General features: G+C 44.2%; 3 protein-coding genes across 3 annotated transcripts; all 3 read right to left on the bottom strand.

Annotated features, from left to right (window-relative positions):
* Nucleotides 1-1,451: 1,451 nt before the first annotated feature.
* Nucleotides 1,452-2,871, bottom strand: LOC306816771 (olfactory receptor 14A16-like; the record flags this gene model as incomplete). Its single annotated transcript, XM_079333203.1, has 2 exons — nucleotides 2,843-2,871; nucleotides 1,452-2,407 (listed from the first exon to the last, which is right to left on the bottom strand). The coding sequence occupies exon 2, from the start codon at nucleotides 2,382-2,384 to the stop codon at nucleotides 1,452-1,454; it is 933 nt and encodes a 310-aa protein (XP_079189329.1). The 5' UTR covers nucleotides 2,385-2,407; nucleotides 2,843-2,871.
* Nucleotides 2,872-27,902: 25,031 nt separating this feature from the next.
* On the bottom strand, nucleotides 27,903-31,979 carry LOC306816790 (olfactory receptor 14I1-like; the record flags this gene model as incomplete). The annotated part of the gene is made up of 3 exons (XM_079333252.1): nucleotides 31,781-31,979; nucleotides 29,618-30,534; nucleotides 27,903-27,998 (listed from the first exon to the last, which is right to left on the bottom strand). The coding sequence occupies exons 2-3, from the start codon at nucleotides 30,509-30,511 to the stop codon at nucleotides 27,903-27,905; spliced, it is 990 nt and encodes a 329-aa protein (XP_079189378.1). The 5' UTR covers nucleotides 30,512-30,534; nucleotides 31,781-31,979.
* Nucleotides 31,980-54,776: 22,797 nt separating this feature from the next.
* Nucleotides 54,777-67,359, bottom strand: LOC306816770 (synaptonemal complex protein 1-like). The gene is made up of 19 exons (XM_079333202.1): nucleotides 66,899-67,359; nucleotides 66,577-66,761; nucleotides 66,095-66,162; nucleotides 65,525-65,586; nucleotides 64,579-64,682; nucleotides 63,973-64,090; nucleotides 63,674-63,744; nucleotides 63,234-63,315; nucleotides 62,360-62,422; nucleotides 61,591-61,653; nucleotides 60,697-60,813; nucleotides 60,028-60,139; nucleotides 59,353-59,445; nucleotides 57,816-57,890; nucleotides 57,533-57,592; nucleotides 56,175-56,321; nucleotides 55,815-55,901; nucleotides 55,611-55,733; nucleotides 54,777-55,420 (listed from the first exon to the last, which is right to left on the bottom strand). Exons 1-12 carry the CDS (start codon nucleotides 66,977-66,979, stop codon nucleotides 60,056-60,058), a joined length of 1,098 nt encoding a protein of 365 aa, XP_079189328.1. The 5' UTR covers nucleotides 66,980-67,359; the 3' UTR covers nucleotides 54,777-55,420; nucleotides 55,611-55,733; nucleotides 55,815-55,901; nucleotides 56,175-56,321; nucleotides 57,533-57,592; nucleotides 57,816-57,890; nucleotides 59,353-59,445; nucleotides 60,028-60,055.
* Between the last annotated feature and the right edge of the window lie 3,767 nt (nucleotides 67,360-71,126).

The raw sequence follows: 71,126 nt of genomic DNA, 5'->3' as shown, positions 1-71,126 counted from the left end.
CAGTTCCTCCTCACTGCCCAGAACAGGGAGCCCCACACCCAGAAACACCAGCCCAGATGTGCCCCCCTGGCCTGTGGTGCCTGTGGCAAGGGAGCAGCACGAGGCACTGCAGGACCCTGCAGAAATTCCTGAAACACTTGTAGGATGATCCTGCTTGCCAAGGGACGTTCTCATGGTGCCAACTCAGGAGCTGAAATGGGAAGTGCAGCAATAGGGAATGGGAAAATAGAGATGGGTTATTTGCAGGGGAGGGGACACAGATGGGCAAGAGATGTAAATGTGGATCAGGAAAGAAGAAAAAAAGGAAAAGTGAAGCAGAGGAAATGCTCAAGGCTTTATGGGGGTGGCTACAAGGCAGCTGTGGCTCTGAGCAACAATGTCTGCAGTGGGAAAGGAAACTCACAGCTCATGGGAGCAAATTTTCTGGCTGACTGCAGAGGCCATGACAAACCTGAGTGTTTTCCCTTGTGTCCCCCAGCCCTTGCTGGCCCCAGGGGCTGATGACATTTGTTCTCACTCAGCTCCATCTCCACACAGCAGCACCATGGGGTGCTGACACCTGTTCTGTGCAGTGCAAACAGGGTCTCCTGAGCCAGTGCTGCCGTGTCTGTGCCTGCAAGGATGCGGCACCTGTGTGAGCTGGGGGAGAGGCCAGGGCTGCAGAGGGGGGATGTGGTTGGCAGGTGCATGAAGATGCTCTGGGACGCTGCCCTGGTGTGTCCAGCACAGTGGGGATGGATCAGCCCCTGCTCTGCTGCTCCTTACCAGGGTCTCCCCCATGCAGAGCACCAGCCATGCTGTTTGCCCCAAGCCTGCCTACAGCCAGCCTGGGGCTGCTCACGGGGGTTTTCTCTGCTAAGCATTGGCCTGGCCAAGTGTTGTGGAGAGAGCCTGGCCAAGGATCCTGGAGCTCCCAGGCCCTGCCCAGAGGTGTCAGCGCTGCCCCAGCAGTGCCCATGGCCTGTCCCTACTGCAGCCCCTGCACTGCCACCCCCAGGGCTGTGCCTGGCCCCGAGAGCACTCAGGCTCTGCAGCAACACGAGGGGCAGGAGGGCAGCAGAGCAGTGGCACGGGAGCAGCACTGGCAACACCAAGCGCTGCTGCTGCTGCTGGGTACAGCTGCTGTGCCAGCACTGATCTGCCCCAGCTCTGCACACAGACATTGCTGCTGCAGCTACAGAGAAGGGAAGAAAAGGGTCATCTCTGGAGGAATATTTGCTGGGAGAACCTTAATTTATTTAAAGCCAACCAGGAGCATAGACCCTCATCAAGACAGTCGGCAGCCACAGCAAAGATGGAGAGAAATAAAATGACAGATGGCACAAGCAAAAGCTTTTCTTGGTGGACAATATTAAAGAAGAAAAACAAAGAAAAAAATTCTCCAAAATTTAACCAATGAGAATTATCAAATATGACTTTTATTACAGGTAATTTTCAATATTACCAGCAAATTAATGTGCATGAAAACATCCAGTCATCTGTATCCACACTACAACCTTGAGCTCCTGGTTCCTCAGACTGTAGATGAGGGGGTTCAGGGATGGAGGCACCACTGAGTACAAAATCGACAAACCCAAATCCAGGGATGGGGAGGAGATGGAGGGGGGCTTCAGGTAGGCAAAGAATGCCGTGCTGAGGAACAGGGAGACCACAGCCAGGTGAGGGAGGCAGGTGGAAAAGGCTTTGTGCCGTCCCTGCTCAGAGGGGATCCTCAGCACAGCCCTGAAGATCTGCACATAGGAGAAAACAATGAATACAAAGCAACCAAATGATAAACAGATGCCAACAGCAAGAAGCCCAAGTTCCCTGAGGTAGGATTTGGAGCAGGAGAGCTTGAGGATCTGTGGGACCTCACAGAAGAACTGGTCCAGGGCATTGCCCTGGCACAGGGGCAGGGAAAATGTATTGGCCGTGTGTAGTAGAGCATTGAGAAAGCCACTGGCCCAGGCAGCTGCTGCCATGTGGGCACAAGCTCTGCTGCCCAGGAGGGTCTCGTAGTGCAGGGGTTTGCAGATGGACACGTAGCGGTCGTAGCACATGACAGTGAGCAGGAAATAATCTGTTCCAATGAAGAACAGTAAGAAAAAAACCTGAGCAGCACATCCAGAGTAGGAGATGTTCCTGGTGTCCCAGAGGGAATTGTGCATGGCTTTGGGCACAGTGGTGCAGATGCAGCCCAGGTCAGTGAGGGCCAGGTTGAGCAGGAAGAAGAACATGGGGGTGTGCAGGTGGTGGCCGCAGGCTACGGAGCTGATGATGAGGCCGTTGCCCAGGAGGGCAGCCAGGGAGATGCCCAGGAAGAGGCAGAAGTGCAGGAGCTGCAGCTGCCGCGTGTCTGCCAATGGCAGCAGGAGGAAGTGGCTGATGGAGCTGCTGTTGGACATTTGCTGTGTCTTGGTATGGGCATCTGTAAGAAAAGTAATCATGGAATCATTTGGTTTTGAGAAGACTTTAAATATCCCAGCCCAGCTTTGTTTCACTTTCCCCCCACTTCCATTCCAGGGCTCTGCTGCCTGCAGCTGTCCTTGCAGCAGCTGCTTCCCTGTGCCCAGAGCTGGGCCCTGCTGGTGCTGCCAGAGCCCAGCTCAGCTCTGGGGGATCAACACCGCAGCATCCTCACCACAGAAGTAGAATACTTCCAAGCCTTACAGCTGCCTCCTTCCAACCAGACCTTGTCCCCCAGTGCTGTGAGCAGCTCCCAGGGCTGGCTGAGAGCTGTCCCTAGCTGGCAGAAGAGTCCCTGCCCCAGCACAGCACCCAGGGCTGCAGGACCCTGCTCTGCAGGATAGCCCTGGGCACCCCTGGCTGCCCTACACAAGAGATGATCAGAGAATGTACTCACAGAGTCTGTAGGCATTGGGATGTTCCAGCTTTAGGAGATCAACCAGGAGCTGCTGCTGCCTTGTCCTGCAGCCAGAGGCTTCCTGTGTCAAGAGCTGGGAGTGATTCTGCCCCATTCACTTCTGAGCATCTTCCCAGTCCTGACTGATTGAAACTCTCTGTGCCTCTGTGCTGTGCCCGGGGTGGCTGCAGGCAGTGCCCCAGCCCTGCTGGGCTCTGAGAAGTGCGGCTCAGCAAAAGAAATGTGCTTTTGAAGCTCTTCTTGGTTTCCAGCATCTCCCTCTGCAAGGAATCCAGTCCAGCTGAGCAGCACAGACACAGCACAAGGACTTTAATGACCCTCTGGGATTTCTGCTGAGGCCCTGAACATCAGTCCCTGAGAGGGAGATGAAGAAACCTCTCAACAATTTCAAGTCAGATTATAACTCCAAAGTTTCTTGAAGTTTTAATGGGTCCCACTGTGGGACACAACTGAGAAAGTGTCCCCAAGCCACAATCAGAGTTGAGAACTGGAGGCAGAGATGACAGGTGGGGACAAAGAGAAGCCAAGTCTTGGTGCCCTGGGGCACAGCAGGGTCTGTGCCACCAAGGGCTCTGAGGAGACACCTTGTCCTGAGCCACTGGGGCCTCCTGGCACAGCCCCAGCAAGGCTGGGCACTGTCACCCCTTGTCCTGTCCTCAGCATCCTCCCACATCCCAGTGGCTTCAGGGATCTGCTGGGACCAGTCCCTGGGGAGCCTTCGCCAAGAATAGTCCTGGGGGCTCCTTCATGCTGCCAGGGACTGCAGGTTTTTTAAAGGACTTTGGGTTTTGCTTTTGCCTTGGAGTCTCTGAGAGCTTTGTGCAATCATGGCCTCCAATTATTTGCTTTAATTAGTCCCTTGAGAGGCTTTGTCAGTAATGATACTCAGTGGGGCTCATTAATTCTTCAAGGTACTCTGTTTTTTAGGTACTTGGAGTTTCCCTTTTGACACCAACTCTTTTAGTAGTTTATGCAATCATGCAGAACCCTGCATGGACAGCTATCTACTTTTAGGAGTGCCTTGAGAGCTTTGTATTGACACTTACTGGGGCTCATTAATACTTTGAGATACTCAAGGTTTCAAAGGTTTTTTGGATTTTCCTTTCCTCTCTGACTCTCGGAGAGGTTTTTTGGCAATCATGGGCTCCAATTCCCTTCTCCAAGGAGTCCATGAGCATCCTGTGGTGGAAATGAATCTCAGTGGGACCCATTAATACTTTGAGACCCTTTGGGTTTTTCATCTGACTTGGACTCCTGGAAAGGTTTGTCCAATCTCCTCTCAGGCTTCGAGGTTCAAGGGCTCAGCACCAAAGGCACTACGGGTCTTATTTGGATCAGCAAGTCCTGACAAACCATGGCTCTGCCTTGAATTCCCTCTGGTCTGGTGCAGTTCATGGGAAGGTTTCCTAAAATACTTATGGAGAAATACTTCAAAAATCTTCTAAACAAACCACATTCCCATTTTAAAAGGTGTATTTTATAAATCTTCTCTTCAGAGAAGTGACTGCAGCATTCTGTGATTGATGCTGATCCAGGGTCTCTCCTCAGGAGGTGAGAGAAGCTCAGAGAAGCTGTGCCTTGAGGTCTGACCCAGTGTGGACAGCCTTGCTCCACATTGCCCAACCCCATTCTGTCTGTCCTCACTCACCTGGGACCTGCTTTGCTTGGAGAACTGGCTGAGGTCAGGCAAACAGGGGTTTTCCTGGTTATTTTGAAGCAATCTAAAACTCCTACGTTTCCCCACTGAAAACAGACACACTCCTCAAGTGTGTGCCAGCCCAAGGTGCCACCAGAGGGCTTCCCCTTCCCCAAGGCAGAACCCTGCAAGAAATGTTTGAGACCTTTGCACTCCTTGGTTCCCTGAGGCTTTGCAGTGTCACAAAGGCTCCTTGGTTCCATGAGGTTCCGGACTGTCACAATGGTGATTTGGTTCCATGGGGAATCAGATAATGCCATGCTTTAGTCTTTCCCTAACGTACTCTTTGGTTATAATCAAGTTAATGGACAAAGTAAAGAAAATGGAATTTTTGTAGATACAGGAGCAACATACTTGATGTTAAATAAAGCTTTAATGCCTGTAACAGATGTGCATGTTATGATAAAGGGAGCAACTGCTTTGGAGTTTAGAGGACCACACTTTATTTCAAAAATTGTACTGCAAATTAGCCACATCACTCTCAGTCAAGTGGTCAAATAGAAAAAAATGAACCACTTGATCAAGCAACAAATTATAAATGTAGGACAAGAAGCAAAATTACACTAGCCCCAGGCTCTTCCTTTGGCATTACTGTAAATTCCAACTAAACCAAGAAGAAAAGAAAAGTTCAGCCCTTTTGAGGTACATATAGACCTCAATAGATATATTGACCTTGATATATATAGACATATATATATATATATATATAGATAGATAGATAGATAGATAAATATAGAACTTGAGGTACAAAGACCATATAGGGAACAGGAGGGAACACCAAAACTCTACGTAGATACATGATGGCCGTAAAAAAACATCTCAGAGAAATTAAAAAATACGTAGTTGGGGCTTAAAGCAGAGAACTAGATGGGCCAGTACAGACATACAGCCTGGAGATTATGCCTATATTAAGTCTTTTGCAGACAAAACTTTGGAGCTACAGCAGGAAGGACCATTCCAGATGCTTCTCACCCTTTTACTGCAATGAAGATCAAAGAACAGAGTGCCTGGATTCACCACACCCAAGTGAAAAAGGCTCCAGAAGGTCCTTGGAAAGCAACACTGGCTGATAATGAGCTAAAGGTTACTGGGGAAAAAATGAATAGATCGTAGGTGAAAATGTTGGTTTTGCTTGTTACAATCCAGGAAAGTATTCCTAGCCAGAATCAAGCAGGTATCAACTGGAAAGCTGTGGCTTTTATGATCATAATCATGACTATGGCTACAGGGGTTGTAAATATCTGTTTTTCCAGGATGGATTCCAAAGAGGAATAAAACCCATCTGAATTGGTAAGGAATGTTGTGACACACACTTAAATGACTACTATGAACTTGGGCTTAAAATAGAGGAGTGTGAAGCCAAGGCTTTTAAAGTTTATTACAATATAACTCAAGTTTGTGTTAAACCTAAGAATGATGCAATCTTACCAACACAGACACTAAAAATCCAGATCACTTGAGCCCTAGTCATGCCCCTTAAGCCTCAACCAAAGATTTATGAAATTGGACCATATGTGATAAGGAATGTGGGCCAACAGCAATTGCTGTTTAACCCAGAATGGTCTCTCAAGCGTGTTGAGCTGCTAATGCAGATCATTATTTCAAAAATTCAGCCAGCCTGTTCCCCTTTTCTGAAAATATCCTTTGAGAGTTGGACAGCCTGAAATAATAGGCTCACTTTAAAGACACAACACGAAGACATGTGATGGAATAATAGGTATAGGATTAAGAGTCTTAAATGGAATTGATTCAGAAGTATTAATGTGGAAACTGGCCACTGTGACTAGTGATTTTGCAAAAATAAGGCAGCCTTTACAATCATCTGTGTTAGCATTAGGAACCAGTCAGTGGCAGGTTTCAAAGGTATTGTCAAATTCGAAAGAAGCTGAAGATCAAGGCCACAAACTAATAATGAAAACACTTGTTGTAGCCCAGGAAAATGTGTCTTTAGCTCTTAGTTGTATACAGGCACAGTTGTGGATGCAGTCAACAGTCACTTTGATCATAAGAGAGGAAGTAAAGGCATTTATCCAATCGAAATGTGAAAAGCCATATGGGATCATGCCACGAATTTGGAAAGGAAACTGCAGTCCTGGTGGACTATGGTAAATTTCACTTATGACCCCGTCACTAATGTGGCCGCTGCCTTTGTACTCACTATACATAATGCCACCATTTACATTATCCACTCTATTATTGTTTTAGGATTAAACCATGAAAAGACTGTACTCCACCGCTCTGAACATAGAACATGGGCCCAGATGGTAGACAAGAAATGACACACTGTAAATGTAGAATGTTGTGTCACCCTAAAACAATTCCTTTGTGAAAGCAACACCATTGATGCCCAAGACATATGCCTAGGTACTGAACAAGGTATGTCATTTTGAGATCCACCCAGGCATCATTCAAACAACTGTGAAGGAAATCAAAGAGAATGGAGAAAAGGTTTTAATAACTGTCCACCATGATGTTAGGGCATTGCTCCATAATTTAGGAATTGCACAACTGCAAAAGCCATTTCAAATGTTTCAACCAAAATAGAATTGATTGCTAACTCAACAGCATATGCCTGAAAAAGACTACAAACTGAAATAAACTCACTGGAAGAAGTAGTCTTTCTAAACCCCACGGTGCTAGAAAAGATAACGGCAAAATGGGAGGAGTTTATATTCTAATTTAGCAATTGTTGCACTTCTATAGCTCAGTCACAGCAAATAGCAGAGGACATCCATACCATTTGGCAACATGCAAAAGGGCTCCCTGAAGTGACCAAAGGCATTACATCTTGGAGCAAACATTTGTGGGAAACTCAAACATTTTGGCTACCTAATCTGAACTGGCTAACACAACTTTTTGTAGGAATTTTAGGAACTGGAATACCAATCCTAAAAACCTGCATGAAGAGCCAGTGTTTTGTATGGAATTATAAACAAACTACCACAAGATATCACAAATGGTAGCAAAATAAAATGAGATACAGGAATGAAACAGATATTTTGAGACCACAACAAGACTATAAATGCAAAAGAAATTGCAAAGGATATAAGAAAGGGCTGGATTGATGTGAGGCAATGAGATAATTGAGCTACACAAAACCTGTAGCTGTGCAGGAAGAAGTAGTTACATGGTAACATGGTATGTGAATGAAGCACTTTTCAAAAATCAGCAAACTTAGCAGAACAAGCTAACTGCAAAAGCTAACCACTGGCTATTTGAGCAGACATTCCTATAGAGTGTGCCCAGGAAGCAGGGGTGGAAAGTTCAGCCCATAGATTTATGAGCCTCCCTCTGAAATGAGCAGCAGCAGGCTGACGACCACCTCCTGCAGAAACCATGGATGTGTTACAAGGACTCACATAATCATGTCATTAGAAAATATGTTGCAATATGAAGGTTAGGAAAGAATAATGTGCACATTAAGTAAAAAATGTATACAAGCTAGTACTGTGCAAAGAATGCATGGGTGAGTTTGTGGTGGAGCAATGCCCCTCACTCCAGCGTCAAATAAACAAATACCTGCCCCATGGACCTTATATTATGGAGAACTGATTTCTTGCCTAATTTTCAGGCCTCAGAATGCAGTGGATTTCAGCATCATCCTGCCCAGGAAAGAATTTGGTCCAAGCCTTTATCCATATTTCAGGTTGTGCAGGAACACTTTGGACTTCTTCCCATTCTACCTGTAACTGTGCAGCAGTGCACAACTTCAGCTACTACAGCCCCTCCATGGGAGAGACCCTAATTCATCTAGGAAGTCTTTCCAAAAGCCATGTGTGCAATCCTTGTTTGGTTTCCTGGGAATGTTGGAATGAATTTGGTTTTTCTTGCATGTGTTTGCTGATGTTTGCATTTGGAAATAGACAAGAGATTGTTTGAAGCTTTATATATTGCTCTGGTTGAACTTCCCTGTTTGTGGCTCTCCACTACCATGCTCAGCAGGTACCCAGTTGCGTTTGGACATGAGCTACCACTGCCAGACACGCAGCAACTGGAGCATTGGACATCAGAGATTGGGCTAATGTTTTTATTGGAACACAAGGAAACATGACAGCGTGTGGGAATTGCAGGCACAGAAAGCTCTTGGGTCCTTGGGCATACAGGTTCAGTGATGGAGATGGATACAGTGTTTGACCTAAGGTCTTGGAAAAAGCTTGGAGAATTAGGACAGTGAAAATAAAACAGACATGAAACAAAAATATGAGTTCATATTTTAAGAGGAATTATATTTTACGCAAATGGAGATAGGCATTATATGAGCAAAACAATATGTCAAGTTGAAGACTAAAAGATTTTAAACTTTAGGAATAAAGCCTGTTATAAAGTTAGCTATTAATTTAAGATGTATCAATGTAGGTTTGTGAAGTGTTACATAATTGGCCAAAAATGACGCATTGCGGCAAAGCCACAAGAAGTAAAACAATTATTAATTAGTGTAAAAAGATGTTACCAAGATTTGTAAAAGTATGTGATTGGCTAAAAACCTACAATAAGGCACTGTAACAGGCAATCAGATGGATTCTGATCTTATGGCATTAAACGTAACACTTTTAATGTCTCAGCCTTCTATGAGACTGGTGCCATGAGGCAATAAACCATCTTTTAAAAGTCTTTCTTTCAGTTGCCCCATCTCTTGTAATTTTGATCTCCCAATAGCAGTGCATCTGTACAATCTTATTGTTCTGTGAAACTTGGCAGCTGATGATGTTCTGGTGCCATTGCCAATCCCTTCCATGAAAAAAACATTTCAGGACCAACAGTTTCGACCTCTTGACAGAAACCAAGAGTTGCCAGCAGTTGCTGCAGGTGCTCCTGACAACAGCCCCTGTAGGAAGGAGCACAGCTTCCAGTGGCCCCTGTAGGAAGGAGCACAGCTTCCAGTGCAGGTGGGCTTTGGACCCTCTGGCACAGAAGCCCCTTGGGGCATACGTCTCTGGGGCAGGAGTCAGGCACCAGCATTGCCAGGGGTCAGGGAGTGGCAGGTCTGCTTGGGCTGGTACTCTGCCACTCCTGCTGATTTCCGTGCTCACCAGACCCCAGGGGTCAGAGCAGCATTCGTGCCCTGCCCACACGTTCCTTGCCTGTGTCATATCCGTGGGTTTAGAATGGTCACCAGCCAGGACATGTCCCAAGGAGGCCGAGCCATCCTTTCTCCTGTGGGCAGTAGAGAGAGGTTCGGGCTCCATCTTGCAGAAGGTGCAACATCAATTGAGCAGGGCACGCAGGAAATAGCCTTGTGGGTGGGGCCGTGGCTGGCTCTGCTGCTGGAGCTCTGAGGAGAGCTGACTGGAGAGGCTCTCTGCCAGCTGGGGCTGATACCGAAATAATGAGAAAAAGGACTAATGTAGATATAGTAGTAGTCATGCTAAGGCTTAGCAAACTGCAGTTTTCGGACAGGCCCTGAGAACCTACCTTGTGGAACAATAGTGAAAAGAATTAGTAGAGCATATAGAACATTTAGAACTGTGAAAACAATAATCAAAGGATTTAGTAGAGCATATAAGACATCTAGAAAATTTCAAGATAAGGCTAAAGTATAATAATAATAAATAAAGGGTTCTAGTGATGGGCAAATATGCAAGGGGGATTAAGGGGGGTAGCCTATAGTTCTGAGTAGACAAGCATGCAGAATTTATAACTTTTAGGAATAATACCTGCAAGATTTATGTATCTGTATTGTTTTAAAGAATGTGTATTTCTGCACGTAGACCACTTTGTAAAAAGGTATAAAAACCTGATGGAAAAAGGGAACTGTGGGATCCTGACTTTGGACGCTAGTCCGCAGGTTCCTCGGGCCCTGAATAAAGCACCGCATAAACTAACTCTGTTAGTTTGTGTTCTGTTTGGAGCATCGGGCAACAGTTTTCTGGCGACCCAGATGGGACTCCGGAGGTGGCTGGGGCAGTTCGTGGGCTGATCCACTCCACGCCGGCACCAGGTGATTTCTGGGGAGAACATCAACCCGTGCCCAACCCCGCGCCTGACGGACGACCTGGAGGTAAGCCCGAAGGTGCTTTATTCCTTCTATTAAGGGGAAGGGGGGCCTGCCGATTAAGTCGGAACGGTGATTCCGCACGGGGGTCACAGACGTCTTTAAGGTTGTGGAAAAGCCTAGGCGCTGACCGTCAGACGCGGCAGTGACTGCGCAGGTTCAGCACTTGCCACTCGCCGCGACGAGAAAGGCAAGATTGGTGGATTGGTGGAAAAGGGTGTGAGTGTTGTGTGTGGTGTATAGTGTGGCAAGGTTTGTGGAAAGGGTGTGAGTGTTGTGTGTGGTGTATATCGTAAAAAAAAAAAAAAAAAAGGAAAAGAAAAAGAAAAGAAAAAAAAGAGGTGTAATGATGTCTTTAAAAATGTTTAGAACTATAGCAAGTTCTGGGATAGAAATCCCGGACGATTCGCCTTTGGGCTGTTTATTACAACATTGAAATGCGGAGAATTTTGGTCAAGAACTAAGTAAAAGGAAATTGATTGATTTCTGTAATCATGTATGGCCTTTATATGAACCCGATGGTATGCAATGGCCTAGGAACGGTACACTGAATCCTGACATTATTACACCTTTGATGCATTTTCTGCAAAGTAATGAAAAATGGGATGAAATACCATATCTAGACCTCTTTTATTATTTGAAAGATAAACTGGAGTGGCAAAAGGAGTGTGGGATCATGGTTTTGAAAACATTAAAGCAGAATTGTGATGGATGTAAGGGTTGGCAGAAAGAGAAAGAATGCTCGGTTAGGTTTTCGGAACCTGAGGAGGATGTTTCTTTGCTGATAGCCCCTAGTGCCCCTCTGATGGAGGAACGTGGAGAAAGTATGCCAGAGGTAGAAAGGGAGGATCGGGAAGCAAAAATAGAAACCACTGATATACCACAGACCCCCTTATGTGAAAGAACTCGGAGAGGGCGGTAGGAAGTGGAAAGGAAGAAAAAGTAAGAAGGTGCTCATTTAATGGTTCCGCTCCGTGAAGCTGTCGGGCCGCAGGGGGAACGGGTCATAGTGAAAGTTCCCTTTTCTCCGAATGATTTACTAATTTGGAAACAATCAGCGGGGGCGTATCGGGAGGATCCTGAACGAACTGCGTGGGTGGTAAAAATGGTAACTAAGACTCAGAACCCAGATTGGAATGATTTACAAGTTTTGTTAGACACAATAATGGATTCTACTGAAAAGGAAATGGTGTTTAAAGCTATGACAGAGAAAGCACGAGAAATGATTAGGTTGCGGCTTGTGGATGGTACAGTAAATGATTTAGTACCTAGGGAAGATCCGGAGTGGGATCCCAACTCGACGGGCGGGTCTCGGAGACTTAAAGCTTATCAGGATTTGTTAACAGAAGGAATACGGAATGGAATACCAAAAACTTTGAATTGGTCTAAGTTGTATTCGGTCAGGCAGGAAAAGAATGAGTCTCCGTCAACCTTTTTAGAGCGGCTTAAGGAGACAGCTCGTAGATACACTAATTTAGAAGTTGAAGGGGAATCGGGAAAATTACAGCTAGCATTAATCTTTATGGGGCAGTCTCAGGAAGATATTAGAAAGAAATTACAGAAATTGGAGGGAGAGGATACTCGGAATTTAGATAAACTGTTGGAAGTTGCGTGGAAGGTATATAATAATAGGGAAAAAGAAACGGCCAGGAAACAACAGGCTACTATGTTGGCAGTGTTACAGCAAGCGGCTGGAAATAATATGAGAGGGGGGAGCCGAGGACGTGGACGAGGAGGGGGAAGGGGAATAGCAAAGGGGGGAATGCCAATGGGTGCGGGAGGACTTATGGGTCAATTGAATATCGGAAGAGGGAGAATACAGCTAGGGATAGATCAATGTGCTCTATGTAAAAATAGAGGACATTGGAAAAATGAGTGTCCTCTCAACCAAGGAATGGGTTTTGGGGGAGGAATTATAGCCAGCGGGAATGGAAATCAGGGATTGATGAATAATACAGGTGCTTTCCCGGGAAATCCCCAAGGTGTCGCCCAAGCCCTTATGATGGGGAATTACCAAAATCAGAGCTGACTAGACCAGGATTTAAAGGTAATAATGGAAGTAGATGGGGAACCATTAGAATTTAGAGTAGATACGGGGGCATCATATTCAGCTGTTAACACTAAGCTAGGACCTTTGAGTGATTCTACTATCCAAGTAGTGGGGGTTACGGGACAAGTTGAGGAACGAACATTTTTGCGGCCATTAGATATAAAATTTGGGGGGAAAGAATTTGATCATCAATTTTTATATATGCCAAATAGCCCAGAATCGCTATTCGGGAGGGATCTATTGTCAATGTTAGAGGCAAAGATAATATTTGAAAAAGGTAGAGTAAGATTGGAATTTCCTGAGGAGAATATTGCTAAGTTGTTTGTAGTAAAAGAAGTTGAAGCAGCAGAAATACCACAAGAAATAGAACAAGCTGTAGTACCATGGGTATGGGAAACAGGAGTACCTGGAAAATCAAAAGCAGCACAACCGGTTGTAATAGAACTAAAGGAAGGAGCCTCCCCAGTAAGGGTAAGACAATATCCTTTGAAATTGGAAGCACGAATAGGAATAGCACCCATGATTGAACAATTTCTTAGCTTGGGAATTTTACAGGAATGTGAGTCAGAATTCAATACTCCGATATTCCCAGTCAGAAAGCCAAATGGTAAGTATAGATTAGTTCAAGATTTAAGAGCAATTAATAACATCACTAAAGATATACACCCAGTAGTAGCTAATCCGTATACATTGTTGACAGCTGTGTCGGAAAGGTTTAAGTGGTTCACAGTGATTGATTTGAAAGATGCATTTTTCTGTATCCCCTTGGCACTTGAAAGTAGGAGATACTTTGCCTTTGAGTGGGAGAACCCAGACACGGGACGCAAGAAGCAGCTCACCTGGACGCGTCTACCACAAGGATTCAAAAACTCACCAACTATTTTTGGAAATCAATTGGCTCGAGAGTTAGAAGAATGGAAGACGACTCAGGTAAAAGAATCACCTTTCTTATATGTTCTCCTACAATATGTTGATGACATCTTTATAGCCTCCACAGAAAAGGATGTTTGCCTCAGACTCACTATTGGATTACTTAATATGCTGGGACAAGCTGGATACCGAGTATCGAAAGAAAAAGCTCAGCTGGTAAGAGCCCAAGTAATTTACCTAGGCTGTGAAATTTCACAAGGGGTGCGAAAGTTAGGAGTTAATCGAATACAAGCAATTTGCACCATACCCACACCACGAAATCCACAAGAGTTAAGATCATTTTTGGGCATGGTAGGGTGGTGCCGCTTGTGGATCCCGGAATTTGGACTAAAAGCAAAACCCCTGTATGAGGCAGCCAAAAGCCCTGTGTTTCAGTGGGGACAAACGCAAGAAAAGGCATTCCAGAGTCTGAAACAAGCCTTAAAGGAAGCCCCAGCACTAGGATTGTCAAATCTCACAAGACCTTTTCAACTATACGTAAATGAGAGACAGAGACTGGCAAAAGGGGTTCTCACCCAAAAACTGGGCTCATGGAAACGCCCGGTAGGGTACTTCTCAAAGCAGCTAGACACTGTAAGTGCTGGATGGCCTGGTTGTCTTAGAGCTGTGGCAGCAACAGTGCTCCTAATTCGGGAAGCCAGAAAATTGACTCTGGGAAAAAGGATGGAAGTATTTGTTCCCCACATGGTCATTGCAGTTTTGGAACAAAAAGGGGGGCATTGGCTCTCGTCAAGCCGCATGTTACAATACCAGGCACTTCTCCGAGAACAAGATGACATTGAATTAAAAATAACTAATCATCTCAACCCAGCAGAATTTCTTAGGAGCAGCAGCCAGGAAGAAGGAGGCGAATTGACACATGACTGCGTAGAAATCATTGAACAGGTGTATGCCAGCCAGAAGGACCTGAAAGACGAGCCTTTGGAGAATCCGGAATGGGAACTGTTTACAGATGGATCCAGCTTTGTGGAAAACGGAACCAGGTATGCGGGATATGCAGTAGTGACTTTGACACAAATAATAGAAGCTCAAGCTTTAACCCCAGGAACTTCAGCCCAGAAAGCCGAGATACATGCTCTGGTGAGAGCCTTAGAATTGAGTCAAGGGAAAAGAGTAAACATTTGGACTGATTCAAAATACGCCTTTGGAGTAATACATGTACATGGAGCACTATGGAAAGAAAGAGGACTGTTGAATTCTCAAGGATCAGAAATTAAGCACAAAGAACAAATATTAGCACTATTGGAAGCAGTGCATAAACCTCAGGCAGTGGCAGTGATGCATGTAAAAGGACATCAAAAGGAAGAGGGAAAAGCGTTCCAAGGAAACCAGTTGGCTGACAGAGTTGCCAAACAGGTTGCCCGAGAGGTATGGACACAATTAGCTTTATTGCCAGTGCGAATTAACCCTGCAACTTCTTTTCTTGAGCAGAAACCATGGTATACACATGAAGATGAGAAGCTTGCTCAATTTCTCCAGGCCCAGAAAAATGAAAAAGGATGGTATGTCACAGCTGAAGGTCAGGTTGTACTGCCAACAAAAGTAATGAAAACAATTTTAGAAATCGAACATAACAAGTGCCATTGGGGAGCAGACGCATTGGTACAATTTTTAAAACATGAGGTGATTTCCAACCAGATGTTAACAATGGCAAAACGGATTAACGCCACGTGTCCTGTCTGTATTAAAAATAACCCAGTGACACGAAGGCAAATACAACTAGGAAAGTTACAAGTAGGGCCGCAACCAGGAGACTATTGGCAAATAGATTTCTCAGAGCTACCAAAAGCACAAGGGTACCGTTATTTACTGGTGTATGTGTGTACTTTTTCAGGGTGGCCGGAAGCTTTCCCGTGCAGGACTAACCAGGCAAAGGAAGTAATTAAAACCTTACTACGAGAAATCATTCCTAGATTTGGGATCCCATTAGGAATGTCCTCAGATAGGGGACCTCACTTTGTAGCTGGAGTAGTCCAAGAGGTAGCCAGAGTATTAGGGATAGCTTGGGATCTCCATACACCCTGGAGACCACAATCTAGTGGCCAGGTAGAACGGATGAATCAGACATTAAAAGGGCAGATTAAGAAAATTTGTCAGGAAGCAAAGATACAGTGGCCTCAGGCACTACCTCTAGCCTTGCTAAGAATCAGGATTAAACCCAGAGAAAAGATAGGAGTAAGTCCATACGAAATTTTGTATGGCAAGCCATATCATGCTGCAACTTACAAAGGGGACCCTCACTTAGTAGGAGATCAAGTATTGTTGAGTTACATTTTGTCTTTAAATAAAGTCCTTACAGCGCTGCGGGTAGCATTGCAGTGGAACCAGCCTCTGCCCTTGGAAAATCCTGTCCATGACATCCAGCCAGGAGATCAAGTATATGTGAAGAATTGGAATACAGAACCCTTGAAAGAAGTATGGGGCGGTCCTCACCAAGTGATCATGACTACCTACACGGCAGTGAAAGTCCAAGGGATCGACAACTGGATTCACTACACTCGAATCAAGAAGGTCCCGTCAAGATGGGAAGTACAGCCTCTGTCAGCAACAAAGCTGGTGTTCAGGGCAAGGACTTAGTTCTTTTAACATTAGTCTGTATAATGCAGGTGGGAGAAGCATTTGTTAAAATTACAGTTCCGGAGCCAGATGTAATGGTGCCAGAAGGTGCGGGAATAAATTTAACCTGTCTGTTTTCTGACAACCAGAGAACTGGATTAAAAGAAGTAAAGGTAGCCTGGAGACAAATCACCACAGACGAAGTATTTACAGAAGGAATCGTGACATTTTGGGATATGGAACAGCAAAGAGGTAACACCACATTGACAATATCTCATATGCAAGCTGATCAGGTAGGACAATTCTCATGCATTGTGTGGATTAGAGAAAGCTTTGATTATGGGGACATAAATGTAGGTATTTTAAAGGAAAATAAAACCCGAAGGGGGTACTCGGTGCAGGTAATACCAGTCAGTGCACGGGTAGATATGTGGAATGGATTGAGAGATACAAGCCTGGCATTACAGAGAAACCAGGAACAACAAAATTTAGTAGTAGGGTTAATTCGAGATTTTGGACAAATACAAAACGTATCAAAAATAACGGCATGTTTACCTCTGCCACAAGCTGCAGGGGAACCAATCCCTTGGGAAGTGATTCCAGTAGGAAATTTACCCCTAATAAAAAGAGGTGAGAATGGAAGTTGTGAATTAAAATTACAAAATAAAATCGAAATTGAAGAAATATGGGAAAAGGTTGGAGAAACATTAAGAATATTAACCTATAAGGATTGTCTAATTAGCCATGGAAGGTTAGGACAAATTAGGGATTGGGGAATTCAATTAGCGGCAGGGGGAAAAGTAAAACCTGAAGATGCTGCTAAGTGAGAATGTTTTATACCACATTGGCAAAAGAAAAGAATACCTAAAAATGAAAGCTATTATGAAATGATATGCCAGAACTCGTCCCGGCAGGAATCCTCGTGGGACAGTTGGAAAACGGTATGGGGCCCCAGCATATTAGAACATTATAGTTACATTGGACAAGTTAATTGGTGTGTCCAATGGACGGGAAGCAGGAATGCCACTCACACAGAAGTATCTCAAACCAGCACTTCTACAAAAACTTTGAGCGCCACAAAAGAAAATTGGAACTGCACCCAAATTCTCACCTGTGACACTCCAGAGAATCAAATTAGTTTGGCACCGGTCAGAATGCTTATAAAATGGGGTTGTGAGTGTAGAAAACTTAACCATACAATTCCAGGAAGAGCTTTCCCGCAGGACCAGAAGGGTAAAACTTTGAGCTGTAAGGATACAACTATCAGGAGTCCAGGAAATTTAGTATGGATTATGGGACATGAACAATGGACAACACATTTACCATTAGACGGGCCTGTAACACAAATTACCTTAGGGGTTCCCACATTATGTCCTTTTTGGAAACAGTCTAAATTAACACAGAAAGAGATGCAGTCACGAGCAAAGAGAGAAACAAATGAAGTAGCAGAAGAACTAGGACAGGGAGATGAAGATAAATGGCATGAACCCTCATCAGGAGTTAAATCTGGATGGGTACTGGAATCCTTGTTTGCACCAATTTCTACATATAGAAACCGGGAGATGCTGTACAAATTATTAGGACAAACTGAGAGGCTAGCTGCAGTTACAAAGAAAGGATTTAAGGATCTAAATTTACAATTGCAGGCAACAACAAGAATGACAATCCAAAATAGAATGGCATTAGATTTGCTTTTATTAAAAGAACATGGAGTCTGTGGATACCTCCAAGGAAAGGCTGATCATTGCTGCATATATATCCCAAATGTCACAGAAGAAGTAGAAAAAGACATAAGTCAATTGGAACAAATTGAAACAAAAGTGCATGAAGTCCAGGAAGAAGCTGAACATAACTGGGTAGGAGCACTGTTTAGCTCCCTAGGAATCCAAGTCTCTGGTTGGATATCATCAATTGTACAATATGTAATAATGATTGTATTAATTATTGTAGTATGCATAATTATGTATAGATGTCTTTTAGGAATGATTGCCAGAGAAGGAACTTATACTTGACATGTTATGAGAGCACTGACCCGGAAGGAAGTAATCCTGCCAACTCGAAAAGAAGACTCACCGTTCTACATAGAAACCACAACTTGAAGAATTGAGCATCCTTGCAGAAAATCTGAAGAATGCTCAAAAGGGGGGAGTTGATACCGAAATAATGAGGAAAAGGACTAATGTAGATATAGTAGTAGTCATGCTAAGGCTTAGAAAACTGCAGTTTTCGGACAGGCCCTCAGAACCTACCTTGTGAAACAATAGTGAAAAGAATTAGTAGAGCATATAGAACATTTAGAACTGTGAAAACAATAATCAAAGGATTTAGTAGAGCATATAGAACATTTAGAAACTTTCAAGATAAGGCTAAAGTATAATAATAAATAAAGGGTTCTGGTGATGGGCAAACATACAAGGGGGATTAAGGGGGGTAGCCTATAGTTCTGAGTAGACAAGCATGCAGAATTTATGACTTCTAGAAATAATATCTACAAGATTTATGTAACTGTATTGTCTTGAAGAATGTGTACCTCTGTATGTAGACCACTTAGTAAAAGGATATAAAAACCTGATGGAAAAAGGGAACTGTGGGATCCTGACTTTGGACGCTAGTCCGCAGGTTCCTTGGGCCCTGAATAAAGCACCGCATAAACTAACTCTGTTAGTTTGTGTTCTGTTTGGGGCATCGGGCAACACCAGTGCGGGGCTGCCCATTTGTGACGCGCTCGCTCCTGGTTCTCTCGTTTCCATGGCCACAGAACCCCCACCCCAGCTCCATCCCTTTCCCTTCCTTCCCAAGGGCAGCCAGCCCTGGGCCCAGCCAGACCTGAGGGTTTGATATTGTTTAGGAAGTTGATGATTTCCAAAGCTACTTTTCAAGGCCTTCATTTCTGCCATTCCCACTCAGTTCTGGGCTGCAGTTTGTTGGCTGGGGATTTTGTTTATTTCTCTTCACAACACATAAATTGTTGGGACACAACCAGGGGTTGGAAGTAAAAAAAGCTTTGCCCTCCCCAGTAAATGACCCCTGAATTCAGCTGTCAGGTGTCATTTAGAGAACAAACTGACCATCCAAACATTCCACTTTTGTTCTGCTTCATTGCTTCAGTGGTCTATTCCCTGCTTTCTTTATTGCAGAGACACTGAAACACAACATAAACAGAATTTGCCTCAAAATATTTCTGATCTTGGCGCTTCCTGACAATTCAAAATTTTCTTAATGGAAATAGCACAGAGCAGGTTTTTCTGAAATACTCTCCAACAGAGCGGTTAAAACTAACCATGCTTGATTTGGCAGAACTGAGCATGAGCCAAGGGACCAGTGGGTGTGATCCCTTTTCCTGCATCAGCTAAATTATTTCTTCAAGTCTCATCTCTCCTACCTCCTCAAAGAAGCTTTTCACTCTTCATTCACTACCCCCAGTATTTAGTGGGCCAATATGATCAGTGTTTCTGTAGGGTGGAAATTGGCCATGCAAAGGTTCTCCTTCATTGTGGCAGGGGGTTATTCCTGCTTTCTTTCCTGCAGACACACCCAAACCCAACACTGCAACACCAGCCTCAAAATTATTCTCATTCTGACTGTCCCTGAAAATTCAGAACAATACTCAGAGTGTTTCCCTGTTCCCAGGGACAGGCTCCAGGGCTGGGCTCTCACTTGCGCAGAATGAAGAAGAGCTGCTGCACTTGCCAGCAACTCAGGGGGCTCACGATCAGTGCTTTGAATGCAGCTTTTGTGCACACTCTGCCTCCCTGAGCCAAGCAGCATTCCTGGGCATGGACACCCCTGCTGCAGCCAACATCCTCCCAGCACAGCTGCAGGAACAAGACTGCAGCAAGTCCTGCCTGAAGGAGTCTCCAGTCTGCTGCAGCCCTGCACCTGCAGTGGAATCACCTTGTGCTGCCATGGGGGAGCAAAGGGTGTGAGGGGCTCTTTGCAGATGAGGGTCTCCTCAATGTGCTGCTGCTGCTCCTCCCTGGGCCTGATTCAGCTGCTGATGCCTTCCCCTGCAGCTGTATCAGGAGCCTGCCTGGAAAAATGACACTGCCAGTGCAAGTGACAGCCACCCATCCCTGACATGGCTCTGCCTACAGGGCGGCCTGCCTACCAAACTGCTCCAGTCAGGTGATGTTAGACAACATAAAAATACCTTCAAACAATGCATTTTCCACATTCTGCCAATATCATGGCCACACACTCCACATGTTGGGGGCAGACTGCTGTCAGCAGAATGGGGGCAGCCCCAGCAGCTGCTCTCCCCATGGCTGGATGGCAATGGCAGTGGAGGCAAGTCTCTCACCATGCCCACTGCTGTGGCACCCAGTGCTCTGGAGTTGCTCCCACTGAACTCAGGGTGCTGCTACAGCAGCAACATCACTTCACACATTTGATAACAAAGACTTGGAATGGCATACAGGACTTGCCCAAAGACCTACTACAAAAAAAAAAAGGGAAGGCGGCAGGGGAGTCAGAATAGCTCACTCCTTCTAATACAAGCATGCATGGATTTAAGCAGGGACATTGGGCTAATCATACTGGGGACTGGTTTGAAAGCCTTGTCTCTAGCAATTCCTACCAGTTGGCAAGATTTTTTCTGGTGAAAGGAGTAGATAAATGTGGGGGAAGTTTGGCCAGGGAAATATGCAACCAATCAATGTGATTGATAAAGCATAGTTCCATTTATTGAAGGCATCATCTCTATTAATAATCCAAAATACAATGACTAAGCATATTTGGCATAATTTCATTGGTTTGAGGTACATACGCCTCTCCTATTATTGGCTCTTGCAAGAGTGAGATGACCACCCCTTCTGCTTTTTCAGCTATGTCTGTATATGTACTTTTTAGCAGCAAAGCTACTGCATCTATTCTCCATATAGCAACAAACTAACCATCTCTTCCTTCTCGCACATCCTCTAGCTGCAGTAGTATAAATTTTATGAATAGGCTGCTATAGCCTATCTTGCTAATATGTGCAGTTTAGCAGCTAGATTCTTGCCATGAATCCTCAGATGAGCCATTTTCATGGGCTGCTAATAAGGCCTCAGCTGAGCCATGTCCATTACTTGCTAGCCAAGCATCAACAGCTAGGTCTATTAAGTTTTTAATTTGGGCTGTCCTGCTTTTGTTGGATGTTATAATGATATGATCAAGTAATCTGTGTCCCTATTGTCTGTAGTCCATTTTGAGCTTTATTATTTTGCTCCTACAAACATTGCTTATTCTACAGTACTGCATAATACATTATAATATATACATAATATATATATATATTATATAATATATACATAATATATAATTATACATAATATAATACATTATATTCATATATTGCAAGATCACTATGTAAAAATCCTTCTTGCTAAATAGGTTTCCCATAACATTACTGAGGACCATATCAACTTATGGGGCACACTTTAAGCATTATAACAGTTCAAACAAAAGCTATCTTCATCTTTGAAAACAGAGGTCTTTCTTCTTCTCTTTGCTGGGGGGCAGCAGGAATCTTCATCTCTCCTCTTTATTCAAACTTATGGGATCACAACGGTTTCAACATCTGCTCATTTCAGCACAAATGCCTCTGCTCATATCTACAATTAAACCTGTAATCTCTATGTGCTATAGGGAAACGAGTCTCTTCTCCATAGCTTAAAAAGAGAAATTTCAGTCCATGACTCTCCTCTTTCCCTCATCTGGGGCCTGACTCTTCCTTTTGTCTGACCTTGGTGTTTTCATGCTTTTTCTGTGCATATCTTCATCTTGGCCATTTTCTTTCACTCAGGACAGAGAACAATGTGTCTGCAAGTCTCATTCTGGGCAATGAAAGAGTTAATATCTCACTCAGGCAGCAGCTGGAGCAGTTGGGATGGAGCATTTCAGACCAGCTGGGACTGGGATGGGATCGTAAGGGCCCAGCCAGAGAGAGGTGGTGGTTGTTCTGGCTGCATGGCTGTTTTCTGGTGTTTGCTGCATTCAATTCCAGGCACGGGCGGATGGGTTTCCCTTCCCCTGCCCAGCAGGTGAAGGGTGAGTCCCTTGCCAGGACGGGCCCAGCTGTGTCTGCCCCAGGCTGCGCTGCCCAGGGGGGCCCGGCCACCCGGAGCCGCTCTCCCGGTGGGAAAAAGGCCCCGTGGACCAGGGCAGGGCAGGGTTTGAATGTCAGCTCGGTGTTCTACTGAGCCATGGGCTCCCTGGCTGTGCCAGGGGGAATCTAAGATCTTGGCAGCTGCGTGGGCCTCCCCTCCCCGTTTCTATTGGGACCCTGCTGAAAACGGGGCCCAGAGTCAGAGCCCGGCCCTGGCCCAGGCCCGGCCAGGCCTGTGGGCTGCACGGAGGGGCCTGGGCCAGTGTTACCTGTACTGAGGCCAGAAGCAAAAGAGAACTTTCTCAGCGTTTTTTCACCTTTACATGTGTGTTTCACAAAGAACCTTTCTCATTGGTGTAATATGGGAATCCTTAAAATCAGAAGGATGTGGGAAAGCTGCAAAAAACCAGGCCTCAGAGACAACAGAACTGCAATTAGAGCAAAGCAGAAAACATAAGGCATATCAGCAGAAAAGTTATATGACATGTAGAAATCAAGGACAAATAGAGCAATGGCCTGTGTATTAACGCTTGGCTAGAATAACTCTGTAAGATGCAGAAAAGTATATCTAGCAAGATATTAGGAATGTCTAAGCTTAATAATGCAGCTCTGTGCTTTGTATTTTAAGGCTTACAAGTAGGTATTGTATTCAAAATAAGCAAGTATTGTTTCAACCGAAGGTACATGCACTTACAGTGGTTGGATGAAACTATTGTCATCATGCTTTTGCTTTTTGTGATTGGTCAAAAAGCTTTCCAAGTGCATTGTAACATCACTATTCTCTGGCTGTTGCTGAGAACATGAGCTGCTGGCATCTTCCTGCTGTTCCAACCTTGTAATGACACTGATGCTTGGGAGGAAAGAAAAAATAATAAAGCAGCTTGAGAGACGTTCCACAGCAGTCCCGTCCCATTTGTGATTCCCTGGCCTGTGTTAGTGTAACAGTGTTTCAATATTAAAAATCAGACACCAATTGGTCCTTGTCAGGTCCATGGGAGGCTGCCCAGGTCCTGGCTGAGAAAAATTTCAGGAAATCTTTACAAACCATCACAGCAGCCTAGAAGTAACAGGGTCCCTGGATGAGAGATGAACTGATGGATTTGAACACATAGAAAGGATCCCAGCCAATGCATTGAACCCGAAGTGCAGATGCATCATTGGCCAGGGAAATGGTTGTGTTAAGACCCCAACCAATCACATGTGTTTATCTGGGACATTCAAACCCTCGATTAAGAAGAGTCCCAAACAATAAAGAAAGCTTTTGTCATATGGATCACTGAGGGTTCGTGTGATCTCTGTCTCCCACCACAACCTGAATTGATGCAATAGGTGTGGTCAGTTGGAGTGTTCAGTTAGGTGGTGAGTGGGATGTGGTCAATGGGGGTGGTCAGTGGGGATGTGGTCAGTGGTTTGGTCACTGGGGTGTTGTCTGTGGGTTTGGTCAGTGAGTGAGGTCAGTGGGCCATGGTCATTGCAGTGGTCAGTGAGGTGTGGTTGGTGGGTGTTGCCAGTAAGTGTGGTCATTAAGGAGGGGAGTGAAGTGTGGTCAGTGGTTGTGCTCATTGGAATGGGAAGTGAGTATGGCCAATAGGTGTGGTCAGTGTAAGTGGCTGGTGAGGTGTGGCCAGTGGGTGTGGTCAGTGGGTGTGGTCATCGGGTGTGGTCAGTGGTTAGGGTCAGTGGGCAGTGGTCCTTGTGGTGGTCAGTTGGTGTGATTAGTAGGTGTGGTCAGTGAGGTGTGGTCAGTTGAGCAGTCAATGGTGTGCTCAGTGGGATGTGAGCCTCGGTGTCTGGGCAGTGGGTGTGGTCAGTGGGTGTGCTCAGTGATGGGGGTGGCAAGTTGGTGTGGCCAGCGGCATGTGGTCAGTCAGGGTATAGTCAGTTGGGTGGTCAGCTTAGTCAGTTGCGTGGTCAGTGGATTGTGGTCAGTGGATATGGACAGTGGGTGTGGTCAGTGGGGGTGGTAAGTGTGTCCTGGTCAGTGGGTGTGGCCATTTGGTGTGGTCAGTGCTGGAAGTGTTAGAAGTGGGATGTGGTCAGTGGCTGTGGTCCGTGGTAGTGTGGTCAGTTGGGTTGTCACTGGGGGTGGCGAGCGCAGGTGGTCAGAGGGAGTGAGGTAAGCATTTCTAGCCAGAGGATTTGGTCAAATAGGTTGCCATTGGAGAGTGGTCAGTGGGTATGGTCAGTGGTTGTGGTCAGTGAATGTGGTCAATTCGGAAGTTGGGTGGGGGTGGTCAGTTAGGTGGTCAGGGGATGTGATTGTTGGTGCGGTCAGTGAAGATATGGTCAGTTTGTCAGTGCAGTGTGGTCAGTGGGTGTGGTCAGGGGGGTGTGGGCATTGGTTTCTTGGATATGGGTGTGGTCAGTGGTTATGTTCAGCTGGGGTATGGTCAGTTTGGGGGTCATTGGGGTGTGGTCCATTGGTGTGTTCAGTGAGATGTGCTCAGTGGAGGTATGGTCATTAGGGCAGTGAGTAGCGTGTGGCCAGTGCCTATAGTCAGTGGGTGTGGCCAGTGAGTGTGTTCAGTGGGTGCAGTCAGTGAGAGAACTCGGTGGGATGTGGTCAGTGGGTGTGGTTAGTGAGAGAACTCGGTGGGATGTGGTCAGTGGGTGTGGGCATTGGTGACTTGGCAAAGGATGTGGTCAGTAGGTGCAGTCAGTTGTTGTGGTCAATAGGTGTGGTCACTGGCTGTGGTCAATAGGTGTGGTCACTGGTTGTGGTCAGTGGGTATGGTCAGTGGGCTATGGTCACTGAGGCATGGTATGCAGAGGTGGTCTGTGAGTGTGTTTACTGGGCGTGGTCAGTGGTTGTGGTCAGTATGGGAGCTCAGTGAGGTCTGGTCAGTGGGTGTTGCCATATGGGAATGGTCAGTGGCATGGTCAGTGGGAGTGGTCAGTAGGAGGTGGTCAGTGATTTTGGTCAGTGGCAGTGTGGTCAGTTGGGTGGTCAGTGGGTATGGTCTGTGGGGTGTGGGCATTGGTGTCTTTGCAGTTGGTGTGGTCAGAGGGTTGTGGTCAGTAGGATGTGGTCAGTTGGTTGTGGTCAGTGGGGGTGGTCACTGGGTACACTGCGTGTGGTCAGTGTGAGTGGTCAGTGGGTGTGTCCCTTTGGGGTGATGAATGAGAACATGCTTGGCCAAGGCAAAAGGAGGCTCCCTGTGTGCCCTGCTCCCCTCTCCCTGAGCTCCTGAGAGCTCTGCAGCCCCTGCTGCCATCCCATCTGCCCAGGCCAGCACAACAGCCCTGGCCTTGGGGCCCTGCAGAGCTGCTCCTGCTCCAGGCCCAGGGCCCATCCCAGAGCTGGGGCAGCCACAAAGCTGTGCCCATTTCTGTTCATTCCTGCTCTGATGAGGATGGATCCTCAGCCACTTGGAGGCTATTGATGAATTTTACTTTTCCAGAGGCCTCTTCTTTCTTGAGCTCCTCAGTTCAGGACTTCAGTGACAAAGGTTCATAAACATTTGTTGAAAACACCAGAACAAAAAAGGCCCCTGGGAATTATTTCAGTTCTCAATTCTTCTGTGGTTAATTAGAAAGATTTAGAAGTGTATTCCAAGTAAATATACTATATTGAAAACAATACAGAGAGAACTCTTTTGTCCTGTTGTCTTTTCTGTTTATAGATTGATATCAGCCATGTCCAATTGATATTGACCCCCAGCACCTTCTACTGCAGTCTGAACTGATATGAAAATCAAGACCCTTCATGACTGACATGACAATTGATCAGATTTTGTCCCCCCACCCTCCCCATCATTTCCCTCATCCCACCCCTAGAACTTATATGGATCAGGGACAGAATTGCCACCAGGAGCAGGGCAGTGATTCTTCCCCTGTGCTCGGCACTGGTTGGGCAGCACCTTAAGTGCTATGTCCAGTTCTTGTCTACCAATTTAGGAGGCACCTGGAGGGGCTGGAGCATGTTCAGAGAAGGGTAAGAAGGCTGGTAAGAGGTCTGGAACACAAGTCCTGTGAGGAGTGGCTGAGAGAGCTGGGGTTGTTTATCCTGGAGAAGAAGATGCTCAGGGGAGACCTCATCACTCTCTACATCTCCCTGACCCGAGAGTACAGCCAGATGGGACTCAGGCTCTTTTCCCAAGGAACAGAAACAGGAGAGGAGGACACAGCCTTAGGTTGCACCAGGGGAGGTTTAGGCTGGACATTAGGAAATATTCTTTACTAAGAGGGTGATTGGGCATTGCATTGGACTGCCCAGAGAGGAGGGTGTGTCACTGTCCCTGGAGGTGTTTCAGGATAGACTGGCTATGGCACTGAGTGCCATGGTCTGGGTGGCAAGGTGGTGTTGGGTCACAGGTTGGCCTTGATGCTCTCAAAGGTCTTTTCCAGCCTGGGTGATTCTCTGATGATTGTGACACTGTAGGGCCTCATGGAACTGAGAGGACCAGAGTGACACTGTGTACAACATGGTACCACAGAGCCAAGGGGCCACTGTGACACTGTGGGGCTGCATGGAAGCAAGGAGTCCATTGTGACACTCTGGGTCATTGTGGAACCACAGAGGCCACTGTGACACTGCAGGCCCTGGGGAAGCAAGGGTCCATTGTGACACTCCAAAACAAAAGAGAGCCTTGTGAGAGCCTGGGGCCAATGGAATCAAGGGGCCATTGTTCCACTGCAAGGACTCTTGGAACTAAGGGAACAATTGTGACACTGTGGTGCCCCATGGAATCAAGGGTCCTCGTGACACTGCAGGATCTTGTGTAACCAGGGCTCCATTGTGACACTGCAGCACCAAGGAATTCATGGTGGCACTCAGAGGACTCCTGGAACCAAGAGGCCACTGTGACACTGCAGGGCCTTGTGGGACCATGCAGAGCACTGTGACAGAGCAGGACCTTCTGTAATGATGGGGCCATTGTGACCCTGCAGGGCCCCATGGAACTAAGGGTCCAGTGCTGCTCCTCAGGGACTCCAGGAATGAAGGAAACATGTCTGACACCATGATGGACCAAGGATCCATTGTGACACTGAGGAACAAGGAGAACATTGCTGCACTGCGAGACCTCATGGAACTAAGGACCATTGTGACACTGCGGGGGCCAAGGATCCATGGGATTCTGTGACACCAAGGGGTCAAATGGAACCAAAGGGACATTGTGAAATTGGCAGACGTCAAGAAATCATGGAGAGACTTGTGATACTCTAGGGCATCATGGAAATGTTGTGACACCAAGCTGGCTGCGAGTGTTCATCTGCTTCACTGTATGAGAGCTCTGCTTCACTGTATGAGAGCTCTGCAGAGGGACCTGGACAGGCTGAATCCAGGGCTCAGATCCAACAAGGTGATGTTTAACAAGACCAAGTGCCAGGTCCTGCACTTCAGTCACAACAACCCTGCAGTGCTATGGGCTGGGGACAGAGTGTCAGGACAGCAGCCAGGTAGAAAGGGAGCTGGGGGCATTGATGGACAGGAGGCTGGACATGAGCCAGCAGTGTGCCCAGGTGGACAAGAAGGTCAATGGCTCCTGGCCTGGACCAGGAATGGTGAGGCCAGCAGGAGCAGGGCAGTAATTCTTCCCCTGTAGTCAGCACTGGTTGGGCAGCATCTCAAGTGCAGTGTCTAGATCTGGGCCCCCTAATTTAGGAAGGTCATGGAGGGGCTGGGGTGCGTCCAGAGAAGGGCAACAAGGCTGGTGAGGGGTCTGGAACACAAGTCCTGTGAAGACTGGCTGAGTGAATTGATGATGTATATTTTGGGGAGGAGGAGGCTCAGGAAGACAAGGCGGTGTCAGGGCACAGGTTGGACTTGATGATCTCCAAGGTCTTTTCAAACTTGGGTGATTCAGTGATTCTCTGAAGCCACACCTGGAACAGTTGCAGGATGAGCCCTGGGCCTCCTCTTCACAAGGTCCAGCAGCCCAGGTCACTCAGCTTCTCCACACAGCCCCAAAGCCCATCCTGTCAGTCCTGCAGAGCCTCTCCAGCCCCTCCTCACTGCCCAGAACAGGGAGCCCCACACCCAGACACACCAGCCCAGATGTGCCCCCCTGGCCTGTGGTGCCTCTAGCAAGGGAGCAGCACGAGGCACTGCAGGAGACTGCAGCAATTCCTGAAGCACTTGTAGGATGATCCTGCTCCCCAAGGGATGTTCCCATGGTGCCAACTGAGAAACTGAAATGGGAAGTGCAGGCCATAGAGGAATGGCAAAATCAGGATTGACTGTTTGCAGGGGAGGGGACAGAATTGGGAAAGAGACAGAAATATGGATCAGGAATGAGAAAAGAAAGAAAAGGTGAATCAAAGGAAATGCTCAAGGCTGTGTGGGGGTGGCTACAAGGCAGCTGTGGCTCTGAGCAAGAGTGTCTGCAGTGGGACTGGAAACTCACAGCTCATGGGAACAAATTTTCTGGCTGACTGCAGAGTCCACTACAAACCTGAGTGGTTTCCCTGCCATCCCCCAGCCCTTGCTGGCCCAGGTACTGATGGCATTTTTGCTCACTCAGCTCCATCTCCCCACAGCAGCACCATGGGGGTGCTGACACCTGCTCTGTGCAGTGCAAACAGGGGGTCCTGAGCCAGTGCTGCCATGTCTGTGCCTGCAAGGATGTGGCACCTGTGTGAGCTGGGGGAGAGGCCAGGGCTGTAGAGGGGGGATGTTGTTGGCAGGTGCATGAGGACGCTCTGGGACGCTGCCCTGTGCTGTCCAGCACAGTGGGGATGGATCAGCCCCTGCTCTGCTGCTCCTTGCCAGGGTCTCCCCCTTGCAGGGATCTTGCAGAGCACCAGCCATGCTGTTTGCCCCCAGCCTGCCCACAGCCAGCCTGGGGCTGCTCACAAGGGTTTTCTCTGCTAAGCATTGGCCTGGCCAAGTGTTGTGGAGAGAGCCTGGCCAAGGAGCCTGGAGCCTCCAGGCCCTGCCCTGAAGCTCCAGCACTGCCCCAGCAGTGGCCATGGCCTGTCCCTGCTGCAGCCCCGGCACTGCCACCCCCAGGGCTGTGCCCGATCCCGAGAGCACTCAGGCCCTGCAGAAACACGAGGGGCAGGAGGGCAGCGGGGCAGTGGCACGGGAGCAGCACTGGCAACACCAAGTGCTGCTGCTGCTGGGCACAGCTGCTGTGCCAGCACTGATCTGCCCCAGCTCTGCACACAGACATTGCTGCTGCAGCTCCAGAGACGGGAAGAAAATGGGAATCTCCAGTGAAAACTTTTCTAGGAGATCATTTTGTTCATTTAAGGCCCCTGAGAGAGCAGGCATTCATTTACACAGTCTGTGGCCACAGGGAAGGTGGAGTGAAACCAAATGCAAAATGGCACAAAAAATGACATTTCTTTGTGGACAGTATTAACAGAAGGGAAAACAAGGTAAAAGAACCTCCAATATGAAACCAACAAGAAGTATCAGAAATTATGTTTATTCCAAGGGATTTGCAGAAATTGGCCAGAAATTGATGTTCCTGAAATTGTCTAGTCAACAGTCTCCACACAGCAACCTTGAGTTCCTGGTTCCTGAAGCTGTAGATGAGGGGATTTAGGGCTGGAGGCACCACTGAGTACAGAACTGACACTGACAGATCCAGTGATGGGGAGGAGATGGAGGGGGGCTTCAGGTTGGCAAATGTCCCAGTGCTGAGGAAAAGGGAGAGCACAGCCAGGTGAGGGAGGCAGGTGGAAAAGGCTTTGTGCCGTCCCTGCTCAGAGGGAATCCTCAGCACGACCCTGAAGATCTGCACATAGGAGAAAACCATGAACACAAAACATATGACTCCTAAACACACACTAACTGCCATGATTCCAAGTTCCCTGAGATAGAATTTGGAGCAGGAGAGCTTGAGGATCGGGGGGATTTCACAGAAGAACTGGCCCAGGACATTTCCATGGCACAGGGGCAGGGAAAATGTATTGACCGTGTGCATGAGAGCATGGAGAACGGCACTGGCCCAGGCAGCTGCTGCCATGTGGGCACAAGCTCTGCTGCCCAGGAGGGTCCCATAGTGCAGGGGTTTGCAGATGGACACGTAGCGGTCGTAGCACATGATGGTCAGGAGGAAATATTCTGCTGAAATGAAGACTATAAAGAAAAAGAGCTGTGCAGCACATCCTGAGTAGGAGATAGTCCTGGTATCCCAGAGGGAATTGTGCATGGCTTTGGGCACAGTGGTGCAGATGCAGCCCAGGTCACTGAGGGCCAGGTTGAGCAGGAAGAAGAACATGGGGGTGTGCAGGTGGAGGCCGCAGGCTACGGCGCTGATGATGAGGCCGTTGCCCAGGAGGGCAGCCAGGGAGATGCCCAGGAAGAGGCAGAAATGCAGGAGCTGCAGCTGCCATGTGTCTGCCAATGGCAGCAGGAGGAAGTGGCTGATGGAGCTTCTGTTGGACATTTCTTCCCTCTGGACATAGTCAGCTGTTCAAAGTAAGCATTGACAAGTTGGGATGAACTTTTTTGACTCAATTCTACACTATTTTCTTAGGAATTCCCTCAAAATACTGCTCTTCCTGTAGGAGAATTTTGCTAAAGTTGTTTGAGTTTGGCTATCTGTTGCTGCTGAGTCTTCAACATTGCTCTTAGCCTGAATACTGGGGAGACCAGAGGGAAAACAGGGCTCCGTATACCCCAGTGTAGTCACACCTACTGGTCCCCCAAATGTGCCATTTGTTCATCACACCTCCCACTAATTCAGGGTGGTTGCACATAAAACATACCTGTAAAAAAGGTAGCCTTTTTGAATGCCCTAATTTTGAATTAATTTCCCTTATTATCTTTTATTTTCTCTGTGCAGATGGACAGAGAAGAGAATATGAGGTTTGGTCTTGCTCTCTGATTCCTGGAGTTGTACCTACTAGGAGCTTCTTCTCTCTATCCAAATCTTGTCCCTGCCAGTGATTCAAGAGCCCAGACCAGCCTTGGGGGCTCAGCTCTGCCCTGCAGACCCCTCCCAGCAAAGGGCACTGCCCAGGGGCATCGCCCTTCTAGCAGGGCCTTAACGGCAGCTCAGACAGAGATGTTTTAAGTCAAGGTGCTGCTGCAGCTGTCTGTAGGCAGAGGAGGGTGAGGAGGCACTTTGTGAGGGAGACCTGAGGCAGATCCCCAGTGGGACAGTGCAGGAGTCTCAGTGACACAGACACACCTGACAGCCCCTTTCCCTTCCCTTGAGGAGAAAGCTGAGAGTAGCCCTGGCCATGCAGCACCATCTCCACAGCAGGAGGAATCTGCCCTGATGGGGGTGGCTCCTTCCACCTCCAACTTTTCCCCACAGCCCATGGGGAGCTGCCAGGCAGGCTGAGAGCTATCCCTGGCAGGTGGCACATGCCATGGGCTGGCCAAGAGCCATGCGGGCTGCAGGAGCTGTTCTGCAGGACAGCCCTGGGCAGCCCTGGCTGCACCCCAGATTCAGCCCCTGCAGCCATCCCTGGCAGCAAGAGCCATCCTGCCCTGTCCTTCTGACGGTGCCCAGGGCAGCCCCGCTCTGCAGCACATCCTCCTCCTCCTCCTCCTCCTCCTCCTCCTCCTCCTCCTCCTCCTCCTCCTCCTGTGCCTCAGAGAAACTGTAAGAGTCCTCCTGACACATTCCCCAGGCCGTGGGCTGTGCTGGCTCCAGGAGATCCCTCCCAGCAGCACAGAGAACATTACTCTGCACCCACAGACTCACCATTTCCAGGGCTGTGAAGATGTTTCCCCAAGTGAAGTCTCAGCTCAATGTCTTCCCAGTCCTGATTGCCTTTAGCCTGTCTGTACCTGGCTCCTGTCCCCTCAGTGCCTGCAGGCAGTGCCCTCAGCCCTGCTGGGCTGGAAGAGGAGCTGCTCTTGAGCAGAAATATCTTTTTGAAGCTTTTCTTGGTTTACCTTGGGAGCTGCCTTTGTGCCAGGAGCCTGGCCCAACTCAGCAGCACAGACAGAGCACAAGGACTTTCATGATCTCTCAGGGCTTTGGTGCTGTTTACATCAGACTCAGTCCCTGAGAGAGTGTGCTCAAAAAACTTCTCAAGAACTCAAAATTTAATTGAAAGTCCAAAGTTCCTCTAAGTTTTAATGGATTCCACTGAGGGATATGACTGAAATTTTCCCCAGCTTCCAGTTAGAGCATCAGGTGGCACTAATGACAGGGGGGAGACAAACAAGTGAAAGGTGTCTCTGATGCTGAGCAAACCTGGATGTGTTTCAGGAATGCAAAGGGCCAAGGCCTGAGCTCCAGCACCTGGCAAGGCAGATCCTGTCCCTCCCTCATTGCTCAGGGCTCTTCCTGGGGCACTGGGCTCTGGGAATGTGCAATGCCAAGGGCAGGACCATGGGGCAGCTCCTGCCAGGCTGCTGAGAAGGGACAAGGAGGCAATGAGGCCCCAGCACAGCAAGGCTCACTTGTCCCCTGCTGGCCTCAGGCCCAGGGCCAGCAGCCATGGCCCAAGTGCTGCAGCAGTTGGCTCTGGCAGGGCCTTTCAGCTGCTGCCCATCTCTGTGCCCTCTGCAGCCCAGGCTGTCCTACAGTGTCCATGTCCTGCGCCTCTGTCCCTGCAGGCTGTCGTCATCCCCCAACTGCCCCACCTCACTGGCCCCTTCCTTTGCTGACAGCTCTGCATCCTGCCTGCCTCTGTCTGGCCACACAAAACCTTGGGCTACTCCAGACTCCTTCTGAGGGATGTGTTGCACCCTAGACCTGTCCTGGAAGAGAAATTTCTTTCTCCTTTTTTCCAGTTCAGACCTCCCCAGCTGCCACTGGCATTAATTCTTTCTTACTCCAACTGCTCTCTATTGTGCTAAAAAGATCCACCATCTCTGAAACTGCCCTCCAAGCACTCCCACGGCACTCCTCTGCTGTCCTCACTCTCCACTCCACTAAGCATAGAGCTTTTTTGTTCCTATACAGTGGTCATGTGCTTGTGGACTGCAAACCTCATCTTTGGAGATCTCTGGGTCCTCTCTAATGTGTTGGCAAAAACATTTTGTTCATTGTCTACAGAAATCAGCAGAAGAACTAAAGCAGCCAGACTTCTCTGTTCTAGCTTATTTTGCTTGAGAGGAATCCTTGCCTAGATAGAATTTGGGAGGCCAAATCACAGTTTTGGCCATGGCCCCTGAACCATAAGGCTGGTTTCTTTTAATAGGTAGGAGGGAACGTACCTGAGTGTCTCAGGGGCCGATGAGTTGTGACCACCAGGGGCTGTCCTGGCAGCTTGTGCCTGGGAGAAACCCTTGAATATAAGAAATATTTTAGGGCCAGTACCAATTTCAGCCAAGGGTTCCTGGAAAGAGGGAAGGTTCTTTTCCATTGGAAGGAAAGCACATAGCCCCAGTTCTACAGGGGTAAATGAGAGGCAACTTTCCACATGCCAAAGTCAGCTGGGGTTGTCAGGTAGTCCCTGGGAGGCCAAACCCACCAGATTAGTTCCATGTCCCCTTGGTTCCATGAGGCCTTGCAGGGTCACAATGGCCCTTTGGTTCCATGGGACCCCACAGTGTCACAGTGGTCTCCATAATTCAATGAGGCCTTGAAATGCCACAATGGTGTCCATGGATCCATGGTGCCCTGCAGGATCGCAATGGCCCTTTGGCTGCACCAGGCCCTGTAATGCAGCAATGACCTCTTGGTTCTACATAGCCCTGCTGCTGCACACCAGCCCCTTGGGACCATGCAGCCCAGCAGGGCCACAGTGATGTCTTTGGTGCCACGGGATCCCCAGTGTTTCAGGGGCACATGAGAAGAGACCATGGATATGCCAAGGGCAGTTGGATCAGTCAGGCAAGACATCCAGACCTGTTACCTGTTCCTTTGTTTCCATGTGTCCCTGTAGTATCATAATGGCAGTGTCATACTGGATCCTTGGTTCCTTGAGGCCCAGATGTGTCACACTGGCCTCTTGTTTCCATGGGGCTCCATAGCGTCACACTGGTCCCTTGCTCCCATGGGGCCTTGCAGTGTCACAATGGCCCCTTGGATCAATGAGGCTTGTAGTGTCGCAATAGTCTCCATGATTCCATAAGGAATACTTGCAGTGTCACAACAGATCATTGGATCCATTGAGTCCCACAGTGTCACAGCAGCCCTTTGATTTCACTGAGACTCTCGGTGTCACTGTGGTCCCCTTGGCTCCACAAGGCTCTGAAGTCCACAATGGCCCTTTGATTTCTCAAGGCCTCAAAGTGTAAAAATGACCTCCATGATTTCATGTAAGAATGCACCTTTGATTCCATGGGGCTCCTTAGTGGCACAATGGTATCCTTGGTTCCATGGTGTCAAAATGGACCCTTCATCCCATGGAGATCCACAGTGTTCACTGTAGTGCTCTTGATTCCATGAGGCCCTGCCATGATATAATGCCCCTTGTTCCAGTGAGTCCCAAAGTGTCAGAATAGTCTCCATGGTTTGATGAGGCCCTGCAATGTCACCATTGTCCCCTTGGTTCCACAGGGCCTCACAGTGTAACAATGGACTCTTGCCTCCATGGGGTTCCTCAATTACAATGGTCTCCTTGAATTGGCAGTGTCACAATGCCCCCTTGGCTCCTTGTGGCCACAGTGTAACAATGGCTCACAGCTCCATGAGGTCACACAGTTTAACAATGGCCCCTTGGTTCCACAAGGCATTGCTTGGTCACAATGGACGCTTGGTTCCATGAGTTTCCCTACTGTCACCATGGTCTACAGCTGAGGGCTAAGGAGATGTTGTTTTGAGCAGTACCAAGAGCATCAATTCTCAATTTGTGATCATTTACATTTGCCTTTTCCCAATTTGGTAAAATGTTTGATAATAACCAGTGTTGAGAATTGGTTAGAAATCCATGGACACAACTGTGGATATGGCTCGGCTGAGGCCTTGTTGCAGGAGAGCAGCTCCTGCTAAGTAGTAGCTAGGCCTTGCTCTTAAGCAGATTTTGCTGAGCAGCAGTGTTTGCTTTTTAGAGACTTTTGCAAAAGCAATGCAGCTAGCATAATCTGCAGAGTTAGTCGATAAGTAATACATATGTCCATTGTTCAGTCAAGGCCTTAACTTCCAGGGAAGCACGTAGCAAGCGAGGTATAACCCTGGGACGGATACTATATAGCAATAAGTGTAAGAATAAGGGAAGTAGCAGCCAAGACTAGCAGCGAGGTAGCACGTAAAATTTTTGGCTAGAAATTCAGTAGGCGTGATTATCTCACACTTGTAAAAACCAATAATAAGAGAAGGCATACATAGTAAAAACCACTAAGATTATACTAATATGAATAATGCTGATTTATGCTATTTTGGGTTATAAAACTGTCTGATGCTCTCAATAAAGTTGGATTATGCTTTATCAATCACATTGATTGTCTGGCTGATCCCCTCGCCATTCCTCCACAAGTGGCTCCGCACCCACGCAAACCACTGTTGCAACCCCAGGGCTGTTAAAGAGGACTGCAGAGGTTGTTTCAATTTGGTCAGGTCTCTGGTGGTGGCAACCAGTTTGTTCATTAATACCTCTGAATCAATGCTATTTAAAATTCCCCATCCTGTTTCCACAACACCAGTTATGTCTCTTGTTTGTTTCTTGGAAGGATCCTCCTGGTTTTGCAACCAGGTCATTTGTCCACCCCTAGAAAAGGTGAACAAGCTGGCTGAATTACTGAGACATTGTTTTGCATTGGCAATTTGACTTATTTAAAAGGCCTTGCTGAATTAAACAATATTTGCTGTTGGCCACTTTACGAATTACCCAAGGTCCAATTTCAAAAATTTTCAGGCTCAGTATAACTGGTGGTTGGGTAGTAGGTGTTACAACATTGACATCAAGTTCTCCTTTATATTTTGTATTTTTTTCCCACACATAAGTTTTTTGGGAAAATTGTACAACATTCAATTTTGATTTTGAATCTTCACAAAATAAAACACAGGTCCTGTGCCATAACTCTATACAGGTTCGATGAGGGATTCAGCAATTAATCTTCACGTTCCATGGTGTTATTCTGTGAAAAGTAGACACAACAGAATATGCCACAAAGAGGCAGGAGGTTAAAATGATGGAACTATGTAGACAGAAATTCTGTTAACTTCCCAATCATTTTGCTGCCAAGAAGGAAGCCACTCTGTACCTCTTTTAAACACAAAATGACAGTCAGTGTAGTTACAAGCAAAGGAGGCACTCTGAACTTCAAGCTGGAAAACACCCCAAATAACCATCAGCACCCCAACTCTAGACTCACCCAATCCCACAGCAAGAATTTGTTCAGCAGAAGCATCAGTGAATGAAGAATTAGTGAACCAAGATTGTTTGGGGGAGAAAGCAGAGGCTACTTCAATTATTGAGGCAGGTTTGTCATCGCTGTTGCCCAACATCTCAGTTTCTGTTATTGCCAGATTATTTACAGTTCCTTCTGTTACTGAGGATTTCTGGGCCACCCCGTCAGCAGGGGCAGTCCCAGTAGTGGCTGTCTTCAAAAACTTCACTTCCTGAGAAGCTTTTTGAATTTTCCCTGAAGGAATCTTTAAACCAATGCTTTCTAGGTGTGAAATTGTTTTCTGTTGCACATCCCTCACTTCTTCTTTTTCTTCTCCTCCTATCAATACATCATCTATGTATTGGTACACAGCTACAGTGTCAGGTTTGGGGTTTTGGATTGGCCATACAGGGGAGTTTTGCAAGTCCTGTATAACCGGTTTGATCTCTACTTTGGCACCAGAGAGAAAAGGGTATTGTTTTACATTTACAGGTAATTGCATAGGTGATTTATGGCCAGCAGTGAATTGTATTTCATGTATAATTTGCAAGTAGACAGCTTTGGGAATGTTTTTTAGGAGTTGGTCTGGGGTGCCAGTTATGGCTAGAGGATCACCTCTTTTTAGGGTGCTAAATCCCCCAGCCCAGTAGGCTGCACGCTGTGTCAGAGACCACGGAACACGAGCGTTTCCAGTTGTTAAGAAAACTCCAGGCCCCCAGTATCCACTGGCTTCTTGTTCACTTCATTTAATTTGATGTCCTCCAGTGAGTGAAATTCTAAAAACATACTCGGTCTCAGATTCTTGGGGGGGGGCTTGAGTATTCTTTCTTTAATTTGGCCAATTCATTAGCAGTGTATGGTATTTCTTTGGAGGTTATGTGGGGGTCAAAATCCTCATCATTCAGGTATCTATATTCTGTTTTAACCAGAGGTCTCATTTTAGAGCAGCAATTTTCCCCACAATTTTGTATGTGTAGTAGTTCTCTCTGTGGGTATATCTGCTTTATGTGATATGTTTCCTTTTCTTCTGTTTCATTAGGTGTATATGCATGCTGTGAGGTATGTGATAGTTGTAGCAAATAGCTGTGATTTCTTTCCTGCTCTATTTGGTTTTGCAGAGTTTCTACCTGATTTCTTTCCTGCTCTAGTAGGTTTTGCAGAGTTTTTACCTGATTTCTTTCCTCCTGTTATAGTTTTTGCAAAGCTTCTGATGTGATCTGCCCAACCCGAGCGGGAGTCATGATGGGATCTTTTAGGGATCTCAGAGCGCAAAAGACACAGCAGGGGAAAAAAACAGTTTACTTCTACAGAAATGCACTTTATTTAGTGTCAACCAAAATGCGATAGTGGGACAGAGGGAGAGAGAGAGAGAGAGAGAGAGAGAGAGAGGGGGGTCAGGATTATAGCTACCAAGACAGGCAGACGAATCCTCGTGGAGCCAGCCAATAGATGTCTGTTGCCATGTGGGGAGATCTCGGGGGTCTCCTCTGAGAAAATCACTTTTATAGTCCTTTCCCAAAGCGAGTGGCTTCTGGCCAAAAGGTGGGAAGATTTATGGACTATTGTATGTGGAGATGGTTACCCTGAGAAACAGGTGGAAACAGGACGTTTCAAGGCACACAAAACCATCTTTGCTGTTATGAACACGCAGGGCAGCCCATACTGGACCAGTCCATTGTTCTTCCATCTGTGGGACCTTTGTTGAGTCAGTGCCCTGTCACGAGTTTTCATGAAAAACCAGTCCTGGTAGGCATCACCTGTGGAGCAGTCACTTGGTGTTCCTCCCATCCCTGGCCAGCGCAGGCCTCAGGCGAGGGTCGTTGGGCAGAAAAAGACGAGAGGCTCACACGGACTCTCACAGGGTGGAAAGTAAAATCCGCTGTCCCAAATGAATTCCTGATGTCAGTCTGCATCCCAATGGGTTTTTGGCCTGCTGAGTCCAGGTGCCCACAGAGAGCCAGGAAGATGTGGAGACCACCAGCCAGGTGAGTTCCCAACATGGATCACCAGGACCATGGATCACCAAGGCTCTGCCCAACGAGGGTCACTGGGGAGCATCCAACAGGGTCCAACAGAGGGGATGGAGCTGGAGCAGCACAGGAACCTCTTCGCACACGCGGGGCACTTACAGAGCTTCCCTTGCCAGTGCCCCCATTGGTGCTGGGTCATGGCAGAGTTCTGGGAGAAGCTCTTCCCACACTGGGGACACTGTTAGGGCCTCTCCCTGGTGTGGATCCACTGGTGGGTGATGAGGGTGGAGTTTTTCTTAAAGCCCTTCCTGCACTAGGGGAAGCGGAAGGGCCTCTCCTCTACATGAATCTGCTGATGCTTTAGCAGACTGCATCTCCTCTGAAACCTCTTGCCACACTCAGGACATTCATAGGGCTTCTCCCTGTTGCGAATACTCTGGTGGACACTCAGGTGGGATCTGTGCCTGAAGCTCTTCCGACATTTCCCACAGTTGTAGGGCTGTTCCCTGGTGTGCACTGTCACGTGTTGCGTAAGTTCAGAGGTGTCATGGCAGCCCTTCCCACATTCCCACACTTGTAGGGCCGTTCCCCAGTGTGGATCCTCTGGTGGCGGATCAAACTGGACCTCACACTGAAGCTCTTCCCACATTTCCCACACTCGTAGGGCCGTTCCCCAGTGTGGATCCTCTGGTGGCGGATCAAACTGGACCTCACGCTGAAGCTCTCCCCACATTCCCCACACTCGTAGGGCCGTTCCCCGGTGTGCACTGTCAGGTGTTGGATTAGTTCAGAGGTGTCCTGGAAGCCTTTCCCACATTCCCCACACTCGTAGGGTCGTTCCCCAGTGTGGATCCTCTGGTGGCAGATCAGGCTGGAGCTCTGGCTGAATTCCTTCCCACATTCCCCACACTTGTAGGGCTGTTCCTCGGTGTGCACTGTCTGGTAGCGGATCAAACAGGACCTCATGGTGAAGCCCTTCCCACATTCCCCACACTCATAGGGCTTCTGTCCAGTGTGCATCCTCTGGTGGCAGATTAAACCATAGCTCTTGTGGAATCCCTTCCCACATTCCCCACACACATAGGACTGTTTCCCAGTGTGGATCCTCTGGTGGTAGATCAAACTGGAGCTCCGGCTGAATCCCTTCCCACATTCCCCACACTTGTAGGACCGTTCCCCGGTGTGCACCGTCTGGTGGTGGATCAGCTCAGAGGTGTTTCTGAATCCCTTCCCACATTCGCCACACTCGTTGGGCCATGCCCCAGTGTGCACTGTCTGGTGGCGGATCAGCTCAGTGGTGGTTCTGCAGCCCTTCCCACATTCCCCACACGCATATGGTCGTACCCCCGTGTGGATCATCTGGTGGACAATCAGTTTGTGGTTCTGGCTGAAGCTCTTCCCACATTCCCCACACACATAGGGTCGTTCGCCAGTGTGGATCATCTGGTGGCGGGTCAAACCAAACCTCACACTGAAGCTCTTTCCACATTCCTCACACTCGTAGGGCTGTTGCCCAGTGTGGGTCCTCTGGTGGCGAATCAGGCTGGAGCTGCACTTGAATCCCTTCCCACATTCCCCACACATGTAGGGCCGTTCCCCAGTGTGCACTCTCTGGTGCCTGATCAGATCTGAGGTGTTTCTGAATCCCTTCCCACATTTCCCACAATCATAGGGCCGTTCCCCAGTGTGGATCTTCTGGTGGCGGACCAGGCCAGAGCTCGTGCGGAAACTCTTCCCACATTCCAAACACAGAAGGGGCTTTTTGCCATCCTGAAGCTGCTCATGGACCCTCAGAGCTCTGGCTACATCTCTGGCTGCCTGCCTGGCCCAGGCTGGGTCTTTCCTCCTCGGATCCCCATGATCTGTATTTGCAGCCCCTCCTTGTGCGGGATCTCCGCGGCTTTTCCTCCCTGTTGGATTCCTGCACTGTGGAGCCGCTGCAAACGGCGTCTTCCACGAGGTTCTGCTGTGGGGATTTGTCCTCCCTGGTCTCCGTCCTCAGCTCCTGGTCTGGGGGGGAAGGACAAGGAGAGGATGGGATTTGACTCTGTGCCAGAGGGAAGGAGAAGGAGATGCCCCCAATCATCCCTGGCAGGACAGAGGGGGAAAGGGGCAGTGACTTCCTCCTCACCTGCCTGGCTGTCCGGGGGCATCTTCCTGTTCCTCACAGCCTTTTCCTCCATCTGGATAAGACTTGGGATTGGAAAATCTTGGTTTGGGGGAAAAACAAAGTGATTGATATGGCTTTGAAGGTCCTGCTGTCTGAGTGCACCTCTAGAAATGCCCGGGCTGTTTGGTGTCCATAAAAACCTCCAAAAATCATGAAGGAGCCCAAAAACACTCTCCCAGAAGATCCTTGTTCACACTGTCTTCACTTTGTGGTTATGGGGGTTCCTGTTCTCAGAGCTGATGGGGACCCCTGGCTCCTGGGGATTCCCCCTCTCCTGGCTCCTGCTCAGGCTCGCTGAGGGAGTTTTGTGGGTCCCAGGGCTCATCCTGCCCTGATCCTGACTCAGGTCCCAGGGTCCCCCTCTCCAGCATCCCCCCACTCCAGGCACTCAGGGCTTCCCCTGTTCCCTGCCAGCCCTTCCAGGCTCGGGGGGCCCGCACCCCACTCATCTCCCGGCTCCACCTCCCCTCCAGGCTGCCGGGGGTCACCCAGCTCTGCTGTCGCCCCTCTCCCCACGCCGGGGCTCCCGCCTTTCATCCCCTGCCTCTCCCGGGAAACCCCAAAACCGATGTCCCGCCCCGCCGGGACCGGGCCATCGCCACGTGGGCCCCTCCAAATCTCCCCAAGGAGCATTTACGGCTCAGCTTTGGATTCCTGCAAGAGCCAGAAACATCCCCTCCTCACATCAATAAAACAATACCTCTCCCAAGGACACCCAAATACATTTGGGACTCGATCCCGAATCTGCGAGGCACAAACACCAACCCCCAACACAAAAAATCCAAAATACAACCAGCTGTGCCGGAGCTGCCGCGATAGCCCCGGGCCGAGCTTCCCCTCCGCGCTCACCCGCGGGATGCAGGAATGCGATGCTGCCGGGGCCAGCGGAGCTGCGGGCTCAGCGGGCTCGCCCTGCAGCACCGCGATTCTCCGCCTGCGCCTGCTGCTCCTCTGCTGCTCCTCCTGCTCCTGTTCCTCCCCTTCTTCTCTCCTCCCCTTCCTCTCTCCTCCCCTTCCTCTCTCCTCCTCTTCCTCCCGCTGCTCCCAGCTCGCATCCCGGACCCCCCTTTGCCACCCCCTGTGCCCCACGGCCGCCGCAGCAGCGGGTTTTGGGGAGGGGGCAGCACCCCCTGAGCCTGCAGGGGAGACAGAGCAACTGAGAGTTAGGAATCGAGCATCGAGAAATGCTTGGACTAGAAGGGGGCTGACAAAACCCTATGTTTGCTGGAATTTACGGTGCTTACAAGAACAGGGGAGAGCAAGGCTGCAGGATAAGATAAAGAGCTGGGGTGGGCGAACAGGATGCAAGGACAAAGGCACCACAGGATAAGGGGGATTCTCCAGATCCCTGAACCCAGGAAAACTGATATCAAAGTCCAGAAGATGGGCAGAGGAGTAAAAAGAATATGTGCTAGGAGACAAGATGAAAAGTTCAACTGAGAGGAAGACTGTTTCCTTTTTCCCAAGGAGCAGTGTGGAGCAGAAAGAGGCGTGTAGATAATTTTAATATGAATCGGGGACAGGCAATGAATATGTATTAGATGTATTGTGCAATTCTAGTTTGTAGAGAATAAGAAGAGAGGTGCAGGTCGCCAAAGGAGTGCGTGTTTTTGGAGGAGCTATCCCCCTCAGCGCTGAATAAATACATTCCCACTCTTATACCTTATTTTGTGTGGTATAGAGAGTTTTTCCGCGCTTCACAGGGCTGGGCAGGGGGCTCGGGGCCCCCCAGTGCAGATCCGTCTGTGCCGTCCCCTCCCCCCGAGCCCCAGTTCCGCTCCCGGGGGTCGCTGGATGCGAGGGGGTGGCGCAGGTGGGGTGGGAGTGGGGATACATGTTATGGCATTGGCTTCTCCTGAATATTCAGAGAAATACTGTATGTGTAGTGTTAAAATAATTTTTAAAATATAGTTTTTTTTAAAAGTAACGTAGGTTAATAAAGAGTATTTGTAATAAAGAAACTACTTACTTGATTAAATAACACTCAATAGAAACACCTATTGCTAATATACCAGTTGCCAGCACCAACCGTCTCCAAAAACTAAAAGCCACAAATCAAAACTAATTTAAAAAAACTAAATTAAAAAGCACAACAAAAACCCACAAATGCTCTTAAAAACCAAACTCATAAAATAACCTTTAAAACAAATCCTAAATTATAAAATGTAATTTATAAAACAGTTTGAAAATATACAGTAAGTCTATAAATATACAAGAAGCAAATAAATTTTAAAAATATACCTCAAAAAAAGTGTATTCTTAACCAAATACCAAACTCCCAACCATTGTAACCTTTTACTTTACTATTTGTCTCTTATTTTCTTGTATTACACCTTTTTAAATCAACACAAAGAGGAGCACATTTTTCATGCCACTCTCTGGGGAGTCACCACAGAGCAAATTGTTCAGTTTGGGCTCTGGGTGTGCTGGTGAAAGGCGCTGTGCTCTGTGGCTCTTCCCAGCAGCTGCCCAGTCCCAGCCTCAACTCTTCCCTCTTTCTTTTTCTCTCTTTCCTATTTCTCTGCCTCACATTTCCAGTTCAATCAAATCCATGTTCAATCAAATTCGTAGTTTGTGCTCCTGTGGTCTCATTTGCACCTTTACTGGTTTTGAGGTGTCTCACCCTGCTGGGCCCCTTCTCATCACCATCGTTCTGGGATTCTGTCAGGGCTGCTCTTTCCTTTTCTTCTTCCCTCTGCTTTGAGCTGGGAATGGGCTGGAAAATGTCCAGCATGATATAAATCCATATTATAATATTGGTTTTTTGCAAATATTAACATGCATGCTGTATGTATAATGTTATAGCAGTTTTGCTATAAATATACCGTTTTTATTTCTGCTATTAACTAAACTTAAACATAGTAGTGAAATAGCTGATATAGTCATGCTTGTGGGAATTGAACTGCCTGCTTGGTTGGGATACCATCCAATGGAGAGGTGATGAAGTCCCCTGCTACAATCAGCACCAAGTAAGGACCAAAGCCCAGGCTGGAGGTGATAATAAGGAAACAGACTAAAACCACAGCCAAAAAATGTGCACACTCTTAAAAGGCAAATCAAAGGAAAAGCCGTGCTAAACAGTTCTTGGAACATATAAACTACTTTGATGGAAATTGGGAGGGATTGGCCAAGTATCCCAAGGCATGTGATATATATCATATCATATCATATCATATCATATCATATCATATCATAAAATTACTCTTATCCCAAGGCCACGGTATTGAGAAGTTTGAAAATGATAATATCAGTAATTGGAGGATAACCATGTACAGAAGCACACCTCATAGAAAATTGGTAACTGCACTACAGTTGAGAGTCAATGTCTGCCCCACAAGAGAGATCCTGGCCAGGGGTACTTGTGGAAACTTGATAATATTATGGTGCTGATAATGAAACATCAGCCCATATCATAGAGAACTGTCCAATTACTCAAAACACCAGGAATAAAGGCACAAAGAGACACATCTGTGAGCTGTTAAAAAGAAGAACTGGACTGTATTTCAAGAGACGATCACAACAAGTTATACAAGCCAGATTTGATATTTGTTGAAGGAGGAAAGGCATTCATGGTGAACATGACAGTCAGATACAAGCACTCCAACTCCTCCTTGAAAGTTGCTGCCAATGAGAAGGTCAGGAAATACCAGTGCCTTCACAGACTAACTCAAGATCTTACAAATGCATCAGACATTGAATTTGTGGGATTTCCTATAGGAGCACGAGGAAAGTGGTGTGACAAAAACTCTTCTGCTGTTGGCCCTAGGTCTCTCTAAGATGAGGCAAGAGAAGACAGTCTGGGCCCAGAGCATCCAGAGCACTGCTCTTCTCCATTGGTATGGTACATACTTTTGTGGACAAAGCTCGATGGATTGTTCCTGTTCATGAAAATAAAAAACAAGGCTGAACGGCATCACTGGACAGTGGGTAGGACATGTGGGAGCAATACAATTCTTTCAATCATACTTTGTTGGCCACTGTCCATATTTGAGATAAATTTACCAATTTGGACCAGGTGGATGGGCCACCTATACTTAACCTGGAAAAGAAATCTATTATCATATCTATTTATAAGAAGCAATGAATGATCACGATTGGTTCCATCTTGTTAAAACTGTTCTCCAGAATAAGATCAGCAAGGTTAACTGAGGCATGCTCCCTCAAGCCAAGGCAAAGAGGCTTTATGAAGCAGCGGGATGCTCTGAAAAATTGATACTCCAGCAAACAATAATTTGATCTGCCAGAAGAGAACACAGGCTGCTGGGTGTTGTATTCATGGATATTGGCTAAGGCTTTTGACCACCAGCACTTTCTACGTGCTCTGCAACAAAGGGAAGTGGACTGCCATGTCACCAGCTTGGTGAGTAACATGTGTCAGAGCATACATCTTCACATGAAAACCTCTTCAGAAGACTGACATAACGCAAAACATATGCACCATCTCTAGACAAAGATACTTGGCAGACCAAACGGATGCAAAAGCAGGGCTCCTTGAATCCCCTGACCTCCAGATTTGATCAACTGCCAAGGAATGGCAATGCCTAACACCGTGCACATACGATGCCATTCTGCACTCCAGCATGAAGGATGGAGTCTGGGTATCCCAACATTGATGGGACTCAATCCAATATCTAGGCCCAAAGATTGCAAAGACTTGCCCAATGTTTGGATGATGAATTAATGCTGTGGGGGGTTTTTTTCTAGGGTTGGGATTAAATGTGTGAGATTTTATTTTTTGTTTGGATTTAGATGTTTATTACTTTTTATTTTTATTATGCTTTTACCAAAGGTGAGTTTTACAGTACTTTAAGTTAATTTAAAATGAAGACTTTTTTTTTACAGGGATTTTAAGGATAAATTACTTAATTAAGAAATGATGCCTAAATTATTTTTACTTTTAACTTAATAACTAACAATTTTTGGCTTGTAATGCAGATATTTTATTTAATTATAAAATATTAGTTAGACTTAGGAAGAAGAAGGCAAAAAAGGACAAACTTTTTTTCTAAAACTTCTAGTTGTTTCCTATATATATTATTCTATTCTAAAATGGAGGATTGGTGTCATAACAAAGCCAGCAAGAGTATCTTTTTGTTGGGCTCTGCCCTCTCCTTTTCCTGTTGGTGGGTTTCTCCCACCCTCGGTCTCCCCGCCTCCCGGCTGGGGAAGTTCTTTCCCTAAATGGAAATATTTTGGGGCGCGCTCCCTGATTGGACCTTGTGTCTCTGGGCATGCTCTCCTCCCCCTCTTTGTCCATTTTTGTGATTTTCTCCTCTTAACTTCCCTCTTTTTCCCGCCGCGTGAATTTGTAGCAGGCAAAGACTTTACACCCCGCCCTTCTTTATGCTGACCAGCGTCATTTTGTGGAGCACAGGGTGGAGGTCTGTCCCAAGCCTCCTCAGGGTCTCGCTTGTCAGCAGAGTTCCCAACCTCACTGACAGTCTCATTACTCGGCCGCTGTCCCGGTTCCGCGGGTGAATTGCAGGCAGGACTGGGGGGTCACAAAGATAAAGGGAAATGTTCTTTATTTTCGTGTTGTGAGTCAGCAGACTCAGCGGAACAACCATCAGACGTGGTGTGTGTGGTCACTCCAAATCCCAATCTCAATCACTCCAAATCCCAATCTTGGAGTTCTGAGCCACTGTGAGAGTCCGTGTGAGCCTCTCGTCTGTTTCTGCCCAACGACCCTCGCCTGAGGCCTGCGCTGGCCAGGGATGGGAGGAACACCAAGTGACTGTTCCGCAGGTGATGCCTACCAGGACTGGTTTCTCATGACAACTAGTCACGGGGCACTGACTCAACAAAGTTCCCACAGATGGAAGAACAATGGACTGGTCAGTATGGGCTACCCTGTGTGTGTTCATGGCAACAAAGATGGTTTGGTGTGCCTTGAAACGTCCTGTATCCACCTGTTCCTCAGGGTAACTATCTCCACATACAATAGTCCATAAATCTTCCCACCTTTTGGCCAGAAGCCACTCGCTTTGGGAAAGGACTATAAAAGTGACTTTCTCAGAGGAGACCCCTGAGATCTCCCCATGTGGCAACAGACATCTATTGGCTGGTTCCACGAGGATTCGTCTGCCCATCTTGGTAGCTATAATCCTGACGCCCCTTTCTCTCTCTCTCTCTCTCTCTCTCTTTCTCTCTCTCTCTCTGTCCCACTATCGCATTTTGGTTGGCACTAAATAAAGTGCATTTCTGCAAAAGTAAAGTGGTTTTGTCCCCTGCTGTGTCTTTTGCGCTCTGAGATCCGTAAAAGAACCAGTCACGACTCATTCTCGGGTTGGGCGACAGCTGCTTTCCAGGTTTCTTGTTCTTGCAGTGCCTTTTGCAGCACCTGCATCACCCTCCCCATGGTTTGAGGCTTTTGCCAGTGCCCGTGCACAAAACATCATCCACGTGTGCCTTGGTGCATCCTTCCCAACACTCCAGACTGAGAATCTCCACCAGGCTGTCAATGGCCCCTAATTGCAACAATTGCACATTCAAAATCTTTAGCCTTGCATAAGCCACTGCTTATGCAGTTGCAACACTACTTTGACAAGGGCTTCCATCTTGGTATGGGAACGTCCTCCCCGCCAAAGTCGGTCCCTGAGGTGAGATTCCCGATCTCCCGGCCGCACCTGCCCCTGTGCCGGGGGCGGCTCCCGGGTTTTGGCACCACCTGTTGCCTCTTTCGAGGCAGAGTGACCCGGGTGGAGAAAGACACGATAACTCACAGGTGATTTGGGCCAATCACTCACAGACACCGATATGGTGGATGGCAAAATGGTGTTTATTTCCTCTTTGCATGGCCTTATATAACTGTGGTCTGCTTACATTATCACTAATTTCTTATTGGTTAATTAAGGCTCTACCTTCCCGTACATCATGGCAATATTCTGACCGAGATTTCCTGTCTAACCACACTGGATATGGGATTTAGAGTCATGGAACCTGGGGCCATGGTCCAGCTCAAGTGTTAGGACTTGATCTTGGAGGTCTCTTCCAAGCTAGTTACTCTGTGATTCTGTGATTCAGGGACTGATGAGTGGCAGCCACCAGAGGCCAAGGACAGCCTGACCTTCCTGTCCTGACAGATTTGTCTGGGAACAATCCTTGGATACACAGAATTTGGAATGTGGATTCCTAATTTTGGTCATGGGCACATGGAGAGTAGGATGGTTCTTTTCCATAGGAAGGCAAGCATGGAGTCCCAGTGCTTCAGGGGCAGATGAGCTGTAGCCACTGGAGGCCAAGGCCAACCAGATCCATCTGTCCTGGCAAGATTTCATCTGTGAGCAACCTTTGGATACACAGAATTTTGGGGACAGAATCCCAATTGCAGCCATGAGTGCCTGTATGAGAAAGCAAATTCTTTCCCATAGGAAGGAAAGCACAGAGCCCCAGTAGTTCAGGGCAAATTAGAGGTGACCACCAGAGGCCATGGCCAGCCAGACCTGTGTATCCTGGCAGCTTTTTCCATTTGGGAGAAACCCTTTCATATAAGGAATTTTGGAGGAGAAGTATCAGTTTTGGCCTGGGATGCTGGGCAGGAAGGTTCTTTTCCGTAGCAAGGACAGCCCAGGGCCCCAGGGTTAGAAGACAGCTGAGAACTGACTCTCAGGAAGCCACAGGCAGCCAGACCTGTTTGTAATGGCAGCCTTTGTCTAGGATTAATCTCTAAATACAGGGAATTTTTGAGGCAGAATCCCACTTTGGCCATGGGCACCTAGAGGAGAAGGACAGTTCTTTTGCATTTGAAGGAAAGCCCAGGGCCCCAGTGTTTCAAGGCCACATGAGAAGAGATCCTTGACACGCCAGAGGCAGTTGGACCAGCCAGCCCAAGCCAACTAGACCTGTTACCTTTTCCCTTGGATTCATGGGGCCTGTAGTGTCACAGTGGTTGTGTCATGTTGGATCCTTGGTCCCATGAGGCCCTGCTGCATCACAGTGGACCTTTGGCTCTGCATTGTAAGCATTGTCCCCTTGGTCCCTTGGAGCCTCACAGTGTTACTCTTGTGCCCTTGGTTCCATGAGGCCCTGCAGTGCCACAATGGCACTTTGGTTCCTCATGACCCCAAAGTGTCATCATGCTCTCCATGTTCCTCGTGACCCCAAAGTGTCACCATGCTCTCCATGGTTCCATTAGGCCCTGCAGTGCCACAATGGCCTCCTGGGTTCCATGATTCCCTGCACTGTCACAAAGCTCTCCTTGGTTCCACAGTGTCACAATGGCCCCTTTGTCCCATGCAGCCCCACACTGTCACTGTAGTCCCATTGATTCCATGAGTCCCTGCTGTGCTGCAATGGCCCCAATGGCTCCAATGGTCTCCAGTGAGACTCTACAACCACCTGAACACAGACTTTAGCCAGGTAGGGGTCGATCTCTTCTCCCAGGCAACCACTGACAGAACGAGAGGACACAGTCTTAAGATGCCCCAGCAAAATTTTAGGTTTCACATCAAGAAAAGCATCTCACCTGAAAGAGTGATTGGGCACTGGAATCTTCTGCCTAGGCAGGTGGTGGCCCCTAACAGTGTCCCCAGTGTGGGAAGAGCTTCTCAGACAGATCCCACTTGACCTGACACCAACAGAGCCACCACTAAGGGAAGCCCTGCCAGTGCCCTGACTGTGGGAAGAGCTTTGTGCTCCAGCTCCATCCCCATCAGAGAACCCATCTCAGGAAGAGTCCTGGAGACCCACAATCCCTGTGATCCACAATGGGAAGTGGCTTGTCGTCCTTTTAATTTGCCTCTAATTATAGTTTGATTCATCTTCATCCCTTTAAAACACACAAAATTGGAGTAAAAATCAACAAATTCATCAAAGGCATTTAAAGCCTCACTTTTTACTAATGTTTCAGGGTAATCTGGGGTTTGGGGAGATACTTGGGGATGTATGGGGTGTTTGGGGGGGTATTTTGTGTAGCTGTCTCCATTTCTTGGCACTCCAGAAGACAAGAGGGAATGATTTGTCACCTCAAAGACACTCAATGCTACTAAAGACTACTGGATCCCACCCCAAAATAACTCAATTCCACTGTCCCTCAGGGTGGAATGGGGTTGGAAGGCATTTAGGGGAAATGTGCTGCAAATCAGGAGGGGTGATTGGGATGGGGATTGGGAGAGGTGGGATGAGGGAAACAGGGCTTGGGAAGAGGGTCTTGATGTCCAGGAGGGGTGGGATGGGTTTGGGTGGGGATTGGGAGGGTGTGGAAGGAGAGAGCTGAAGGTTGGGAATGATGAAGGGAGGGGGACCCATTCCTGAGTGAGTTTTTGGGTATTGTTTGGGGGGTCAGGCTCTCTGTAGGTGGGATGGCCCCAAAGTGGCTGCCAAATCCCTGGCCCCCCAAAACCCACCTGTGAGAGGGGCCAGGGCAGGGAAAGGCTGTGACAGGGTGTGAAAATGACATGGAGCTCACTGAGCTGAGATTGCTCTTCATCCACAGCCATGACTGGATCTCTCTCTCTTTTCCTTAATTCCTCTTCTCAAAATCTGGATAACTTGAAGTTGTACAGTTTAGAGTTTTCTGAGTCAATGCTTAGTGAAGTGCCCTACCATAATTCTAGGGTTTTTATAAGTTATGAGCTAAGTCAAATACTACTCCTCTGTAAATTGTCAAGTCGGATTATAAATTAGGATAAATACTGTTAAATGCTTTTCTTTTGCTAAAGTGTTACATTTAACAAGTAGGTTAAGGAATTAGTTAAGCACTGTTAACTTTGAGCTCTGTTAAGCTTTTAGGCGGTGTTCCTTTCACCTTTGCCCTCCCTGTCCTTTTGTCACACACACAGGGACAGTTCTCAGTTTGTTTCTGGTTTGGTTGCCTGGATTTTGTTTGGTTTTGTTATTGCTTTGCTTCTTTGATGTGCCTGAACTGCCCCTGTCCTGTCAGGATTAGGGTGACTCTTGTCAAGGAACTTTTCCTGCCTCACCACCCGTGCTCCTAATTGGTGGGTTTTTTTGTCAAATATGCTGCTGCTAAACTTATAAATTTATATTCAGCCTGTAGGGGGGGGATGGGCATTTTGTGGGTATTTTCTGCCCCTTGGACACCTCCAATAAAGATCAGCCTTTATATTTCCTTCTATATAATATTATCTCCAAAGGCTGTTACTTTATTTCTGTGTTCTTTAAGCCAGGAGGGCGTTGTGAGTATATGGAACAATATGGCACCATCTGCTTTTGGTAGATAAGGAAATGGCAGAAATCTGGAAGTCTGATCTTTAGTGGATAGTGTTCCATATGTGATTTGTGCTAATTAAATTACAATGATATTGGCAAAATTGTTGCATTATAATTAATCAAAAATTGTGTTTAATTGCTATGAAGCAAAAAGAGATAAAGGAAATGGTTAAACAAAGCAGAAAAAAATCATCCTCCAATTGTTAGGTGGAAGGCAGGATGGGAAGGTCTAGAAATAGATTTTTGACCTTGAACTGGGCCAAATTGGGATGGTTCCAAAGAGTTGCTCACTGGAAATAAATAAATAAATAAATAAATACATTAATATAATATAATATAATATAATATAATATAATATAATATAATATAATATAATATAATATAATATAATATAATATAATATAATATAATATAATATAATATAATATAATATAATATAATATAATATATATTCCCTCTTGTGGGAATCTATATTTATTATATAATCCTAAGCTCAGTGAACACTGAGGAAGACCCAGAGCCTTCATCAGAAACAAGACCCCGAAAGGGGGAGAGACCCTGACCACTGGTGACACATGAGCAACACAACAGAGTAACAAAGATTTTGGGAATAGAAATGAGGAGGAGCTTTCTAGAAGATTCTGTATTAATATATAAGTATATAAGTGAGATTTTAGCTTGGCTGGTTTGGTACAGTGTGAGAGGAAGGATCCCCTGGTTGGTTTTGTTTATGTTTTATTCAACCAAACCATTGAACCTCTATTATACTTGAAATTGCTGCCAAATTTTGTATTTACTCAAATTTATAGAACTCCTATATTTTGATTGTATTAATTTATATACAATTTATATTATTAATAAATTACTGCTAAATTTAACTTTTTTTGTTTGATTAATTGGACAAAATCGAAGACATCCAATATCCATTTATAACAATAGGCTGCAATTGATTACACAAAGGCAGGAAACCTGATTTTGCAGAAGTTGTCAGTAGATACAGCTTACTTAGAAACATAATTTTCGTAACAGGAGGATTTAAAACAAAATGATTTAAATATATTTTCTTTTCTTTAGTGTCATGCTTCATTTCAGACCGAAGTATTCTGGTTTATACAAATCCCAATACTTTTATAATTTATCATGCTGCCGAGACCCCAAATGCTGCTTTGGTGGAGCACAAGGGACCTGCCATTGTCACTGAGTCCCCTGATGTCCCCAGGCCCTGCCATCTGCTGTCCCTGCTGTCCCAGTGCCTGGTGTGGCTGCTGTGCTGTGTCAGCAGCTCTGGGGGGAGGCAGAGACAGAAATCTCCCAAATCCTCAGCAGGGCTGGGACCTGAGGGACTGTGAGGGGTCCCTGGGCAGGGCACGGGGCCAGCCTGGCCCTCTGAGCAGTGTCCACCTGCAGAGGTCATGGAGGATGACCTGGGGGAGTCATTTGCTGTGTTTTACTGCTAATCATGTTTCACTTCTTTTGGGTTTAATGCTGGCTTTGGTTTGTGGGGTTTTTTTACTTGACTTTTTGTTGCTATTAATTTTGGTTTGGTTTTGGTTTTTTTGGGGGGTGGGAGGCGGTGTTTTTGTTGTTATTACTTTTAATTATTAAGAAACTCTTCCATGCCTGTTTTCAGACTGATCCAGAGTGAAAGGAAGTGGAAGTTCATGCAAAGGAGCTGTAATGTCATTACAGAATTCAGTGAAGTCTCATGTCACAGAAAGTGAGGCAGGGCCCAGGTGGCCACTGAGAGAAAGAGGGTGGAGGTGATGGGCAGAGTTATCCATCCCTTGTTGGACCTCCAGGAACAGTTTTCCATTGTTTGTGGTCTTCTTAGGACACCCTGGGTCAGTATCAGCTGCACAATGTTGTCATCACCTTTCAAAGTGGTTATTGGAGTCTTTATCTCCACTCCTGGAGTCTCTCTAATTAGCTGTACAGGTTTTGAAGACTTTACACAGGGGTGGGAATGACTCATTAGGCCTTTCCTCATTTTAATGAACCCTGCAGTGCATTTGGTGTTCTGAGCCCAGGGGCCTCAGATCCTGAGAGGAGACAGCAGCAGTCCCTGGTGAGAAGAAAAACCCAAAGTGTCTTGCAGCATTTAGAGTTGCCACTGAAACCTTTTCTGATGGAGCTTCTCAGGGCCTCATTAGAGCCAATAATTGGAGGCTGTGATTGCAGGCACTGGGCAGGTGGCTCTGGAGCTGAGCAAACCCTTTGTTTGATGGAGCACAAGGGTCCAGGTCTGAATCCTGGTCCCTGGCACATGAGATCCTGCCCTTGCACAGCCCAGGGATTCGCCACTGGCCCAGGTGTGGCTTTCCTTGCTCCACCTGTGGCTTTTCTGGGCCATGGTAATTCTGCCCAGGCCAGCAGTGCCATGAAATGAGTCTCTTCATTTTGTGAGCTCCACTCTGCTGCTCTTCCATGAGGAGGAGATTTTTAAGCAGAGAGAAGTGAAAGCAAGGAGCAGGCTGTGCAGGGAGGTGTTGGATGCCTGACAATTGCAAACACCCAGAGCCACCTTGGACAGGGCTTTGAGCAGCTTGCTCTGGTTGAAGATGTCCCTGCCCCTGAGCTGCCTCAGATGATTTCTAACCTCTTCCACATAACTGCATCTCTGGATTCACTGAGATTCCTCCCAGGATTCTCCTGGTCAGTTGGGTGGTCAGTGGGTGTGGTCAGTGGGTGTGGTCAGTAGGGTGTGGTCAGTGGGTGCAGTCATTGCAATGTGCTCAGAGGTGGTCAGTGAGTCTGGTCAGTGGGTGTGGCCAGTGAATGTGGTTATTTGGGTAGCAGGTGGAGGGTGGTCAGTGTAGTGGTCAGTTGGTTTTCCAGTTGAGTGTGGTGCATGGGTGTGGTCAATGGGGGGGTCATTGGAGTGATTAATGGGGTGTGGTCAGTGGGGGCTGCCACTGGGGCTGTCATTGGGGTGTGGTCAGTGGGGGCTGTCATTGGGGTGGTCATTGGGCTGTGGTCAGTGGTTGTGCTCAGTGGCTGTGCTCAGTTGGTGTGGGCAGCTCCTGCCTTTCCTAGCAATCCCCTGTTTTTCCAGGCAGGACAGTGGCCATGGGACTGTCCAGCCTGTGCCAGGGCTGGGTGCACAGTGCTGGCAGTGCTGCACTGGGCACTGGGGCTGCTCTCTGCTGGGAAGAGTTAACCCCTTCCCAGGGGCTTGGATTTGGGCTAGGAATGTTCCAGGAGGTTTTTCCTGCTCCTCATCCTGCCCTGACAGTGAGGGGGAAACCAGGGAAAGAGACAGAGCTGGGACAGGAGACCCTGACTGGACTCCAGGGCACTCCGCAGACTGTGCAGGAGGATCAGTCTGGAAAGGAAGGGGAGAAGCAAAGGAGGGGATGCTGGAATGGAGCCTGCTTACCTGGGCAGAGATGAACACCCACTGCCTGTGGGAGACAGGGAGTCAGCTCCTGGGTTTGCTTCCTTGCACAGCTTTGTCTTCCCAAATGAGGGCAGAGAAAGAGACAGGGAGAGATGCAGCTGTGGATTTTGTCATGGCACCCTCAGGCACACAAACAGGCAGATGAGATTTTACACCCTTCCCTGCTGTTTGCATTTCCTGAGAGCTTGCTGGAGAGTTGCTGGAAATATTTTTGTAATTTTTCACCTCACAGGACACACGCGTGGTGTCAGGAGGATTATGTGATATACCATGAATTCATGTCCCTAGAAAATACTAAAGGGTTCCAATTGGTCACTCACTGTTTGAGTCTAGAAATGGGCAGTACAGACTTCAGTTTTTTGCTTTCAAGTGCTCGTTCTTCCAGATCTTTGCACAATATTTGTTAGTTACATACAATAAATAATCTCATTTACATCACTACTCAACAGGTCAACATAAGGAACCACTGGCCTATCCCTAAGACTACACAAAACAAAGGCAACAAATGTTTTGCTTCCCACATCAGAGAAATCTGAGATTTCTGATTTTTCATTATATTGGAAGAAGCAGTTGTAGTTTTCTTGATATCTTTAGGCTCTGAAGTGGGGATTGTCATTGTTGTAAACCAAGATTAATCAAGGATTAATGCAGGAATAGATGTTCTAATCTATCATTACAGACCAGAAGATGGCTGGTGATTCAATTTGATCATTTGATTCTGTCTTCAAATACTTAAAGCAATAGCACTCAGTCTCACACTTTGTATTTCAGATAAACAATTTAATAGCATCTTAACATTGTTTTCATTATCTCATCATGTGCATATCTTACTCTTTATGAAGCTGAAATATTTTTAAATACAAGTAATTTTATTGAAACTTCAATATTAGAAATTTCAAAACTGTTTGAACATACTGAAAACAAAACAGTTTAAAAAACAGGTTTAACAGCCATTAAAATGGAAAAAACAAGAGGACTTCAGGTAAAAGTGCATACACTTAACAGCTCCACTTCTTTCACTAAGTGTTATGTATTAAGAAAAACAGCAAATTTAAAAGAACAGAAGTGCTTTCAAACCAGAATTTCCAATGACACAAACAGCTTTGAAACAACTTCCTATGTAGTTACATTTTTTTTTCTAAATTTAAAATTGGCTAATTGTGTCCCAGCAAGGGAGGAAAGGTGAAATTATGTCCCAACATTTTGAAGCACAAGGGAGGAAAGGTGGAAAATGCCCTGCAGGGAGATGCAGTTAGAGATCTATAAAGTTTATACGTGTAAAAGAAAATAGTATTAAACACAGTATGACAGAAAAATGCAACAACTGAGATAACAACAATTCTGTGGAGCCAGCAGTAAGAAATGGCAGGCACTGGGTGTTGGTGCATTTCAAGCAAAGAGCTTTGCCACCTCCCTCATTGTGCATTTCAAACAAAGAGCTTTGCCACCTCCCTCATTGTGCATTTCAAACAAAGAGCTTTGCCACCTCCCTCACTGTGCATTTCAAACAAAGAGCTTTGCCACCTCCCTCATTGTGCATTTCAAACAAAGAGCTTTGCCACCTCCCTCATTGTGCATTTCAAGCAAAGAGCTTTGCCACCTCCCTCATTTTCCTCCTCCTGTCGGGTTTGGAGATCGCAGTCCAGCCCGCCTCGCGCATCCTCCTCATGGTCCCGAGCTTCAGAGCAGAGCCTGGGGATTTCTCACTGCCTGCAGATGGAGTCTGGAAAGGGAAACAAAGCCATCCATTGGTTTCTCTAAACAATCTGGTTATTTGGTTTGATCTTATGGAAGGGTGACATACCTTTTTTGGTGCTGTGGGATGTAATTGTGAAGCTTGTGGATAATCTTTGTGCAAGGCTTTAAACATTTCTTCTTCTGATACTATGCTCTAATAAATTTAAAAAGATATTTGGTCACATTATATTAAAAAATACTTTTTCTTTCCCCCTAAGGATATTAAATTATGAAGAAAAAAAAAAAAAAGCTAAGATATCACTATGAGGCATAACAGTTAAAAAAAAATTATGTACATATAACCACAATTCCAGAAAGAGTAAATTAATAAAAATACATAAATATTGTATTAAATCTTTCTCTTCACTCTAAGGCACAGCAGTGAGCACCAAGAACTGTTCAGCACAGGGTTTGCTCTCTGACTTACCAGCAGGTCAGTGTGCTCAGAGCTGTCTGACTGAGTATCCAGCTGGATAAGCACTTTTTGTTTTTTCCTTGTGCTCTGCTCTGAAGGAGGGTTTGTGCTTCTTCCCCTTGGCAGTTTATCTGTTGGAGAAGTCTTTATAATATATGTCTGGGAAAGAAAAGTTTTATATTTTTAAATTCTATTTTATGGGGTTTAAGTATAGAATCTAAACCCAAACTCATGACCCAGTTTATAGGCTGAGTCCATGAGAGACTGGTGGAACTCTTGCTTTCCATCCAGACACAAAACAAAGACCCAAAAAAAGTGGGGTGGGGTGGAAATATCCAATTTTTGGTTGCCAGACTAGGAGAATGAACAGGAAGCTGTGGAAGAATTGAGTTTCATAGCACCTTGTGTCTAAGTTCATGTTTATCTGCAGAAATTCTGGTTATTCTGAACTGTAGCCACTACATGTATATATCAAATACAAAATATAAAATATAGAATATAAAATATAAAATACATATAAAATATAAAGACTATATAAAATATTTAAGAAAATGGAGCTAACAAAAGGAAAAGGCTTTCAGAGGAAGATTGATAGCAATATCAAGACTGCTGTTACTTAGAACAGTCCTTTCACTAGAAGTTAAACTGAGAAACATTGCAATACTCCAGTGCAGTCCTTTTTCAGAAAGATAACGTCAAAAGGGTGGTGGATTCTATTTTTCCAATATGAAAACCACTCCTGACAGGGAAGAAGGGTCAGGAATACTTTGATACTTCAACAATTTTTACAGCTGTATAAGCTTTTTTCCCTTCCATAGAGAAAAAATTGCTTTTACAAATGGACATGTTTGAAGAATAAATAAAACAATTCTGGTGACAAAAAGCAACAGCTGATCAAGAAAAATGACACATTGGGAGCCCTTCCATAAACTGCTGTCTCATATCTCCATGGAATGGTATCACCCTTTAAAATCCCTGCTTATCCAAGGGAAAAATAAGAAATACAGACAGAAAAATACAAGGAGAAAAATTCACTGTTAGGAGTTACAAAGCTTCAATGTTGGATTGCCCAAAGGGCAAGTACTGAAGGAGATATATTTTTCTTTTCCACCATGTTGACTTTCACAGAAGTCTTTCTATTTTTACATTAATTAATTTCTATTTTTCTACATTAATATATTCACAAGATCTAAACAAGGTTTAGGAGTCTTAGGAACATAAATTTGTATTTTCTATAACTTAAAAAAGTTTTAAGTGAAAAGCACTCCAGTGTCTTTTGCTGAATGCAAATCAATTATCATGGCACTTCAATTGATTCTACACATATAAATAATACCAAATTCTAAAACCAATTAAAAAGTTGCAGTTACCTTGTTTTTCTTTTCACTTTCAGGAATCACATTTCGAGAGTGATGTTTTAAAAGATTCTCCTAAAAAAGAGTTATGTGACAGGAGGTAAATACTCACTTGAGTTCAGTTGTTAAAAATCTTCTTGGTAATTACAGAACACAGTTTGTGATCACAGACAAAGTTGACACAAATATATGACCAGACATTGTTTCTCTATTCATTTTCATTCCTTTTCAACTCCTCTAGAGCACAAGCCCAGGCCACACCTCTCACCCACACTCCCCAATCAGGGAAAAAATCCACCTTTTCTTCCATTTCTGCTTTCAGTTGTTCCTTAAGGGATGACAGTTCACTTTTCAAACATGACAGCTAATTTTCCTAAAAATTAAATAAAGGGTAGGGTTAACTATGCCCATCCTGAAAAAAAGGAAAACAGTCCAAAGTGAGACAGTAATCATTAGATACAAAATATTATTTTATTTGTTTTTCAACCTTATACTTGAAGCTTTGCTTTAGCTTGTTTAAAAAAGACTGAAGTGCTATAAGAAAGAGATAATTGATGATAAGTGTTCAAGGTAAAACTTTAAACCACTTGGGAGAACAGGGTAGAATCTAACTATTTAAACCAAAAGTTTCTTATTCAAACTGTGAAGTCAGAACATGACACACTATCTGGAAGAGAAGACACAAACACACTGCTACTATTAATTTATTTTGAGAAACATTTGGAGTTTTTAGTGCCCAGAATAAGAAAATAAAAGCAAATAAATTAGTGGCTGATTTTTACTGTTCAGTCCCACTAAAGCAGATAGTTAACCCCTCCCCACCTCGTTGTCCATCTTGCTCTAAACCAGCCCCTTCATCCAGAATGTTCCTTGCTCCTCCTCCCATTAAGTTGTCATTCCCATTTTTACCTACCTTTTAGTCTGGAAACTTCCCTGTCAATTCTTCACAGCCCCACTGAGCTGTTCAAATTGTTTCCTCCCCCTGTGTTTTCTCATTGGGTTATGGATTGTAAACTCTGCCTTGTGCTCCCCCCTATTGGTTAAAAATTTAACCTTCCCCTCTATAAAAGTGCCTGCACATCCAATTTCTTGGTCTTTCGTCCCTGGAAATCTAAGATTTACCTTTCAGTGCTGCAAAACCCTGGAAGAACTTTTCAACTGATAGAACTTGAGAAAAAAAAACAGACCTACAAACAACAATTTTCTCCCAAATCAGAGAAAAGGAAAAAGTGAAGATGTGAAAAAGAACAACTAAAATCAGTGAGGGAAAGGAAGGAAAAGAAATGCTGCAAACATGAGAGCTGAGATTCTTCTGCAAGCCACAGTGAAGTCAGGTGGAACTGCTACTTGTAAAAATTAAAACCACACTGGCAAAGTTCACAGAGAATTGTCTTTGTTGGGAAAGATCCCAGAGCATAGCAAGAAAAAGAAACTCCCTAAACAAACTGAAAAAAAAATTTTAGAAGTGACAAACTGACTAAAGATCATGTTTTGTCGCCCTGTGCTGTCAGTGGACAGGAGGGAGGGATTGGGGAAAAAGTGTTCTAAATTATTTTATTTCTCATTACTCACTTTTCTATTCACTTTTCTATCTATTAATAGTCAATTTTCTTGGTACTATTTAAATTTTAACCTGTTTTACCCTTAAAGTGTTTTTCTCCTAATACTTATCACAACTCATGAGTCCTTCAATTTTTCTTTCCCCTCCTCTAATCACCCATAGCAGAAAAAAAGGAGTGAATGTTTTTTTTGTGCCTGCCTGGTGCTCAGCCAGTATCAAATCACACTGCACAAGGACATGACTGAATTATTGAACATTGGAAAGTAATCCTTACCATTGCTCTTTCTGATGATAACTGCTTTTGCTGTTTAAATTTATATACTCTCAACTCTGCATCTTTTTCTTCAACCATTTTGTCATATTCATTCTGTGTTAAAAAAAAACACAACAAACCAACAAACTCAAAACATGTGACACATAAAAGTTACAATTATGGATCTATCCAGTCTTAAAACACAATTTTTTTAAACCAGAAAATTCAGAAAGTACCATGAACAAACACTGATGCTTCTGCAGAAATTGTAAAACAGAAAATGCTTAATGCAGTATTATTTTGTGGACTGGCAGGGAGTGTTTTATTCCTGTGTATTCAGCACCTAAAAGCCAGCCATGCTATTTTTGTTAATATCTGCTAAAAATATTGCAAAAGTGAGGAATAGAAAGGTAAATTAAAAGGTGTCAAGGTAAACTGCTGACAGTCACCTCAGAGAAAGAGGCCAAACTAAAACTGAAAAATCCTGCATTCAGATGGTATCAAAGGAAACCTGAATTTAAAAAAAAATTAAAATCCTAGAAATTTAGAGAAATGGAATTATCTGTTTTCAAAATCTTCAAATGAATTCTATTTTAGGTGATGAAAAGTCAATTTTTTTCCCAGATTCAGGCCTTTTTCTTGTTCTGAAAGGTTCTGAAGACATGACAAATCAGAGCAATCAGGAAAATCTCTTGCCTTGTGCTTCGCCATGAGTGCCACCATCTCAGTTATCCTGTTGCTGACATCGGGTTTCAGTTTCTCTCTGTATCATTGTTGCTTCCTCATAAAGCAACTTCACCTTTTCTACCTGTTAGCAGCAAATTGCATTTTATTCACAAATATAACAACATATTTTTTTTTAAATCTTAAGTTTAATTTCTTCTTCCCCCTGTGGGTGCAATGTAGTCCCACTTGAATTTCATTTGCTTTTAAGATCCTTTTCAAAACAGATTTTTTTATGAAGATTGTTAAAATGAGCAAGATTAAAGACACATCCATGGAAGGCAAGTTCAATTTGAACCAAAGTTTCAAGCACTCTGTCCTAACATTTCTCAGTATTACCATCAAAAAATACTAATATGGGAGAAGTTATAATCTAATTTAGCTATGCTGACTTAATACCAAAGGTAGAATTTCCTTGAGCTGTATCTTGAAATAATAAAATTTAAACTGGGTTCTTCTTTTTGAAGATATATTCACATCCTTCAACTTCATCACCTAAAGCTTTGCTCACAGGCATACACAAGAATTTCAATTTATGTTGATAAGGCTGAAATCTAACAGCAAGGAATCTGGTCAATAAAACTTCATAAAAACATTTTAAATAAAAAATATTCAATTGCAGTAAAAATTAACACCTCTCACCTGTTCATTAAGTTTATTTTCATTCATTTTTCTTGTTTCTATGTCTTTTTGATAGATGTCAACTGCTTCCTTATGTTGCTTGTTCATATTTTCCATCTCTAACTGCAATTTATTCACCTTTTGAGAATGCAGAATTGCTGCTGTCATTTGCTTAGGAATTAATATGTTAATGATTTTTTTAACCTCTTATTTTTGAGCAGAAACACAGTGTTAGTTTTAAGGTATATGATTAAAATTCCTATTTAAAAGTTCAGCTTTTTTTCAAGTGAGTTAAAAAATATTCAGAGAAACAATGGTAACAGCACAATGGGAAGGATTGCCCTACATGCTGTGAATTCCTTGAAAAAAAAACCAAATACAAATGGAGATTTTATTCTCCCTCTTGTAAATCTAGATGAGATTTTCACAGGTTTTATGGTACATTTTTCTTCCAGCTGTGCATTTTGATTACAGTTTTTCCTTCTAAGTTCCTCAAATGAATATCCTCAAAAAAAATCCACTTCCTTCTTCAAGTGCAGTAGCTAAAGCTGGACACAATATTCCCATTAGAGAGATTCCCACTGCAGAAAACATTTAAAGAACAGCCTGAAGTGAGTCTTTTAAATTCTTTTCTGTCACATTGGAGTTACTGTTCAGTCCACTATCAATAAAAGGAAAATAAGGAAAGGAACTGATTAGAAACATAATTAATTGTGATGTGAAGTCCATCTCTTTTAAATGTCCAATAGTCAGTGCCCAAGATTAAAAATCTTCTAAAAACTGTGACTTCATTCCTGCCAAATCTGTATCCCAGATCCATAAACCAGTTCAGAATGTATTGAACAATTTATCATTAATTACACTGAGACTTAAAAACACTCACCTCATCTTCTATGTGATCTTATTTAAACCTACCTTCTCTTCATAAATACTGATTTTCTTGCTGTCTGCAGTAATTTTCTTTTTCAGCACATTATTCTGTTGAAATAAAGCAAAACAACTGTACCTTAGTAACTTAACAGAATTATGTAATGGTTTAAGTGTGTCAAGAATGGCAAAAAATTACAGTTTTCATTAAGTTCATGTTATTGAATTGAGTTCATTCTATAACTCTGTTGTGCAGTTCAGGTTCCAGAACAATTCTCCAAACAAAAGAATGTTCAAATAATTACTGTGATATTTCTGTTTCTTCATGACCTTAAAAAAGGCTCCTCCTGAGCAACCACGGGGAATAACAAATGAGAATTAAATGGGAATTAAAACTAAGATGCTGCTGACAGAAGGTGTGGAGATGTCATGATAAAAAATACAAGTTATATATATAAATGTATAAATATTTACAGTGAAGTTACTACAATTTATGCTAGTGCAGAATTATTTTCTACTAGTGGTAACTGTAATAGGTCTTTATTAAAAATACATAAATAACACTACGTAGTAAATGAAAAAATAGAAGTTTATTAAAGGTATTATTTTTGTAATTGCTTTTTTTCAAATTAAGGCTAATTTAACAGATCAAGTGATTCCAAAGATGAGTCCTTAATTTGCTCAGTTAGGATAAGAAAGGAAAATTTTTAAATTACATAGGTGTATCTAAGGATATCACAGCAGACAAAAAATGCTGAAAAGTCACCCAAAAATACCATGTGCTGATGTATTTGTAACTTTCAAAATCTCTACATACCTCCTGCTGCAACTCTTCAAAGCATTTGGTTTTATTTTCCACCTGTTTCTTTAAATTATTCACCTGAAAGAGATATTTCAAACATTAATTAAGTCCTAAAAATTACTCAGTGTGTTAGCAATTCCTGCCAACATTCTCAAACATGCACTTGCACCAGTCTGGTTTATTCTGATGGGACTGAAATACAAACTGATGTGTTAGAATTATTGAAATTTTAGACATAAAGTCCTCCAAGATGTTAATTAATAGCAGTGAAGCAGTTCCTTAATGGTTATAGAGTTAAGACAGAAGGAGGAATAAAACCCAATATCTTCACAATTTAAAAAATACATTTGTATGAAGTTCCCTACAATCCATGAAAAAATGAATTTTCCCAATTATTTTCTAGAATCTTCAACTGCTTTTCCTTTCTTGAAATTTCATTTTCAGTGCTCTTAACCTGAAATTACAATTGGGAGTCTTTGACTTTCACAATGAAATTCTGAAATCCATTTTAATGGATTGCTTTGAAACACTAAAACTCACATTGCATATAAAAAACTAATCCAGAGCTCATCCATCACCCAGTGGGTAGATGAAAAAAAAAAAAAAAAAAAAAAAAAAAAAAAAAAAAAAAAAAAAAAAAAAAGAAAAGCAGGTTTTCTGTTTGCCTGAAATCAAATAAATCTTTAATATTCAATTTCCAATCAAAGAGTAAAAATCCCAGTGATTGTGCTTGTTTTGAAAATAACAGGGCTCAGCAGCTGTGAAAGAAGAAAACCTCTGGCACAGACTACATCCCCCAGGCAGAGTTTTGCAGAAAAAACCCAACAAATATTTTACATTTAAATTCTGTCCTGCAGGTTGTGTAACATTTTCTCATGACATGACTTACATTTTCTTCTTTTTCATCCAGTTTACTTTGCATCTCTTGAGCTGTCTTTGCCATTTTCTCCTTCAAAGACTCCAATTCAATTCTAAGGGCCAAATTAACAAACATTAATAAGCATTGACTAAAAATTACTCAAAAATTAACTTTATTTCAGTACTGCTAATAAACTCCTATTTTATTTTCTTAAAAGAGCTGTTAATGGGAACTTAAGAAGGTGCTCAGTGAAAATGTTCTTTTAGTTACAGAAACAGAAAAAAAAAAGTCTTAGAAACAATAGATGTTTCTAATCTGAGAGAATTTCTGCTTGGCCAACAGCAATATTGAATAGTTTCTGTTTAGCTGTTTTATTTAATCAAAAAAATCCCAGAAAGCAGCATATGAACACAACTATCAGAATTCATTTTCTTTAACAATATCAGACATGAACATTTGTTTTTACTTGCCTTAGCTGGGCATTTGCCTCTTCTAGGTTTACAACTAACTGCTTTGTATTTTCTTCTTTTTTCTTACTATCCTAAATAAAGACCCATGTCAGCAAAGAAATAAAATTCAAAGTGATCTCTTAAAAATTCAAAGACATCCAAAGCACACTGACCTACCTTATTCACAATACACTTTCTTTCCAATTCAAACACAAAAATAGTTTGGGTACTCTACAGAACCAGGTCATGTTGCAATTTATCATCTGATTTGTAAAATTGATCATTGTCCTTTAAATAAAAGCTGGAAGTTTACAACTTGCCTCTTGTTTTTCTTGCAGTTTCTTGAGTTCTGCAACCACATCATTTTTCTCTTGTGCTATTTGTTCTTTCTCTAGTGAAACCTTATTGAGACACACTGTTAGTTGTTCATTCTTTAACCTAATTTAAAACAAATGGCCAAGAGGAATAAGAACATGCATTTTGAAATATCCTTTTAAGTTAAATATACCCATTATTAAGTGTTACTCCATGATGAAAAAAGTCCAGGCCTTTATCTACAAACATAAGCTTTGCAGCCAAGTCACAGTGATATAAAAAGGTGACAGAAGAAGTAAAGAAAACCAGAGTCAATTCTATATAAATACAATGGTTAGTGAAGATGATGTAGCTCAAAGCAGGACCAACAATGAATTCAGAAACTTTCTCTTCTTGTTAACAAAGTCAAAGAGATCTAGAACAACTGCATGTTCCATAGAATAATATAAATAAAATGTAATTTACAAAGGTAAGTATATCATTAATGTCATACTGTGTGGTTCCAAATTTCCATTAGGAAACAATCACAGCTCATTTCTCTGTGTACCAAAGTAACTCCTACATAACACCAAAAAAAAAAATCAAATATTATATTTTCAAAATGGTCATACCCCTCTTGTTCAAGATCTGCTTTCAGACTCAAAAGCTGCTTTAAATAATCTTGTTCCTTTTCAGCTGTGCTAGTCAGCTGTACTTTCAAATCATGCATTTGTTTCTGCAAAAGGAAAAGGAAGAGTTTTGAGCATACATTATAAACTCCAGGCTTTCAGAAGAACAAATCCCAGCCATGGATTATCCAGACTGTATTTTTACACATCTCTGGTGGAATATGAAGTGGTGGGAGGGAGTGAACTCTGACACCAGTGCTGTGAGTTTAATTACCCAGTCAGCAAAACTACTAAATTAGGTTCCTTGGACATAATTTTAAATAAAGACATTTGCTTCAAACTTCATAAGCCTTTGCATTCATCTGAATAAATTATGATGTGTAATTGACTATTTACAAAAACATGTTATTGTCCCATTTCAGACCTCTCTGATTTGGAGAGCATTACAAGCAGTTGTGTAAAATGCACACCTGATTTCAGACTACCTTCAGTTGATGCAGTTTCTTGTTAGACTTGTAAATATAAAATCAAATTGAAAATAAACCTCCATTAAGAGTGTACTTCATATAGCTTAGACTTCTGTGACAGAAAATGGGCCTTTGTCACAGAACACATAAGGTTCACAGAGGACAGAGTAATTAACTTCTGTAAATTAAGAAAAAAATGGGAAAACTTTCTAGCCAGAGGGATATAAAGGCATTTGAATGGGCATGAACAAAGAAGGAAATAACCAAAAATCTTGACAAGGAAAAGCAAAACACAGGAGACAAGAAAAACAGTGGCAATAAACAAGTTCTTCAAAGAAAACAGTGAAATTGTCTGTGAGAAAGTTCAGTAGAAATGTTAAGGTAGATTGGACTGTGTTTATTTGACATTTAAGGTACTTGCAAAGCAAGAGGAATTTCATATGAAAAGCAAATGCCATGTGATTAATACAATGAACATTTACCAGAGTTTCTGATAGCTCTTCAAGCTGCACTTCTTTCTCACATTTTACTTTAGTCATCTTTTCTATAGCACATGCAATGTAAAATTAATGGAACATAAGTAATTTTTCATATTTAGCAGGCAGTATAAAACATTTACTTTTTTCCAATACCCAGTTCTCAAAATTTATTGGATTAAGTTCAGCTAATTTATGACTTAATCTAAATGTAGACTTGAAAAAATGATTAAGAAAGACATTAGCAAATCTATGTCTGAAGAGAAACTAATTATTTATCTTAAAATAAAATTCAGAACCTATTATGTTTTCCACAATTATGGCTTCAAATAAAACATGGGCTGCAAGACCAAAGTATTCTCCAAGTATTGATGCATCTGCATTGTTCCAGGAAAAAAAAAAAAAATGAGGATGGATGGTCTTAAACCAAAATTGTTTCCATGTAAAAATAAATTTAGGAATTCCTGACAGGTACTGGTACTGTAAAATCATTTCTCCAAGTACTAGATACAGTCCATTTCCAGAAAATATTTTTATTACTAGCTAGCTCATGTTCTGCATTTCTACAAGCCTTACCCAGTTCAGCAGACTTATTTTGGAGCTCCAAGGTACTCATCTTTAATTCAACTTCATAATTTGTTGATCTGAGAAAATGATAATTTAAAAAACCCAAATGTATAGTACAAAGCACTGAAACTCAAAGGACAACAGGACAGAGTCTCACCACAAGCACTTTAAGAACATTTATTATTCAACAGGCACATGATATATCAGCCTGCAGCACATATCAAATTTCACTTTTACAACTTAAAATAAGCAAATGTATACTTACAGAAATTTGCATTTATTAAAGACAGAATTATAGAAGTTGGAGGGGGCAAAAATTTACTTTTTATCGACCAGTATCAACCAGCACAAATTAAAAAAAATTACATTAAATTCTTTGCATTAAACCACTGTATCAAAAACCTTCCAAATTTCAACCTCATTTCCAATTGTTCTTGATTTTGTCATAGACTGCAACCTGTGAGTCTCTGAATTGAAACTCTTGAATTTACCTATTTTGTTCCTTTTGCAGCAAGCTTTTCAAATTGGCAGTAGAAATCTCAAACTCCTCTGTCATGGCTGCAAGCAAAGCCTTCACTTTTTTACATTCTTCCTCCTGTGCTTCCTTTTCTCTGGTGACCTCAATTAATGTTTTCACTGTAGTCTGGAATTCAGTTTCTAAGTTCTTCTGATTAGCCTGCAAAACATGATATAATTTCCAAACATTGTTTTGCAACAAACAGCTACAGCTGTTTCATATCTAAAGTATCCATAATTATTTATTCAAATACTCATCTAGTCTATTTATACTGTAAAATTATAAGCAAGGTGTACCTCTGCCTTTTGCAATGAAATTTTAGGCTCTTCCAGCTCTGCTCTCAAATGTTCTTTACTGACCTCAGATTCCTTCAACATTTCTTCTTTATGAGCTAAGCAAAAAAATGTATGTTTATATTTTTAAAACTAGGATATTTACTAAAAAATGCTGCTATAAATGGAAGATTACATACATTGATAGAATTTAACAAAGACCAATGGTACTGACATAATATACTATAAATACTTTGAATATAGATGGCTTAAAAATATTGAAAATCAAACTTTTAAAAGTGTCCTCAGTGGCACCTGCCTGATTGTAAATTTGCAAAACTGAAGCAATGAATTTCCCCCTTGCAATTTTCAAAAGTTCTCACTGCTTGACTTCCCCTAAAAACCACCCTGCCAGTTCCCATCCCACATAAGCAGCTTCTGTTTCAAACAAAGACAAGGCCCTCAAGGCCCCAAAATTCTGCTGCTGAACAAACAGAACAAACAGAACAAACAGAACAAAACTCTCATGAGCCTGTTTCCTGTGCTTCTAGAAACAATTACATTCAAACACAGCAGACAGAACTCTTACATTTGGCTTCCATTAAGTCAGCTATTTTATATTGTGATGTCTGCAGCTGAGCCTGGATGTCTTTTATTATTCCATCTTGTTCATCTCGCTCTATGGTAAGAGCTGAAATCTAGAAAAAATTAAATAAATATCATCATGAAGTCTGGGAAAGGGACAGACTCATTTCCATTTGTACCCCAGGGATGAGAAGCAGACATTGCTGTCATTCAGGTTAGACAAGGTTGTTAATCTCAGCCAAATATTGATCAAGTCACATTACTCGAATTAAAAAGGTTCTCCAGTTCAAAATCAAACTATCAATTCCAGTAGACTAAAGGTCTGAAACATCACCAAACTTAGCAGAATCTGACTTATTTTCTCCTAATACCCAGAATTTTCTACTTTTCTACTAATACCCAGAAACACTTCTTGGCTCTTGCATTGCCCCTTTAGTCACAAATAAAGTTGTATCACATATTAGATGGTAAAACTGAGCAAACCTGCTTTTCCTTCTGACTGACTTCCAGTTTGTATTCTTTTTCAAGCTTGTCCACTTTTTCTGCTTCTTCTTTTACTTTTGAGATACAGTGATATCCAAAGTTAACATTCTAGCTGAAATATACTCCAAGTTCAATACAACTTCCAGTTTAAGAATGCTTGCAATTGTACAGCTATACATTTTGTTCCCCAAGAGTAATTGTTGAGGCAATGTTTGATTTTATAATTAAATATAATTGTTTTGCCAGCTTTCCAAAAAATTAGTCCATTACTCCGTGTTTGTTGTAAGAAACTGACAGAAAAGAGCATGTGAAAATGAAACAGGAACATACAGAGAGGCATTTAGCTGAAGTTTATGTAGCATTATGCTTTATCATGTAATTAATTAAATACATGAAATAAAAAGTGATCTCTAGACTGTACTTCACAGACAAAACTTGGACTTTGAGTGACTATTTGAAAAATAAAGTTGCAAATTTGGCCCAGAGGAATAAGAATAGAAGGGGGCAGGCAGTGAATGCAGCCAGCATGAACAGAAGAGGGTCCCAGTGCCCCAGTGTGAGCTGCTCACCCTTCCAGCAGTTCCCATTTGTCTGACACTGCCTGTGCTGTGTGCTAATAGAAGCTGTGAAGTGCAAAAGTGTTGAGCCAGCAGCATAAAAACACAACAACAAACAGAATTCTCACATTTGAAACTCATTTCCAATCTGTCCTCCTCTGCCTGCACACGAAGGCCTTCAAATGCCAGTGTCATTCTCTAAAAACAAAATTTGATATTTGAAGCTCAGTATTGGACACTGGAAGTTCCCCAGGGGCTGCTGCCAACCTCAGCCATTGTGAGAAATCACCAGGTAAGTGAAACAGAGTCCAAAAAGAAGACAGGAGTTCACCCAGCACCAAGCACATATCACATGGATCTACATCCCCACACTGCTGCATATAAAACAAAAATAATTCTTGAAAAGGGACTGAAAACCTGATTTCCTGCATCACACATGACATGGATATAAAATTATCTCAACATAAACATGTCCCTCAGCTCAGTATGTCCACTCAACTCACATTGCTTTTAGCAAGATTATGTCACTCACTTCTATGTTGCCATGAAGTTCCTCATACAATTCTCTTGTTTCTTCTCTTTCCTGTTCATCTATCAAAGCAAGAATTTTTTGATTTTTTTTTAAAGAATGCCAGCTGTCCAAGTCATTATGCTTAATTAGCATAATGAATTAAAAAAGGAGTTATCAGCTCATTTCTTATTAAATAAGTCATTATGAAATATGGTGCCAAAAATCTAGGGAAAATGTGCATTTCATTGAAATATAAAGCAATCTCAGCTTTGAAATTTCCTTCCCAATATAATTTTTTCTGCAAAAAGTGTCATTTTGAGGATAAATTTATGTAACCATATTAATTTTTATAGCATTAATGTTGTTGAACAATAATTGTCAAAACTGTTAGCATTTGATAAAGTGTAATGTAGGGTTTAGCACTGCATTTCTTCCTATCAACAGATACCTGTGGCCACAGAACTGTCATTATAAAATTATAAACTGTCATTATAAAAAACAACACTCCATGCCCTTATTTTCCTTCTTTCCTTTCACTTTTGTAATTGATACTATTTTTCCTTAAGAAAACAATTATGGAAGAGAACAGTATGAAAATACAGCTATTAAAAATGAACAGTACATCTATATACAAGTGTTTCTAGAAATGAGGCTAAAAAGAAATAAGACACTTCTTAAATATCCAGGATCAAGTTAGTAAAATTTTAATGATTATAATAACAATTCTACATTGCATATAAAGTAAAATTCCCAATCAAAAACATGTTTTGAAAACCTCAAGAATTTAAACTTTATTGACTTGCTCTAGTTTTGTGAGCCACTTAAAATTCACTTCTCATTTTAAGAGTCACATGCAGCCAATCTCAACAGGAGAACACAGCATGAGAACTTCTTTCTTTTTGTGAATTTAGAGCAAGCTAGAAGAACATTTGCTTTCATAAATCAAAAAGAAAAAAATATTTACATTTGCTGGTTTTCTCTGTGAAGTGAGTGGAGGTTTCCTTGAGCAGATTACACAGATGCCTGGAAGCAATGGTTCTAAAGGAGGGAAAAATATCATGTTTCCACAGGAGTGCACAGTATTTTATACTAAATATAAATATATACTTAAATATATTTATATAATACAGAAATATTTGATACTAAGTACCTAAAGGGTAACAATGACCTTCACAATCTGTTATATGAAACATGAAAACTGCACAAAACCATCTCTGTGGTTTCATTACTTACTCTTTCAAGAGATCTTCACATTCACATAATGCATCTTCCAGTTGCAAATAGAGTTTATCATTTTTTAACTAATGTCATAGGGAACAAATGCAAAAAGACACTGTTATTGAAAAATACATTAGAAATACACTTTGACTTCTCAAATCAGCATGAAAAAGTAATTTTGGCTATCAGTAGACAGAAGTTCATTTAACTGGTATTACATGCTACTCAGCATGTAATCTTTTTTTTCCATCTTTTTTCATTTCATTTCATCATCTTTTGCATGAAAGACAGAGTAATTAATGAACAACAATTAACCAGCAACTGAGACCCAGGTAAATGCTTCATGCACACACTCAGACAGGACAGGTGCACACACCTTCTCAAAATAATCATTTTCTCAAGGCACAAACCAAACTGCAACATTCTTTAATATTTAATTGTATTAATAATATTATCATACTAAATCAGGAAGCACTCCACTTCATCTATTCAATGTATATATAAAACACTGGCCTGCAGATCTTGAATGGTTTTATTCTGTGCTTCAATAATCTTTTTATCTTCTTGGTGTTCTCTTTCTTTCTGCTTTAGTTCTGATTCCACAGTCACTTTCCACTCCTTGATCTTCTCAGCCTCTTTGTAGAGTTTTGAGAACGAGTCAATCCTTGTTTCTGTATTCTATTAAAATGGGTTCCACAATTTAATCTCAAATGCTATCTAATTAATACTGTTGTAATTAATATATTTATCCCTTAGAAGCATCACAGGAGTAATATTTTCCACAGATGGTGATATGAGCTTACACATGATCAGGAGCCAAAGTTTAAATCTTTGTGCATCCACTCTGTGGATACAGACCACACACAATGAAATTCTCCAACCTGCCTTCAGACACCAG

This window comes from Erithacus rubecula, assembly GCF_903797595.1.
Source record: "Erithacus rubecula genome assembly, contig: scaffold_88_arrow_ctg1, whole genome shotgun sequence".
Taxonomy (NCBI): domain Eukaryota; kingdom Metazoa; phylum Chordata; class Aves; order Passeriformes; family Muscicapidae; genus Erithacus; species Erithacus rubecula.
This window is presented reverse-complemented; position numbering and strand designations above follow the sequence as displayed.

Bases quoted from the DNA above. Each gene is read 5' to 3' on its own strand.
- LOC306816770 (XM_079333202.1), bottom strand. From the start codon at position 66,979: ATGTTGAAGGAATCTGAGGTCAGTAAAGAACATTTGAGAGCAGAGCTG. The intron at 63,316-63,673 runs GCAAGTAAAAAC...TTTGGCCCTTAG, and splicing joins GAGGCAAATGCCCAGCTAAG to AATTGAATTGGAGTCTTTGA. The intron at 61,654-62,359 runs GTATGTAGAGAT...TTATTTCAACAG, and splicing joins TTGAAGAGTTGCAGCAGGAG to AATAATGTGCTGAAAAAGAA.